The sequence below is a fragment of the Crinia signifera genome, chromosome 2, assembly GCF_055691185.1.
Source record: "Crinia signifera chromosome 2, ASM5569118v1, whole genome shotgun sequence".
Classification (NCBI taxonomy): Eukaryota; Metazoa; Chordata; class Amphibia; order Anura; family Myobatrachidae; genus Crinia; species Crinia signifera.
In genome coordinates this window covers 395,076,340-395,148,428 of record NC_139218.1, presented here as the reverse complement: position 1 = coordinate 395,148,428, position 72,089 = coordinate 395,076,340, and the positions used below count along the sequence as shown (strand labels likewise).

Genomic DNA, 72,089 nt, shown 5'->3' with positions numbered 1-72,089 from the left:
TCGCATACGATTTGGTCGCATGCGATGCGATGCTACCAATCCGACCCGATTTCTAAATCGGATGCCCAGATACTACATAAGTACCCATACTTGTGATAGCTGATTATGCCACAGGTACCCGGTATGTATACCCCTGCATAATATGAAATCTAGCACCATTGCCAGAGAGCTACTAATCTTCTATAGCCGCTTGAGAATACAAAAGAGAAAGAGACCAAGGTACCCCATTTGTTTCCAAGATTATAATAAATGTATGCCGATTGTTAAAGGTAGACAGGTTAAATTTTTTCTGTGCAGGGTAAATACTGGCTGCTTTATGTTTACACTGCAATATACAGAGGTAGCGCCGCTCATTCAGCGGGGGTCTGGTGGTCAGATCGGCAACCACCAGCCCCCACCAGCCGCCGGAAGGGGACACACGCGCACAAGACATTCGCGCATCCCCTTCCAACGGAGCTCCCCACCGCCTCCAAGCTGAACGCCCCTGCCTCCCCGCACCCCCCCTAACCTTGCCCATCTGCCTGAAGTGGAGATGGGTAGGGTTCATGTCCCCAGCTGCCCGGAAACTGGAAGGCGCCTGCGTGAGAGATGCTCGCACGTCCCAGTCAGATGGAGCACCAGCTCCTCAGAGGGAGCATTCTGGCAAGCCCCGGCACTGGCTGAGAGGCACTCCATCTGTAGATATCAGTTTGAGATACACACCCCACCCAAATCTAACTCTCTCTGCACATGTTACATCTGCCTTACCTGCAGGGGCTTTGGTTTTGTCCATTAAAGAAGGACTTTGCTTATGCAAAAAAAAACAACAACAAAAAAAAAAAAAAACAATCAGCCTCAGAGAGATTCTGGTTCTATTTAAAGAAGGGTGGTAAGAACAGCCTTGTCAGGAACCTAACATTGTTCAGTTTGTGTTACAATTGTACGGCTGTCTAAGGCAGATTGCACCACTCCTGAACGAACCTATGGAGAAGGCTCAGGAGTGTCATAAGCAGAGATATGATGTCACCACAGTCAACCGATCATTTAAACTTGGAGACAAGATGCTAGTGTGTTGTGCCCACTACAGAGAACAAGATTTATGCTTAATGGCGGGGCCCTTATGAGATCATAGAGGCAGTGGGACCAGTCAATTTCAAGGTTTGACAGGAGGGTAGGAGGAGGAGGGAGGTCCAAGTCTACCATTTATACCTGCTAAAAACTTGGAAGGAAAGTTCCAGACAACCCTCTTTGGTGGCTAAAAAGGTTCCAGAATGTCAGGTACCCATTAAAGTCACACTTAGTCCTGGACAGAAACAGGAAGTGGTGAACTTGGCGAAGCGCTACCAGGATGTGTTTTCTGCTATTCTTGGAAAAAGACACAGATCATCCAATATGATGTTGTGACTCCTCCCGGGGTGGTCATTAAACAAACACAATATCACATTTCCGAGGCAAAACAGGCAGTGGTAAAGCAAGAGGTGAAAGAGATGTTACGCCTCTAGGTTATAGAAGAGCCATTCAGAGAGTGGAATAAATCCATTGTCTTAGTAACTAAGCTTTCAGGTGCTTTAGGATTCTGTAATGACTTCCGTAAATTAAATGAAGTCTCTCACTTTGATTTGTACCCTATGGTCCGGGTTGATGAGTTGGTAGAAAATTTAGGCAAGAGTCAGTACCTTACCAATCTTTATTTAACAAAAAGATATTGTTAGATTCCTTTGACAGAAGCTGTTAAGGCAAAAACAACCTTTTCTACCCAGAGAGCTTATTCCAGTACAAAGTGCTGCCATTTGGTTTACATGGGGCCCCAGCAACCTTCCAGAGAGCTATGAATAAGTTGCTGTGGCCCCACAGGTAATATGCAGCTGCATATGTATATAGACAACATTGTTATCTTCAGTTCTGACTAAGAATCACACCTACCAAATGTAGAGGCCATTTTAAAGTCTCTACGAGCAAATGGGTTTACCGCCCACCCCGAGAAAAACGGCATTGGTATGGTGGAAGAAAAGTATTTGGTGTACATTGTGGGCAGAGTAGAGGTTAAACCTCAGCCTTGTAAGGTAGAAGCAGTGCTCCCAGGTCTAAACCTAAATGTAAGTCACAACTTAGGACATTTCTCAGTCAATTATTACCACAGGATCATGCGAGATTTCACCACTTCTCCAATAACCGAATGTCTTAAAGAACAGTCCCCAGACAAGAAAACATGGTCTAGACCATTGGATACTGCTTGGCAGGATTTAAGCTGAGCTTTGTGTACCAAGCCTGTCTTGCAAGCTCCTGACTTAAAAAAAATTGTTACAGACGTATGATTAGGAGCAGTCCTTTCCCAAGAGGTAGATGGAGCCCATCTTTAACCTTAGCTGTAAATTATTGCCCAGAGAGCGCAAGTACTCAACTGTAGAGCAGGAGTGCTAAGTCATTAAGTGGGCAGTTGAGTCCTTCAGATATTATTTGTTGGGACAAGAGTTTTTGTTGGTCACAGACCATGCACCCTTACAATGGATGCATACAAAAAAAGAGGTGAATGCTCATGTGACCCGAATGTTTTTGGCCTTACAGCCATTTAAGTTTGAGGTGCAGCATCGTCCGGGTACTTCAATGCCGATGCCCTTTCCAGGAGGTTTGTAGGTCTCAATCCCTCAAGCAACCCTAGCTAGGGGAGGAGGAAGAAGGCAACGTGGGCAAGCTCTGGAAAGTGGTGATGGGCTGTGTACCTGCGTGGATGACACAATTAAGAGATGGGTGAGGCATAGAGCTTGCCTAAAAATGTAAAAGCTTCACTAGGGTTGTTGAAGCTAAGGGGAGAGGAGTAAATTGTCCTTGGGCCCTCCAACCCACCCTTATGTTGTGTAAATAGGACATGCACACTGTCTTTAACAAACCATTCATTTCATTGACAGGTTCTGCCACACAACTGTGGCTACAATGATTGGTTAGTTCGGGCCCCAAAAAAACAAGCTGGCAATTAATCTCTCCCTGTACAAAATGGATCTACACAGACAATATGTTGTCCTCATCCTGATTCCTCTGATTCCTCACCCTCTTAAGTGTGTACATTTTCATCCTCACAGAGTAGCAATTCGTCCCCTCTGGAATCCACCATCACAGATCCCTCTGTAGTCTCTGGAGGCAATTGCTGGTCTTCTTTGAAGGATTGATAACTCATTTTGATGAACATCATCTTCTCCATATTTTGTGGAAGCAACCTCCTATGCCGCTCGCTGACAAGATTCCCAGCTGCACTAAAAAAGTATTTAGGAGTACACACTGGAGGGGGGACAACTCAGGAAAATTAGAGCCAGTTTGTACAGTGGTCTCCAAATTGACTCTTTTTCTTTGCCAGTACAGATACAGACGGGATGCGGTCATTTGGTCTACTGCATTATGGTAGAAAGTCATTAGGTCGAATCCATTAGGTCGACATGCTAAAAGGTCGACATGACTCTAGGTCGACATGGGAAAAGGTCGACATGATTCTAGTTCGAAAGGTCATTAGTTCGACAGGTCATTAGTTCGACAAGGTCATTAGTTCGACATTGTCTATGTCGACATTCACAAGGTCGACATGGAGTTTTTCACTGTTTTTTGAGCCAACATGTGCCGACAGGCGGTATTTCATGCCCTACCATCCACTAGGGCGTGGTGGGAGAATAAAATAGTGTGCCGAGCGTAGCGAGGCACCGTGCCCGACGCATCGCGAGCGCAGCGAGCGATGCGAGGGGATGCAGTGCACTTTAAACTGTGTCCATGTCGACTGTGTTGACATTCAGGTAAAAAAACAGTGAAAAACCCCATGTCGACCTTGTGAATGTCGACATAGACAATGTCGAACTAATGACCTTTCGAACTAATGACCTGTCGAACTAATGACCTTTCGACCTAGAATCATGTCGACCTTTTCCCATGTCGACCTAGAATCATGTCGACCTTTTAGCATGTCGACCTAATGGATTCGACCTAATGACTTTCTACCATAATGCAATAGACCAAATGATCCCAACCCCTCACTCCTGTTCCTGCCAGCGGGTTGGTAAGGAAATCTGATTTGTTTCCTCGCAGACCCAGTTGCAGGAGAAAATGAAGGAGGAGCTGTTGCCGTGTCCCGTTCCACATCAGATGACAATATCCAGACCAGCAGGTCTTTCCACCACTTGAAACAGAAACACAACAGGCTTTAAACCTAGGAGCAAGGTGGCCAAAATGTAGTGGTCTGATTTCAACAGATTGACTACCTTCATATCCTGGCAAAGTAAATGAAGGGTTTAATCTACATCCCTACATATTTAGCAGAATCGGTCTGCTTTAGCTCCTCCTTCATGTTCTCCAGCTGCTTCTGCAACAGCCGGATCAGAGGAATGACCTGACTCAAGCTGGCAGTGTCGCAACTGACTTCACATGTGGCAAAATGAAAGGGTTGGAGAACCTTGCACAACATGGAAATCAGCCTCCACTGTGCTTGAGTCAGGTGCATCCCCCCCTCATAGGTGGCTGTGTAGGCTTGAATGGCCATTTGCTGCTCCTCCATCCTCTACAGCACATAGAAGATGAAGTCCCACCATGTCACAAACTCTTGTTTAAGGTAATTGCAAGGCAGGTTCAGGATGGTTTGTTGGAGCAATAGTCTTTGGCAAGCAGTGGCAGAATGGTAAAAGTGGCATCTCCTGCACGCCCCTGTCACTTTTCAGGAAATGCTGCACCACCAAATTTATTGTGTGGGAAAAACAAGGGACATGCTGGAATTTGCCCAGATGAAATGCCTGCACAATATTGGTGGCATTGTCAGATATCACAAATCCCCTGGAGAGTCTAAGTGGTTTAAGCCATTGTGGGATGATTTCCCTCAGTTTCTCTAAGAGGTTCTCAGTGTTGTGCCTCTTAGTGAAACCAGTTATAAACAACGTAGCCTGCCTTGGAAGAAGCTGGCGTTTCGGAGATGCTGATACGTAAGGTAAATGGGCTGTCACAGTCATATAGTCCTTAGTTTGCCCTGTACCACTTGTCCACATGTCCGTGGTTTAGTGGACAGTGGATGCAACCACATTTTCCATGACACTGAGGACACTTTTGCTGATGTCTTTGTACATCCTGGGTATTGCCTGCCTAGTGAAGTATTTTACCGTATGCAATATAAAATACTGTTACTTACACACAAGGCCATAAGCCAAACTGCACCAATGTACATCTCTTTTCTTACTGTATCTTATAATATCTCCCAACCCGACCTCTTCGCTCCTCAAAAGATCTGTCTCTCATCCACACTAATTACACGCTCACATTCCCAATTGCAGGACTTTCATATGGCTGCACCCACTCTGTGAAATGCCCTCCCATGCACAATAAGACTCTACACCAGTCTCCAAACCTTCAATTGTTCTCTGAAAACAGAGGCAGATAACCCAGGTTATTTTTGCTAGTGGAAAAGGGGTATAACTCTCTTATTTTCTTCCGGACCCTTAGCTTACTTTGCTGGGTCACCGTATCATCCAGCCCACCAAGTACCTTTGCAATCTGGTGGACCATTATGCAATGGATAACTCCTATCCTTGTGTATCCATGCCCACTTCCTTATATATTATAAGCCAGCGATCAGGGCCGGCGCTACCCGCACAGCAGAGGATGCAAAGCAGGGAGGCACCAGTCTGCAGAGGCGCTCTCTCTGCTTTTGCTATCCTGCTGCTGCTGCCAGCTGATGTTGTGCCTACCCTGTCAATCTATAAGGCAGCCAGCGGCGCTGGTGGCTGGAATGGGTATAGTGAAGCTGTGTTCTCCCTCCGGCTCCCTCCAACTCCTCTATCCTCCCTGTATACACCCCTACCCCTTGCCGACACTCAATCCAGCCAGCTGAGCTGACAGTTGATTTTTAATATATGGCAGAGATGAAAGGACTGGAGAGCAGGGAGGCATATAGGTGGCGCTGCGGTGCACAGCTCCTCTGCTCTCAGGCAGCTCCTTGTACACCATTTGCTTATTTGGTTTAATATTTTTTGTAAATATGCTGTGTGTATGAATGTAGTGTATATATACTTTGTGTGTTTGCTGTGTATGTGTGCTATGTGTGTGTGCCTATAGTTTGTGTATGTTTGTAAATATGCTGTGTGTATGTTTGCCTACTGTATATGCCACGTGTCTGTTTGCATGGTATGTGTGTGTGTGTGTGTGAATGGCCTGTGTGTATGTATGGTACTTGTTTGCCCTGTGTGTATGTATGGTAGGTGGGCATGTATGCCCTGTGTGTATATATGGTACTTTTATGCCAGTGTGTATGTATGGTGCGTGTTTTTGTATACCGTGTGTATGTATTGTATGTGTGCGTGTATGCCCTGTGTGTACATATTGTGTGTGCATGCCCTGTGTACTTACGGTATGTGTGTGTGTGTGCCTTGTGTGTGCGTGCATGCCCTGTGTGTATGTATGGTATTTCTGCGTGTATGTCCTATGGGTTTTTATAAGTATGCTACGTCAGGGTTGCCTACCCTCCCGAAATGTCCGGTAAAATCAGGTCACCCTCCCGGGCCCCCCAGAAAGGTGGGCAACCCTCCCGGATTCTGGGGGACCCACCTCTCCCCCTGATTGCGGCTTCCTCCCCTGACCGCAATGTTTAAATAACCTTATTTGCCGATCTCCGGGGCGATGGGCGGGGCTAAAGTGTCATAATCGCCGTCGTTCAGCCCCGCCCCTCCATGGAGATCAGCATATCGGGTCATTTTTCTTCATGGGGTGGGGCTTAATGACGGCACACTTAAGCCAGGCCCCCCAAACTCCTGATGTAAGTCTCCTCTCCGGGCTTCTCCTGGAGAGGAGCGTTTAAAAGTCGGCAACCCTGTGCTATGTGTATGTATGTGGTTTTTTTAATGGGAACCCCCCCCCCCCCCCCCTGGAAAATCCTGCATTTGTCCCTGCTACTGTATCTCAGGAACCCCCGGTCCTCTCTCCACCCCATCTTCCCCACTCCCCTGGCAATGAGCATATACTGTAAACTGCCAAGGCAACTAGCATGTAACGATCATGAAGCCCTAGAAAGGAGCAAGCAATCCCTGGCATTGAGCAAGAAACCCCTGTCAACAAGCATGTAGGTAATCTGAATTTATGTGGCATAATATGTAATGGGCATAATGGTGTGTGGCATGTCTAATAGGCATTACAATGTGTGAGGCATAATGTGTAATGGGCATTATGGTGTGTGGTATAATGTGTAATAAGCATTATAGTGTGTGGCATAATATGTTAAGGGCATTACGGTGTGCGGCATAATGTGTAATGGCATTACGGTGTGCGGCATAAAGTGTAATAGGCATTACGGTGTGTGACAATGTGTAATGGGCATTATGGTGTGCTTAATGCTGGTGCAGTATTTCTATTGAAGTTCTATCGAGCGCAGGGCTCTACCTGGCACTGCATGTCTAAATGTCTCTGCCTAGCGTAGTGTGCATAAGGAGCTCTAGCTGGCACAGTGTGTATAAGTGGCACTAATGTGTGGTGTAATGTGAATAACAAACACTACGTGAAAGGTGATATACTGTAGTACTCTGATGTGGCCACGCTCCTTCGCCCTACATTTTTGCCACTCTCCTCCAGTGTGCACTGTCCCTGTGTGTGTGTGTGTGTGTGTATGTTTGGGTGGTGGGAGGGGGGCTGGGGGGCACAGGGACTTAATTCCTTTTCTGGCACAGGGCACTAAAATATATAGTTACTACACTGCTGCTACTGGGCACATGATGTGGCACTACCACTATGGGCATTATGTAGCTTTTTTTTCAGTGTCCGTTTTCAGCACTTGCTGTCTCTTTCTAAATTAGGGAACGGTGCAAATTTATAGTTTGCAGGAGGGCGCCCAACACCCTAGCACCCGAGCAGGGCCCTCCTACCATTTTGACTGTCTGTACCTACCCAGTTTGTTGTATCCCTATTTCCAATTGTAAAGCGCAATGGAACCTGCTGCTATAAAACACTTAATAAATAATTATCGGTACTTGTGTAGTTTCACGGCGCCAGCATGGCACCTTGCGTCTGAGTCCCCTTGCGGGGCTCGCTTCGCTCGCCCACGCTGAGGGCTCGGTGGCTCGCTACGCTCGCCATGCTATCTAAAATCAACTTCATGCCAACATGGATAGTGGGGGTATGAACTATCCATGTTGGCATGGAGTTAAGTTAGTTTATTTTAGATAGTTTGCCGAGTGTACAAACCGGAAGTAGCACAGCGCCATGCTGGCGCCGTGAAACTACACAAGTACCTAATTATCTAATAATCCACACGTGACTCTGAGGTTGCAGCCCTAAATTAGCCAATAGGAACTTTCTGAGGATCCTATTTACTCTGTAAAGAAGGATACTTTCTAAGGAAAATATATATTCTCTTTGTATTGTGTTCTTATTTCTTATACATCACTGAGTTTTATATCACTCTGTACATCAGCAGGACAGTAGGTCATCAGACCAGTAAAGCATTTAACAAACAATATATGAGGGAAGTAATTCCACCGGATACATCAGAGCAGTCATGTGTAATACAGTGTTCCCAGTTCTGGGCCGCGTCCTTCCTCCCGGGAGCCACTTAGAACCTGATCACAGCGCCAGTTACGTATAAGTTTAACATTTACATTACCGAACATTTTGCACTTCCAAGTACATTACAATCATTTTCAGATCAGTGATGTGGAATTCTATAGGGAGTCTTACAGAGCGGCTATAAATATTTGTGTCACAGATGAAGCGACAGAACGGATGACACAAGCGAAGACGATCTCTGTATGTGCCTGTACTGCGCTGCCTAATATATCCTGTGAGTATACATTTAATGACACCTGGCTGGGGAAGCCATATCAAATAATGAAGCATGCCCGTGTCTTATATTATTGTGTTCAAAATGTATTAAAAACGTACAGTAACACGGTTACTGTACATGTCATTTATATTGGTAGAATTTTTAATTTATTTTTAATTACTTCATATCCATTAATGTGCAACAAAGTCTGGTGTCAATGTTTGTGTTTAAAAAAAAAAAAATTGTAATTATGATCCTACCATAGAGACCCCTAAACTAGCTCTGCTGGCTCATTACGGGTCAGATGTATCACTTCAAAAAGTGATAAAGGGAAGACTGTCAAACAACCAGCCAATCGACTCCTAACTGCCATTTTTCAAACCCAGCCTGTAACATGGTAGGGGCTGATTGGCTGGTTGTTTATCACTCTCACTTATTTGAAGCTTGATACATCTGGCTCCCAATACTCTTGGTTTCTTTCATCTTAAAGTGTGCTGATGAAACTAACAAAATGCAAAAATAACTAAAAACATTAGAAATGATAAAAATGATAAACATAAATATAATATTAAATAAATAAATAAATGAAAGATAGAATACGTAAACAAGCACTAAACACTAAAAATGTCTAAAAACAATATAGAAATAAATAAGAATAAATGATACTATATACTTTAAAAAGGTATAAAAAAAACTTCACTAATCATTGGGGTGTTTTTTATTTGTTTACTTAATGACATCATTGCTATGACTTTCCTGTGATGTCACCTCTTCTCTTATTTGCATTGTAATCAAAGAAATCACTAGCAAACCATGGGCCTAATTCAGGACTGATTGGGCGGCTGCGAATTTGTAGCCTGGGCGATTATTGATAGACTGCGATAGTAAGCATGCGCAAGGGCATCCTGTGATAAAAATCTGCTACTTCTTTTTGGTTGGACAATCGCAAGGTGATTGACAGAAAGCCGCGTTTTGGGGTCATAGCCAGCCATTATCTGAGAGTGTCAGAGAAAACACAGGCGTGCCCAGGCATTTGAAGGTAAGTCATGTGACGTCAGCTCCGCCCCCGATCAGCCTGTTTCTATCGCAGCCGCTGAGTAAGTCCTGGGCTGCGTGCACACATTGCACACACTGAAGAATCATTGCAAATAGAATAGAATCACAGGCTGAGCGGGATAGAGGGGCAGATTTATTAAGCTCGGTGAAGTGATAAAGAGTCTGGTTTTTATCACCGGCCAATCAGCTCCTACCTGTGAAGTTACAGGCTTGGTTTGAAGAATGACAGTTATGAGCTGATTGGCCGCTGATAAACACCAGGCACTTTCTCACTTCACCATTTTTCTGTCAGCCTCTATCAAGTGAAATTAGTTGTGACTGTGATATTGACACTTTCATAGCACAAATAAGAAAAATACATTAATTTGAAATTAGAAGTGAGGTTCACCCATCACTGTTACAGGAAAACAAATTTCAAAGGTATTAAAGGAAACTATATTCAGTACAATTTGGTCTGAGTGACCCATAAACCTTACGAAACCAATAACATTTTCTTTATATTGAAGCATGATGGTTAGTACTTTGGTTAATACAATAGCCCCGGTTATAAAGAGTTCGCTGGTCAGAGTTAGATTTATCGAGCAGTGAGATATGTAGATAAGGTGACCAGTTTTGAATTACCCATAGCAACCAATCAGCGTTTGCTGTACCTATCATTGTATAGTATGTACTTGATAAATGCTATTTTTAAAGCTTACTGGTTGCCACAGGTAACTTCTCCCTGGTCTTCTTTTCTACTCCCCTCACTGCTGCAGAAATCCCCTCTTTAACCAAGGATACCAATCAGGGGAAGATGTGCAGGTGGTGCAGTCGCACAGAGCGGGATTGGCTGGGGGCAATACCAGCTGTACATGACCGCGCCTGCATGCTGCCACTAACCCGGCTCACGGCACCCACATTGTGTGGGGAGAGAACCCGTACAGTCGTGGGAACAGTGCTGAAGCTTGGAGCATCTTATAGATGTTCTGAGCAGCAGCCATTAAGCCAAACTTTGACATGACTGATACCCATATACAGTACATGCAGAAGCCAGAAGGAGACAAGCCGGGATCCCATCTGAGCCTCTTCACGTACCTGGTCTACTTTCTCTTAGTGCTAGGGCATTATGGGCGTGATTCTGTTTTGAGCGGATGGGGCCCCATTCTGATGGTGCGGTATCTGCGGTATCTTTGGCGATGTTTCATACTCATCGAGCCATTTGCTCCAGAGGGGGCGGGTGCGGGCAGACACGAGGCCAAATCAGGGGAACGTCCAGCAGTTTTATGGGTGTTCTCATACACATCTCCTTGCATGGTACTGAGGGGATTCGGCAGCAGGGGGGGTCGGGCGTTCAGCCAGGTGGCTGGTGGCATTAAGCGGCTTAGTGAGCGGTAGTGAATCAAGGCCTAATTGTGATATCATGAATCCAACAGTTAGGTAAATATGGAGCTTTGTGATTGGTGATATTTTCTTTTTGCCTGCAACTCTGCAAGCTGCTGCGGATGAGTGGGGCTTGGCCTTGAGAGTGCAGGGGTTAAAGCTTCAACACATTTGCAGAGGGTTTACCAATCAATATTAAATAGTCTATCAGTCCATAGAATCCATACAACTTCTGTCATGTCCTAAGTTCTGTACACAGATGTTCTATCATCTAGGTTCCGGTACATTAATGTCCTATGCTTCCAAAAAGGCCATACCGGCCATTCACTTTGCGTCTCAATGCCTTGCAAAACACTCTCTGGTGGAAAGTGACGCTGGCCATACATCTAAAGATTTATCGTCCAATCTGCTGGTTGGAACAAAAATCAGGTACCTTATGGGAGCAAATGACAGATCACCATTTTCTTCGAAAAGCTAAAAATCGGGAAAAAACCGTCATTCAGATATTACCGGATAATTGTTCCAACCATGTAGATTGGACAATAAATCTTTAGATGTATGGCCGTATGGCCAGCTCTAGAAATAAGAACATGACACAGATTTCCTGGTGGACACAGAATTGCCACGTTCATATGACTTTACTTACATGTCCTACAACCTTAATCATCTTACTGTACAGTCTAATGCTGCATTCAGTCATAGAAAGATCATGTCTGGAAGAACACTTAACGGTATGATACATAAAGGACAATAAATAGGGTGCAGGGACTAACCTAATTACATGCTTAGCAGACAGTACTGTACCGTTTTGAATTGTTTATGAACTTTACCATAGATGTGCTTAAATTGTTTTGCTTGTGAAATCATAATTAAACAAAAAAGTAAACGGTGCTAATGGACCATAACACAAATATATAAAAATAGAAAAATGTTTTATTAAACAAGATCATTTATATCACAATACCACCGGCCGGTGAGACAATTGTATAAGCTTTGTGCACAGAAATTTTTAATAACACATAATATCACTGTTAAAAATCTATTTCTAACCTACAACATAAAATACCAAATACATTAGCTGATTAGCCCACAATATACACCCACTTGGGCTTTGGCAATAGCAGAAGCTTGGGGTGAGATTTAATAGGATGAGAGATTCAGAAAGTGAGAGATTTGGGAAGAAATCTCCAGTTTTTTTTAAGGCGGCAATCCTTTACACAGCAAAATCAAACTGGTTTTGCAGTGTAAATGATTGCCGCTTTAAAAAAACTGGAGATTTCTTCCCAAATCTCTCACTTTCTGAATATCTCATCCTATTAAATCTCACCCTTGATGTTTGTTAGTATGGCTGTAGATAATCTACTCAAGGGCACTTTGTTGAACCGCCCCTATATTAGGGGATAAATCACCAAAAGTCACTTCAATGCACAGATTTATTAGTTAGTATTATAACTGTGAGTAATCTACTCAAATATCGCTGTTTTAAATTGCCCCTGTAGGTGGGGATGGATCACCCACAATCACACAAATGCTTTGGACAAAAAGGGATGTCTGTTGGCGCTATGGTTGAGAACAGTGGGTGTTTATCAATATCCCAGCAGCCTTTGTGGTAGAGGGATGTTGCTCCAGAACCACAGGTGTGAATTATCCCACAGTGTGGACACTAACCTCTTAAAGTGGACTACCGAGTCTCTATACTAAAACAAAAGGCTTGCATTTACCAAATTACCCCAATGTGGGATTAACATCAGGCGGAGATTTGACATCAAATATTTATGTGTACCTCCGTTGTCTATTACAGTGCATAATAATATGTTCAATTGAGCAGATTTATTTTATTTATTTAAATTTTTTCTTTATATTTTCTCTTTTACATTTTTTCTTTTCAGGTTTATTTATTATTTTTTCTAATACGGTTTATCTTTATGTTTATCATATTCTATATTCTATAATAAAGTTTTTATCTATTTGTATATGCAATTGATGCATTTTCTACATCCAGAGCGCCTAGTGGTCATTTCTTCCAGCAATCACACAAATGCGCAGGGTTAGTATTATTCGGCTTAGAAGCAGATTAGTCAATCATACCATGGCTTGATTCCTTAGAGCTGCAATTGGTCATTCATTTAGGCACTGTTATAACCAAAGACCTTTGCACAAATTTTGTTTATTTTCCTGATAATTTTGAGGGTTGAGTATCCCTTATAAATGGCAGCTGGGTCTATAACTAGTGCCCTGCGCTTGGTTATATCCAATTTGTTTGAAATCATAATTGCCTACACTGCTGGAAGCTGCTGGAGGTTCCAAATTTTTTGGGTAGACCAGCAGTACCGGACGAGTAGGTGGCTGTCCCACATCTGTCTGCTTCCTAGTGAAGTGGGCAGGATTATGTGATAATCACCAGCAATCACCGGAGTTGGGGGAGGAGGTGGGGCTAAATCACTGGAACCCATCACTTAGCCCGTCCCATCACATCGGACCTGCAAATCGCAGGTGTTACCCTATGTTGGGGGCCGGGCCCAATGATGAGATAATATGACCCCACCCCTGCAGTTCCTTGCAATAACTTACAAAGTAAGTTAGTATGACTTATATACGATATGTATGTGTAGTTGTTTCAGGAAATACTGTATACAGTACTGCAGTACAATGGCTTAATACAGAACGTTCCAGACACAAAGCCAAGATTAATCCCCAATAATCCCCAATAACTGCCCCAGCATGTAAAAAATCTTAGAGGTATGAGTCGGTGGAGATTATCAGTAGGCAAGTGAGGTGGTGTGTATTTGTGGTCACAGAAGATGGGCAGGAGCATAAAGAGATATCAGGTCAGAGATGTGGGAGAGGAGTGGCATGGGGTTCCCCCCCCCCCCCCCCCATGGCTATAACCAGCACCAGGCTCAAAGAGCCGAGGCTCATTTTAAAAAATCAGGGAACTGTGAGAAGCCTGAATCGGATTCTGAAAGGGAATGGAAGCCAGTGAAGGGCTTGTAGAAGAGGGGAGGTGGACGTAGTATGTTTGTTGAGGAAGATGAGCTGGGCTGCTGAATTGAGGATGAATTGGAGTGGAAACAGCGCACTTGGGGGCTAGAGGAGACAGTTGTGCCATCAAGAGATAATGACATTGTGGGGGTGAGGTTGTGAAGCAACAATGAAGCATTACAACACATAACTTAATTCAGTATATTATTTTTATTGTGCTATAAACATGCCAGTGTCTCATCGCTGCTATTATCTTGTTTCCTCTTTTCAAGAATGTCAAAGGAAGTTGTCAGAAGTCCATTTCCAATGGTGACCCCCATTGTTGTGCTCTGGAATACCACCCAACTGTCTTTCCCTAATGAAAGAGTTGATCAGATAACCCGGACAGTGTTTGTCATCTTGACAATTTTGTGCTTCTTCCTCTTCCTCTGCTTCATCATCATTCTGCTGAATGTCTTCTTCAGCTCCAACCACATGCGGGAAAATGGCCGGTATGTTCTCTTCGCTCACATGCTCATCAATGACACGTTTTATCTTGCCATGGGAATGTTTATCTTACTTTCGGCCATGTACCGTGTACACTTCCCACTGCCCATGTGTGGCCTCATGCTCACCCTGGCAGCATCCTCATTTCGGGTGACTCCATACAATCTTGCCGTCATGTCTTTGGAACGTTACATAGCGATATGCTTCCCACTGAGACACTTCGAGTTTTGCACAGCAGGGCGCGCAAAGTCAGCGGTGTTCATGGTTTGGGTCGTTGGATTTTCCCCGAGTATTGCGGATATTTACGTCATCGCCTACTATGCTGAAAAAACTTTATTTTCTTACCATGTGTTGTGTGAACTTACATTGCTTAAGATTAGTCCAGTGCAGAACATAATCAGGTCTTTTATCCATATTTTCAGTTTCGCCGCAGTGGCATTGATAATTCTATTTACGTACATCAAAGTGATGCTGGTGGCCAGGAAGTTTGGTCCAAGTGGGTCTTCTGCCTTCAAAGCTGGTAAAACGGTGATGCTTCATGCAGTCCAGCTCATGTTGTGCATGGTATCGTTCATCTCCTCTCTAACAGAGACCTACATCTCCAATTACATGAAGTCCATGCTGGTGTTCAACTTCCTGATCTTCACCTGTTTGCCCAGGTTCCTCAGCCCAGTGATCTATGGGATAAGGGATGATGCATTCGGCAAACATATCAGAAGATTCTACTCAACTTAATTCTAAAGAGGTTGTCTTAGGCTAGAACATACCTAAAGATCTAATAAACACATGCACATTCTAAAGCCTTTTCTATAATCAATTTCTGTATGGAAATATATTTTGTAGAACATCTGCAAGTCTGCAACACAACTTCCATTTTATATAGTAGTAAAAGGGGCGGATTGGCAAATAAAGCCCGAGGGAGCTTTGGCGGCTGTGGCCAGGAAAGGCTAGTGAGTGACATGCTGGTGACATGGTGTTGTTAGGGGGTAGACAAGAGGGGGGTAGCATGCTGGTGTGGGTGTATCCTAGGAGGCCACTTTTTGGATTATTCCAGGGCCACTTTAGATTCACAATCTGCCCATGACACCAGGGAAGGGGATTGTAGTGGAATTAGCATAAAGTTGCCGAACCAATTTGCAGGTAAAGACACAAGGGGTGGGATGTACTAACATCTGCAGCCCCTTACCGCCCCCCTCCTCTGGCTACCACAGAGACACTTATCGCATATGCTCTAACATATGCGATTAGTATCACATAGGGTAGCTCTTGTGATAACAGCTGCTTATTGCGAAGCAGCCGGTGAATGGGTCCCTGGTGGCTCTCCCCCCTCCTCCTACCCAGCTGCTGCTGCCTGATGCTCTAGAGGCAGGCTCCGCCTCCTCCTCCCTGCACCTGGAAGGGGATGTACGGGGCTAGAGAGGAGGAGGTCACTTGTTTGGGCAGCACAGCAGGAGGCTGCCCGGACACAGGTGAGGGTCATGATCAGAAGCCAGAGCCAGATTTACCACTAGGCCCGTGAGGCACGGGCCAAGGGGCGGCATATATTATGGGCGGCAGGAAGCCAGAAACCCGCCCGTCATTTTCAGGCATTTTGCCTGTGGTGTTTCATACAGATTATCTGCTATTGCTGAAGCTGCTACATACAGAGCAGCTGCAGCAGCATGACGGGAGTCTGAAGAGGCCCCCCTCCTCCTGCTCTGCGAGGGGCAGGCTAACCTCGCTGCTGCCTGCTTGTATGCGAGCAGTGGCGTAGCTACGTTTTGGGCGCCCCCCCACCGTTAGGGGGGGCGCCCCCCCCCCCTGTCGCCGCCCCGCCAAGCACCCCTACCCCGCCGCCCATGCAAACCCCCCCTCAATCCCCCACAGCCTTACCTATCGCGCTGGTCCCGGTGGCTCCGTTCTTCTGCTGAGGACCACCAGAAAATGGCCGCCCCCATACAGCAGACAGTTTCAGAGAACTGTGTGCTATATGGGGGCGGCCATTTTGTGGTGGTCCTCAATAGAAGAACGGAGCCGCCGGGACCAGCGCGATAGGTAAGTCTGCGGGGGATTGAAGGGGGGTTTAACTATAGCACCACAGGCCCCGGCGCCCCCACATGCACAGCGCCCCCCCCCCCCCCCCCCGGTGGCGGGGGCTGCGGTGCTATAGTTACGCCGCTGTATGCGAGGCTCGCCTATCTCTGAGTCCCAGGATGATGGCGTCATTTTCTTCCCATAGACCGGTGCTGTTGATGGCTCCAACGGCACTGACTTCACTGCCAGTGCTGGCCACAGTCACCATTACCAGTAACGTAACAGCCGCTCCGACATCATACTCTGCGAAATGCAGGCCACAATTGAGTCAGCGGCAGCCCAGGTGAGCGGGGGTGGGCTGGCTATGCTGCAGTGCTGAAATGCATTATACTGCACTGGGGCCGCGATGGTGAGGGAAGGGGAGGGAGATTAGGAGGCTGCTGGATTTACAGAGAGGCTTCCCCTGTGACTGCAAATGTGGGGAGAAAAAAGAGTACAGGTGGCACGCTGTAGTGCTGGGGGTAGAGGCAGAGGAAGCTAATCCCCACCCATCACTCACCCGCAGCCTGACTCTACCCCCCCCCCCCTTGTTGTACCCTAAACTCCAACCATCTCCCACCCGCAGCCTGACCCTAACCCTCCCCTGCTGTACCCTAAACCCCAACCATCTACCACCCGCAGCCTGACACCTATGCTGCAGCCTATGGAGCATTAGGACTTCTAACCTAATGAATATATTAAAATAGAGGTAGGGGGCGGCCAAAAATGTTGTGCCTAGGGGCGGCCTGACCCCTAAATTCACCCCTGTAAGAAGCCCCCACCACCCGCAGTGAAAACCCATCACGCGGATTTTCCCGTGTTTACCACATTGCGGTAAAAAGCCTGATAGGGAGGGTTTTACCACATTTTTTCCCTTAGTGCATCCCACCCAAGGACTGCTGCAACTGTGTAAAGGCCCCCTTACACTAGCCGATTTTGGTCCGATTTCGGCCAGATCATTCGGATCTGGCCGAAATCGGACCAAAATCGGCTAGTTTTGATGTCCCCTCAGATCCGATGCGCAGTCCCGTGCGCATCGGATCTGCGTTGGGTGGTCGGACCTGCTGCACGTCCGACCACCTGACTTGGGACCTAGTGGGGCGGCGCGGTGGTGGAGGGAGCAGGGGGGTCTGGGGACGCTGTGGGGGACACAGGCGGCATAGAGCCGGGCAGGGGGAGCCGGGAGCTGTCAGTACTGAATAAAAAAAAAAGCCCATACAGTGAATGGGCGGCCTGTGATTGGCTGAGCGCTTTCTCAGCCAGTCAGCAATTGGCTGAGAGAGCGCTCAGCCAATCACAGGCTGCCCATTCATTGTATAGGCTTTTTTTTCTAGCACTGACAGCTCCCGGCTCCCTCTGCCCGGCTCTATGCCGCCTGTGTCCCCCGCTGCTCCCACCAGCAGCCCTGCTCTGTAGCCCCCCCCCTGCTCCCCGGGTTTTTTACATGTGATAAATCGAGACGATTTATCACATGTAAAAAATGGCACATCAAGTGCCAATCTAATCAAGCTCCCCCGGGGAGCAGCCGGGGAAGCTCAGGGGGAAGTCGGGGGCGACTTGTCCTAAGGACAAGTCGCCCTAGTGTATGGGGGCCTTAAAACTCCAGAAATTTCCTTGGCTGGTTTTGCATCCCAATGCACCCTCGATTAGTCATCTATATGTTCCATCTTATTAGAGCTGATAACATCATAGGGGTATGTTATAAAAGAAAAGAACAGAGACCAATTGGACTGTCGGGGGTTCAAACACGGAATAGACTGGAGATATAATACATTGTTGTGATCTATATAGATCATCAAAAGGATCTTGGCTCCTTCCAAAAGATACTCCTCCAAGGCAGTTTAATGGCTTTAAGCTCCTGATTACCAATGGAATCATTTATCTTTGTAGGCAGACATTTGCAGTAAAAGAACCTCAGGGATGCAACCTGTTATCCTTGCAGGTCTGTGAGAGGACAGCAACCACGCCTATCTTGGAGGCATCTGGGGTGAATTTACTAAGGCAAATACGCCTAAAAAAATCATATTTGTATAGTAAACTGGGATTTTTTTTAGGTGTATTTGTATTTTTGGCATTTACTATGCCAAAAATATACAGATTCGTATTCGTATGTATGGCACATTCATATTTGTATTTACAAATACGAATGTCTACGCCATTGGACAATACGAATATGAATCACCATTCAAAAGAATGGTGATTCCTAATTTACTAAGTGGTCGTATTGAAAATACGGCCGCTAATAAGCGTAAAACGGCTGTAATAGCCGGCCAAATATGCCAGGAAAATACTGTACACTTCATTTTTGTGGGTCGACATGTAGGATGGTCGACAGGGTTCCAGGTCGCCATGGATGAAAGTCGACAGGTGTCTAGGTCAACAGGGGACTAGGTCAACATAGCGTTAGGTTGGCATGGGTTATGTGGACAGGTCGCGAGGTCGACATGGTTTTTTTCTTTTTTTATGGGTTAAGGGGTAAAGTGTATGGTAAATGTATCAGGAAATTTAAACTCGCGAAACCAGTGGGACAAGTCATCAATCTACTTAATGTTAAAGGGCATTGATCCATTATCTATTAGCAAACACGTTACACATAGTACAGAGAGATGTATGATTTTATGATGATTTTTTTAATGTGTTATTATTATTATTATTATTATTATTATTAGCCTCAGTCCCAGGGTAATTTTAAGAGAAATGGAGCCCCTTGTGCAGCCTCCTCCGGCCGGGCCCCCCCTATCTGAGCAGTAAAGTACTCAGGGTCTGAGCAGTAGAGCACTCAGGGTCTGAGCAGTAAAGCACTCAGGGTCTGAGCAGTAAAGCACTCAGGGTCTGAGCAGTAGAGCACTCAGGGTCTGAGCAGTAAAGCACTCAGGGTCTGAGCAGTAGAGCACTCAGGGTCTGAGCAGTAGAGCACTCAGGGTCTGAGCAGTAAAGCACTCAGGGTCTGAGCAGTAAAGCACTCAGGGTCTGAGCAGTAAAGCACTCAGGGTCTGAGCAGTAAAGCACTCAGGGTCTGAGCAGTAGAGCACTCAGGGTCTGAGCAGTAAAGCACTCAGGGTCTGAGCAGTAAAGCACTCAGGGTCTGAGCAGTAAAGCACTCAGGGTCTGAGCAGTAAAGCACTCAGGGTCTGAGCAGTAAAGCACTCAGGGTCTGAGCAGTAGAGCACTCAGGGTCTGAGCAGTAGAGCACTCAGGGTCTGAGCAGTAAAGCACTAAGGGTCTGAGCAGTAAAGCACTCAGGGTCTGAGCAGTAAAGCACTCAGGGTCTGAGCAGTAGAGCACTCAGGGTCTGAGCAGTAAAGCACTCAGGGTCTGAGCAGTAGAGCACTCAAGGTCTGAGCAGTAAAGCACTCAGGGTCTGAGCAGTAAAGCACTCAGGGTCTGAGCAGTAAAGCACTCAGGGTCTGAGCAGTAAAGCACTCAGGGTCTGAGCAGTAAAGCACTCAGGGTCTGAGCAGAAGAGCACTCAGGGTCTGAGCAGTAAAGCACTCAGGGTCTGAGCAGTAGAGCACTCAGGGTCTGAGCAGTAAAGCACTCAGGGTCTGAGCAGTAGAGCACTCAGGGTCTGAGCAGTAAAGCACTTAGGGTCTGAGCAGTAAAGCACTCAGGGTCTGAGCAGTAAAACACTCAGGGTCTGAGCAGTAAAGCACTCAGGGTCTGAGCATTAAAACACTCAGGGTCTGAGCAGTAAAGCACTCAGGGTCTGAGCAGTAGAGCACTCAGGGTCTGAGCAGTAGAGCACTCAGGGTCTGAGCAGTAGAGCACTCAGGGTCTGAGCAGTAAAGCACTCAGGGTCTGAGCAGTAAAGCACTCAGGGTCTGAGCAGTAAAGCACTCAGGGTCTGAGCAGTAGAGCACTCAGGGTCTAAGCAGTAGAGCACTCAGGGTCTGAGCAGTAAAGCACTCAGGGTCTGAGCAGTAAAGCACTCAGGGTCTGAGCAGTAAAGCACTCAGGGTCTGAGCAGTAAAGCACTCAGGGTCTGAGCAGTAGAGCACTCAGAACCAGCTGCACATGTGCAGATCTTAAAAAAAAATGGTGATTTCGGCTGAGACTCCTCGGTGTATATGCAGATCTCCGGATACATGGTGCGGCTGACATTTTTAAGAAGATTTCCCCATGCCCGAACTCCGGAAGGTTAGAATGACAAAAAAAGGTGCAGCGTGTGGGCCCCTCTGGGACTCAGGGGCTATACTGCACTCATTAGAATTATTCCCCTACCTCCCCACTCCCACAACCCAACCCTAAATCCCTCCTAGTGCCTAACCATAACTGCTCATTCCATTCAGCATCCCGGCAGTTGGGATTCCAGCGCAACCATCCTAATTGATGTCAGGATTTACAGCGCCATTCCCCTGGTGGTAACCGGTGTTGGTATTGTAAACGCCCGAATCCAGACAGCTAGGAATCCCATTTAAGACCCTACGTTTACTTATCAGAAACAATTGTAAGTAATTAATTGATATAGTAGCTAGTTTTACATTTTAGAAATATAACTTAACGCACCGGAATAATAATAAAATAAATCCACAAAGATCGATCAGGTTATTTATGGGATAAAGTGCTGAGTAAATAAAATATCAACTTGCAAAACCTTCATGTTTAAGGAAATAGATATTTTATTTATTATTGGACACACATTATGGGAGAGCGAGAGATGTGCGGTACTAACAAATCACCTACAGGACTTCACCCAGCAAATGTACTCATTAATAAAAACATCATATTGTATAAATTACTGAGCAATACAAAGTGATTTCATACTCAGAGATGCCCACACCAGTTTACAGACACCACCACCACCAGTTCAACTATTTTTTTTTCCTGTGGGGGCCAATGGGTTTTTTCCTGTGTGTGTCTGATGGTGTGCCTTTGGAATTTTAAAATCTTGTTTGATGTACCGCAAGTTGAAAAGGTTGAATGCTTTTGAGTAAATCACATAAATATATCAGAAACCAACAATCACCAAGAACAGAGGGTAACAAGGCAAAGAATCCACACATGAAAACAGGATTGTTGGTGGTGCACTCTAGGCATGAACAAGTGTGTGTGTGTGTGTGTGTGTGGAGGGTACGGTCATTGGGTCACCAGCATGTTGGTCGATAGTCATTAGGTCGACACCATTAGGTCCACATGCATTTAGGTCGACATGAGTCTAGGTTGGCATGCAGGGATGTCGACATGAGTCTAGGTCAACAGGGTCATTAGGTCGAGGTGGGAGAATAAAATAGTGAAGCATGGAGAGCGCCGTGAGCCATGTGAGGGGACGCGGTTCTAAGTTTCAGTGTCTGTGTCGACATTCGGGGCATTTAAAAAAAAAAAAACATGTCGAGTGCCAGCGTGCGACAGCAAAGGGAATCTTGCGATTCCCTGCGCTGAATGAGAGGTGCTCCATCTGTGAGTGGCTTTCCATTATCACTGGATCTGCATATGTCTGATGTACAGTACTGTATTACATACACTGTACCATATCTCCCAACTGTCTCATTGCTTTGAGATTGTACCCCGTCCCACCCGGGACCGGCAGTGTCCCGCCGTGGGTGGCGGGAAGTTGGCAGTCCCACCTGCCTGCTGCTGCTCTGCATGTGCTCAGCGTCTTTTCAGTGCAGCAAAGGTGCTGGGTCATGGACAACAGTTTACACAGTGCTGGCCATGCCCCCGTAGTGTCTTTTCGGGTATCCGGCTCGGCTGCGTGAGAATCCTGTCATTTTCGACAACATTGAAGTCAGTTTCCATCAAAACACATGCAACTTTTTTTTAAAGTTGGATCTGTTTTGTCAGAAAGGGCCACGGATTGACGAATTCTCAGCCATTTGACGACAGCCTGCGGCTCTTTTCACCAAACCTCAGACTTTCCAACACTCGACAGTCGGAAAATTGAATACCGACTGTCGAGGTGCAGTCGAGAGAAGTGAAAACAGCCTGGGATTCCGACTGTTGGAACATCCCGATCGCAGATTGAATACCCCCCTATGGCTTGTAACAATCTAATGATGCATCCTTCATGGGCTGCTGGGAATCGTTCTACAATACAACATTTGGAAATCCAGCGTAACTGTAGTTGGAATTAATATATATTAGGCAAATATTTTTTAAAGTCATTATAAATTTGGGAAAGTGCATATTTCCGCTATAAATAGGTGAGAAATATTCAATACTGATACTTCAATATCATCACAAACCAGAGATTTATAAACCTCCCACTGAGATTCCTATTCCTTTCGGCTACAGCACAGAAAGCCAGTGATTGGACCCTATTTAGTGAGGTGGGCTGGGGGAGGGGTTACATTACATCTATGCAATTTGAAGTTGTTATCTCCCGTTACCCCTCATCATAAATGAAATCTCCTGGCTTATTACTGCAGCCATGGTACCACCGAGGAATTTGCGGGTGCCGGATTACTCACCGTCAGTTGGGATTCTGATGGTTGTTTTGTTACAAGCCTGATGTCACGTCCTGAGTAGCACCAGCTGTACAATATCGTAGGCTGGGTGCCTTGACGTATGGACGTTGCATCCATGACAGAATAGAAGAAACAATGAGGATAAAATATAATGGATTTAATAAAGATATTGCAAACAGTGATAATGATGGTATAAACGGTATATGGCGGATATGCAAATAGAAAGTCAATTGTCCAGTAGATTATTGTAAAAGATGATGAAGCTTGGTACTTGAAGAATATTGCAATATAATTTGAAGAGTGGAAATGAATATAAACTGGAGTTGAATACTTAAGGATTGCAGAAGGAATTGATGATTGGATGATTTGAAGAACAAATGAAGATTGTATTGCAGATTGGAAGATTGGATGATTGATTGACGATTGGGAGATTGGATGATTGGTTGGAGATTGGAGGATTGGCTGATTGGTTGAAGATTGGGAGATTGGATGATTGGTTGGAGATTGGAAGATTGGATGTTTGTTGAAGATTGGAGGATTGGATGATTGGTTGAAGATTGGAAGATTGGATGATTGGTTGAAGAGTGTAAGATTGGATGATTAGTTGAAGATTGAGAGATTGGATGATTGGTTGGAGATTGGAAGATTGGATGGTTGGTTGAAGAATAAGAAATGAAGAAGAGTTGTCCTTTGCTGTATGAGGTTGTGGCTGCTGCCAGAGGTAACCGTGGAAGTAACCGTCAGGAGAATAGCAAGGTGAGACCCCTTAGAGGACCTGACCTTGCGTGGTCCACATTGGCGGTAAGCAGAGTCTGGTGGTACGTGAAGCAGTGAACGGCCAGCAGGATCTCTTCAGGGAGAAGCTCAGGATCGTAGCGAGTGCTACAGAGCCAGGTAGGAGAAATTATGCTTCGGGGTGGACATCATTGTACTGACTGCCGGACTAGCCTGGGCAGTCAGTACTTACCAGGTGAGCTGTGCCGGGATTGGTCAGGCAATCAGACAGGGAGGCAGAGCCGTGCAGGAGAGGCTGAGGAAACCAACAAGATGGAGCCCGCCAGAGGAGGCGACAGATTCTAGCCGGCCCTGATGGTACGCAGCTGCGCAAGCACCGGCCTTTACTCAGACGCTGACCAGGCACAAACACACATGGCGGCATGCTACTCATATCCTGCATGGAACTGGAGCACAATACACCGGTGTCACCACGCTGTGACAGCGCGGCCACATGTACCCCAGTGGAGCCAGAGACATAAGCAGGGGTAAGTGCCATGGTTCCAGTGCACCTAGAGGGTCCAGGGATGAGCACAGCACAGGGGTCTTGGGCAAATGCCATGGTGGATGTGACACCTGACAGTCGGGGTCCCGACTTACAGGGCTTATTTTCACTTGTGGGGGTCCACGACTCCCATAGAGGGAGAACAGAATAGATAGCAAGCGCAGCCCCTCAGCGAGGCCGCAAGGGGCTTGAATGTACTCGCCTCCGCTGTTGAGCTCATGACAGATGGGATTCCGATGTTGGAGAAACAACCATTGGAATCCTGGGTTATACCATACCTGGAATTAGGAAGGGCAGAGAAAAGACGTGTCAGGGTGTGTTCATGTGATTACACGTGGACACGAGAAACCATATTTAAAATACATTTAGCTATAGAGAATCATTGTGCTTTATAACCAATGCAGGGAAATAGCACTGATGGTCCGTACGAGGATGATCAGCACTCTGGCCGTAGAATTTATTATAATCAACTTCAGAAAAGACAAATACATTAATTGTTGTTATAATCTCCCTATTGCTTTTCAGCACCGCTGTCTTCATTTTTTTCATCAGGCATGAATTTTCACCCTCTTAGGGCTTCTTTCCGGGGACCAAACAGGTCCTAGTATGATTGGGCGAGATGTTGATAAAAAATAATCAGTTTATGTTCTCATCAGTTGCGGGCATGGACGGCTCCTTTTTCATGGCTGACACTTGTGCGACCTTCTTTGAGCTTCTCTATCCACTTCTTTGTGAAAAAAACACTTTTTCCATACTGTGCACAATGTATTCAATAAATATCAGAACCAGACACCGGCACAGACCAAAAAACAAACAAACAACTTACGCGTTTCACTGCCCCCTATAGCAGCTTTCTCAAAAGTTCATTAAGAAAGCTGCTATAGAGGGAAATAAAACGCGTTAGCCATGCTACACCTCTTCAAGAAGGACTGCCGCTTGAACCCGCCTAGCAACACCTTGTTTCTTGAACCTTAAAAGGAAGAACAGAATTTTTTTGTGGTATTGGTCCTCTGACAGAGAAACTGCTATGGAAATCCATATATATTCTATCCAAAGGACAATAAGCAAGTTCTGCAGTTTGTGTAATGTGTCCACAAACTGTTACCTTTTATTCCTAACTACGGGCTTACCTAACGTAACACAGCGTAGCGTACCTTATCAGTACCTTATATAGGACAATGTACTTTCACAAACCATATACATTTAAGCATATCAGATGCTCTGTTAGCAATAAATCAGACAAGCCTGTAAATATCCTTAGATCAGGGATCCAAACCCTCTATATTTAGTCCCTAGCGGACACAAAGGGGTAACAGAATATAAAAAGATCACATAGTATACATTTCTTACACTAACATACAATAATAACAAAAAGTTCAAGGGGTGCTGTACAGCTGCTGGGGGACCCTACCCGTGAGACTCACGTTGCATGACGTCCCAGGTGGCCGGAAGAGAGAGCAGCACTCCACTCACTGAAGCTGCAGCGCGGGGACTGTGCCCGGTCTTAGAACCCTGTCTGTGCAGACACAGCAGGGAGAGCAGTGCTACAGGCACAAGTACCTCTACTGACGGCGGTTTGCTGCATCGCTGGGACAGCGGCCATTTGTGGGACAGGGACAGTGTTTAACTGTCTCTGTTTAACTGGATGGCTGTGTCCACAAAGTGGAAGGGAGGTGTCGACCAAGAGAATTTGGCAGGTAGGGTGTACTACAAAGTGGCATATTGTGGGGGCAGCTTAACAAAAGACACACACATACATACATACATACATATATATATATATATATATATATATATATATATATATATATATATATATATATATATATATTGTAAAGGGCATAGAGGACACTCACCAGTCATTTCTGTATTGTCACTATAGATTTTCTAGTGTCGGATATATATATATAAAAATTATTATCCTGTACTCTAGGAAGGGCGCATTCTGGGAAACCCATTTCTTTCTATCTCTATCCTGGGTCCTGTCTAACAGAGGGCCCCCCAGAAATGCTGCCATACATCTGTAAAAGCGCGGTTGGGGTAACCTGTCCTTATATATATGTTGTAAGCTGATTCTGAGGGTGGGATCACTGTACAGGCTGGGGGCATATAAGGGTCACCGAGTGCTATGGAGGTTATGCACTTTATGAGGAGAGAGTGGGGGCCTTGAAAAAGGTCTAGAGTCAGACCGAAACGTCGGCCCTTGGCCCACTGTCTTGCACTACTTGCACTTTATTGTTGGGATGATGGAATAAATATTTCTGCTTAAGAAGAAGACTGGTGAGTGTCCTCTATGCCCTTTACAATGTTATTGTTTCTGGACTGGTCCGGATGACTGAGTTTGACACCCCAGCAGTTGCTTGAACCCCTTGGAGGAGAGTGTGATCCGAATTCTTGGATATATATATATATGTATATACAAGCTGGGTGCGGACCGGCACTCTCCCCTCTCCAAACACTGGACCTCGGTGCCCTCCAAACAATCAAGGCAGGTAGAACAATAATAGGCGGCACTCCAAGGATTTTCAAACAGGCTTTTAGTGATGGAAACAGACACCAACGTTTCGGGGCTCTGGCGCCCCTTTGTCAAGGTGGGTAAAATACAGTGAGTGTATTTTACCCACCTTGACAAAGGGGCGCTAGAGCCCCGAAACGTTGTCTAAAACGGTGAATCACCACTCAATTACCAGATGGCGAATACATTTCAAGGTTTTTTTTCGCCATGATTCACCGAGTAGCAATCGCTATCTTTTTATGGTGAAGTGGAATGTGAACTTTTAAAATAAATTGTTTTGTTTTTTACATTTGGTGTCAAAAAATCTGGAATTTTATTCTGAGGAGGGGCATGCTGTAAGCACATGAATTTATATTTAATTTAAAAAATATATATATATATTTTTTTTTTTTACACAGACCAGCCAGCAGGGGGCCGGGAGCCGAGCCGCTCATTAGATATTCATATATTCACTGCACCCGATCATTACATATGCATGATCGGGTGTAGTGAATATACCCGGTCCCCTGCTGGCACACCCGGGGGGGGGGGGCAGCCTGTGCTGCCTGGCACCCGGAGAGCCCACCTCCCCCCCCACAAACGTTCTTGGGCAGGCAGGGAGACTTCCATCTCCCTGCCTGCCACCGTCCTCAGGCTCCCTGCAGCGTCTGCCGCAGGAGCTCAAATTCGCCGGTCAGGGGCAGCGCCTGACTCGTTGAATACTGGAACCAGCGAGGATCCGGAACGCGGCGGGCAGTGGCGAATGTGCAGCGAATCCTAAACAGGATTCGCTGCACGTCGTCAGTATTCTCATTGAATACTGCCCATGGTGTAATATGAATCAGGGACACTACATGTGTTGTAATTTTAATTGGAGTTACAATTGTGTGACCACACCCCTTCGTTGTGGGACCATTATCCTTTTCCCTGGCACTGGTCTGGGCTCTGCCTAATTTGGGGGGGGGGGCAGTGTTTGGTGAAATGAGTTCCACCACCTCTCCTGGACCACTTTAAGCCCTGCCCCCCACCGCAGGACAGTGCCGGTCCTGGGCGGGACATGGGAACGTCCACCAAAAAAACAGGACGTTCCTGCGGAAAGTGGGACAGTTGGGAGGTTTGCTACACAAAGATACACAGCATTTCCTGCAGTTCATTCCATACTTTTACCAAACTTTAGTAAATGCCTTTTTGTCATTCAGCATGAGGCATAAGCGATGGGATGACAAATGACAGGATAATCTCCATGGGACATTTCGGGAACACTTATTTACAGACTTCCCCAGCTGCTACAGTAGATGTCAGATCAATGTATCTTCTGCCACAATAAAGGGTTTAATTATAGTGAGGACTTTAGGGAACTGCAGTGGTATAAATACACGTGTAGTAGTCCGCTATGGATATGCCTATATTGAACAATGTATTATAATCAGCCATGACATACGGTCTCTTGTCTTCGCTGTTCCAGCAGATTGTCAGGCTAATGACGGGCCTTCTCTGTAAGTATATACTTGATGATTGCATTGTGCCAACACTACTGCAGCCTTGTTTTATACTGTACCAGGGGCATATCTAAGAGATGGACACAATAGCACAGATCTACAGTATGTATTTGTACACAGCAGCTGTGCTAAAATAGGGTATGGGTAAAAAACGGACTCGGACAGGACTCCGGGGGGGTGTCCTGTCCGGGGGGGCATCCTGTGACACCTGTCACCAGGGAGAGGAGGCGGGGTAGAATAAAGTCTCCCTGTATGGTCCGCGCATGTAGCAAAAACCGTAACAGTACGGACCACATGGGGAGGCTGTAATCTCCCCTTCCCCATGTCCCTGGTGAAAGCTATCACAGGCATCCTCCTGGACAAGACACCCCAAGACATGAATAATTGTAAAGAAAAAAGGAAACCACTGCGCTCGATTTGTAGCTGCTTAAAAGGGGGGTTATACACAATTTTATGTGAGGATTAAGCGCTTGAATATCATACTTATGTGCATGCAAAAAACAATAAAAAAATAAAATAAATAAAAATAAAATAATAAATAAAAGCAGCGGGGTGTTTGGTAGATTTGTACTTTGATGGTTCAAATAGCGGAGGTCGCCGTGAGGGTGGATGGTCAGCGTGCAAACGGAGTGAGAAGACGAAGACGGAAAAAGGCACCGCCATCCACAAACAACTGGAGGAGAGGTAAGGTTAGGGACAGATAGGGTATCCATACTCTTCCGGAAACCGCTGACCATCCACCCTGACGGCGACCTCCCCTATTTGAATCATCAAAGTGCAAATCTACCAAACACCCCGCTGGAGAAACTCCACTTACTCCAAAAGGAGTTATAAACATTAAGTGAAAAGTTTTGCTTTTATTTATTATTTTATTTTTATTAACTATTTTTTATTGTTTTGGGCATGCACATAAGTATGATATTCAAGCGCTTATTCCTCACATAAATCCCCCGGACATGACTTTCTAAGCTCCGGAATGCAGAGTTTGATGTCCGGTCCGGTCCGGCTTTCTGAGGTCTTGTCCGGTTTTTACTTAGTTCCGCTAAAATATGTACATCCAGCAAAAGGCGTTTTGTGTAGACACAGCATTGGATCAGCTGTATGATCATCGGTCAAGTGCGGAACCCACACGTTACTTAAGGGGATACCAATCTTCAGCACTTTCCTGTTAAGAATGGTATTGCCTTTAATTTGCTGTATAGGAGCCCAAAGAAACCTTTATGTGAACGTCCTCATCGAGTAAGGATGCTATACATACCCTACAGGACACATCTGTAAATAAAGTAAATACAAATGATTTCCCCTCTTACACCTTTAAATGCTATTACATCTGAAATGTATTTGCCATTTTTGCATCCCATAATCGCATTCTACTTATTTTTTTCTAGACTGAAGGAGGGAAGACAAAATGGTCACCTTTTCCAACTCCATTATGGTTAATTCGACACTTTTCTACAGTAATATGACCCAGGGATCCATTTCCAGCGGCAAGATGTCAAATGCTCAAAAAATTCTTCTTGAGACGTTGACAGTGATTTGCTTCTGCGTCTTCCTCTACTTCATCTCGCTCATCTTACACGTCTTCTTCACCACCCCTCACGTCCGAGACAACGCCCGATACGTCCTCTTCGCTCACATGCTGATTAATGATACGTTATATCTTGCAACTGGAATTATTCTGTTGTTGGCTTCCATGTCCCTGGTATATCTCCCCGTGCCTGTTTGTTACACAATAAGCAGTCTAGCAACAACTACATTTAGGATTACACCCTACAATTTGGCGGCCATGGCCCTGGAACGCTATGCAGCCATTTGTTTCCCTCTGAAACACGCAACACTATGTACATCACAGAGATCTAAGCACGCCATTGCCGTCATATGGGTTATTGGCCTCTTACCAAATGTTGCCGACTTCATTATACTGAGCACGTCGTCAGAGAGGGTTATATTATCTTTCAAAGTTTTATGTTCCTGGCAAGTATTAGCAGTGACACATGTGCAAGAGGTGATAAGATCCAACACCCTCATCATCAGCCTGGTTCTGGTGGGACTCATAATCATGGTCACGTATATTAGAGTGATGCTCATTGCAAGGACTGTGAGTTCCGGAAGCAGATCGGCCTCCAAGGCCGGTAGAACCGTCATGCTCCACGCGTTTCAGTTTCTCTTATGTTTGTTCTCCTTAATGTCTACCTTTATTGAAGCATATTTCCGAGAATACACCTACTTGTCTACAGTGAACTTCCTCCTGTTTATGTGCCTGCCGAGGTTCCTCAGCCCAATCATTTATGGGTTAAGGGATAAAGTGTTTAGTAGATGTATTCCAAAATTTCAACTTACAAAACCTTTGGGGCAAGTCATTCATTAGTTTCATGTAAACAAAAAATTACGGGAAAAGTCAAACAGGTGCTCAAAAAAACTATATAAATAAAAACCACCCTTTATACTGTAAATAGACAGGTATAGATTCTCCATTATATTATATGGACATTCTCCCACAATCTTTCTCAACACTTCCAGCTCTCTCCCTTACTAGGTCTCTCCTCCAACATGGGACAGAACAGAGGAGATATTGGGGGTTATTTTGGTTCATACACTCTCCTGTGCATTCGAATGGGTGATCTATGTTTTGCGTCTGCACATGTGCAGATGCAAGGTTCGTGCGGCCATGGCGAACATGGTATTCGCCGGTGCATGCACCCAAATGTGCGGGCAGGGGGCGTGGGGTGGCGGTCCGGGTCATTTGCATATGGAAACGTCCAGCATTTCAAGGGCGCCCCCATGAGAACACTGGGCGTTCTCATGCACATGCCCCGATGACACAGGTGTGGGGAGCGAACAGGTGACATCAACGGATGTCAGCTGATCACCCACTTCCTCCCGAGTGTCCACGCATATGTAAGTGACTTGAGAGGCACTTTTATATGCACCTGCCAACCATCGAATGATGTGGGTGGATCCTACTAGGCTGCGAATGGATGTTACTGTGTAACATCCATCCGCAGGCCCTGCAAGGGAAACGCCCTTGGGAATGGGCGGCGGCCAGGCCACCATTTGCAAGGTGGGGTTTGGTGGACTCGCTGCGAATAACACCCATTGGGGGAAATATACTAAGATGTGTATTCTACTTCACTTGTGATGTTGCTATGGGCAACCAATCACATCCTGTCTACTACCTTCTAGAGGGTGCTAAATAAATAAGAAGTAGTTTCTGATCACATGTAGAATACACATCTTAGTAAATTTCCCATGTTGTGTAATATTGATTTTAATGCACAGAAAGCTTCCAAAAATACCCATATTTAATATTTCACAAATTAATTACATTCCTACTAAACATGTCAAAATACTACAAAAATTGCGTATCAGTGTATGCCTATTACTATGTCTAATATTACGATTACTGTTTTAAATTATTTAAAATGTGATAAAATATTTTCAAAAAAAAAATACAATTAAATGCATGCAACACACCCAAAACCATTATGTTGTACTTTGCAGAATTTCACCCCAGTAATGACTAGAGATGAGCGGGTCCGGATCCCCGAGATCCGACAGATCCGAATATCGGGGATCCGGGCCAGATCCGAGCCGGCTCGGGAGTTCCCGCCTGAAATCCGGCCAATAACGAGGCCGAACGTCATCATCGCGCTGTCGGATTCTTGCGGGAGCGGGATCTTATAAAAGACGCACACGCGCCCTGCCATCTTCACTCCAATCTTGGAGAGGGAAGAGGGTGGTTGGGAAGCTCCGTGTGCTCCGTGCTGTGCTCTGTGCCATGTGCTCCGTGCTGTGCTCCGTGACCTGCCCTGTGCCCTCACTGCCCTGTGCTGTGCTCCGTGCCATGTGCTCCGTGCTGTGCTGTGCTCCGTGACCTGCACTGTGCCCTCACTGCCCTGTGCTGTGCTCCGTGACCTGCCCTGTGCCCTCACTGCATTGTGCTGTGCTGTGCTCCGTGACCTGCCCTGTGCCCTCACTGCCCTGTGCTGTGCTGTGCTCCGTGACCTGCCCTGTGCCCTCACTGCCCTGTGTCGTAGACTTGAGAGTCAGTGACTGTTTATAGGCCTGAGCCCTGTAGTGTGATTTAACTAACTAGGTGCTGCAGTGCTCACACGCAGGGGCTGCAGTGTCCACTGTCCAGGGGCTGTACTGTGGCCCGTGCCCTGTTGTGATTTATTTAGCCCTAAGCCCTGTGTTGTGATTTATTTAGCCCTGAACCCTGTGTTTTTTGTGATTTAACTAACTAACTCAGTGCTGCAGTGCTCACACGCAGGGGCTGCAGTGCTGCTGAGTAGGACACTGTGTACAGGGGCTGCAGTAATACAAGGGCTGTGTCAAGTGTGACGGCCTATATCTTATCCATTGTCCAGTGTCACAAGTCACTCACGACATATATCCTGTGTCCTGTCCTGTGTGACGACTGACGACATATCCTGTGTCCAGTGTGACGACATATATCCTGTGTCCAGTGTGACGACATATATCCAGTGGCCAGTGTGAGGACAATATATCCAGTGGCCAGTGTGAGGACAATATATCCTGTGTCCAGTGTCACAAGTCACAACATATATCCTGTGTCCAGTGTGACATGTAATGTGTGCCGGCATATATCCTGTGTCCAGCGTGACATATATCCATTGTCCAGAGTGACGACATATATCCAGTGTCCAGTGTGACAACATATATCCAGTGTCCAGTGTGACGACATATATCCAGTGCCCAGTGTGACGACATATATCCTGTGTCCAGTGTGACGACATATATCCTGTGTCCAGTGTGACGACATATATCCATTGTCCAGTGTGACGACATATATCCTGTGTCCAGTGTGACGACATATATCCAGTGTCCAGTGTGACGACATATATCCTGTGTCCAGTGTGACGACATATATCCAGTGGCCAGTGTCACAACAATATATCCTGTGTCCAGTGTCACAAGTCACAACATATATCCTGTGTCCAGTGTGACATGTAATGTGTGCCGGCATATATCCTGTGTCCAGCGTGACATATATCCATTGTCCAGTGTGAAGACATATATCCAGTGTCCAGTGTGACGACATATATCCAGTGTCCAGTGTGACGACATATATCCAGTGTCCAGTGTGACGACATATATCCATTGTCCAGTGTGACGACATATATCCTGTGTCCAGTGTGACGACATATATCCAGTGTCCAGTGTGACGACATATATCCTGTGTCCAGTGTGACGACATATATCCAGTGGCCAGTGTGACAACAATATATCCTGTGTCCAGTGTCACAAGTCACAACATATATCCTGTGTCCAGTGTGACATGTAATGTGTGCCGGCATATATCCTGTGTCCAGCGTGACATATATCCATTGTCCAGTGTGAAGACATATATCCAGTGTCCAGTGTGACGACATATATCCAGTGTCCAGTGTGACGACATATATCCAGTGTCCAGTGTGACGACATATATCCAGTGTCCAGTGTAAAAGTAATAAATAAAATAAAAACACATTTTTGGAGGATGATGGAGGAGGAAATAGTGGGAGATCAGCAACCTGATAGAAGTGCTGAAGCTGCTACCACCAGTCATGACAAGCCGATACCTCTTTGTGTTTGCTGTTTGGAGCATTTCTCTTTTTTGGGGATAGTTTATTAAACTGCCACCCTGTCTGCCCCTGCAGTGCCACTCTGCCAGTTTGGAAGTGTAAGGTCCACATGTATGTGATGCCGACTGCTGTCGCTTAGCTCAGTCATCCAGCTACCTCGGTATACCCTTTTGGCCCAACTACAGTAAATGAAAACAATTTTGTAAGCTGTGAAGTGATCAAAATTGACTAGAAATGAGTGGAAACTAATGTTATTGAGGTTAATAACACTTTAGGGGCAAAAACAGGCCCAAATTCTGTTATTTTAGCCATTTTTAGCATTTTTTTCATAAAAATCCAGATCCAAAACCAAAACCCACAAGGGTGGTTTTGCCAAAACCAATCCAGATCCAAAACACGAAGGGAGATCCAGATCCAAAACCAAAACCCGAAAAAGTGGCCGCCGCGCATCTCTAGTAATGACATGTAATTATTGGCCTAATTACAGTAAGTGAACAAGTATTCCTTTGTACATACGCTTCTGCCCCATAGGCACACATTTCCGCACATGCCCAGTTCATCTAAATCATAAATTAAAAATGATATGTTATGTAAATTATTTTATGCAATTTTTATGGAACAATTCTACAGGTTACAGTTAATGCAATGTTTGATTAGATTGAATGCATTACATTACATCGCTCCTCGGCAATATTAAACAATAATGTAAGAAATTTACAAAATAATAATTTAGTAACAGGAATTTGAGCATTTTTTTTTGTCTGAAATGTATGTGCTCTATATATATATATATATACATTTAGAGAGAGAGGTAGAGAGATAGAAAGAGAGAACACATATTTCAGAACTCCACTACAAAAGAGATATTGACAGTTTTCAATTAACTGATTTAAAGTTGATGGGGAGGAGAAGTGCCCCCTTGGGAGCAGGAGCCCGGCGGCAGATGCCTCCATTGCCTCCCAGAGTTCTGCCTCTGGTCGTACTGTCTTCTTCTTCTTCTTCTTCTTCTTCTTCTTCTCAAAGAGGTTACATATTTATGCGTTTGTATTGTTTGTGTGGATTTATTATTTTTTCAATTAATATTATTACACTGTCTATTTTCAAATGAACTGTCTGGTTTATAAATTGTGCTTTTTATGTGGCTCCAAATGTATTTATTTATGGATCTAACACCCTTATACCCCTTTTCAACTAGCATAAATATCCTGGGTTTTCGCATGGGAGCGCGCGGGACCCTGGATTTCAGGCAGGTGGCAACGCTCCCTGTAGAAATAACCCAGGTCGTGAGACCCGGCATTTCTACCAAGGTAGCTACCAGGGTTGAACACGGGTTTACCCTGGGTCACTGTGTAGGGTACTTGTGTGGCATCCTACAATATGATTGTATATATGTGTAAAAAAATGAAGAAACCTTTTATAAATGTACTAAAGATGTGTCTTCCTCGCAGAGGGGAAAATATTGCATTATTTATGTGATTTTTGGGAAGGACTTTATTGGATTGTCAGCAAGTGGCGATTATTGTGTTAAAGTGTCCCCATAGACTTGTCACAGTATACAGATGTCTCGCTGATGGCTGACGGTTGTCAAGTGGGAGATTATAAGAATAATAAAGTTGGCTGGAGTGTGGCTGGCACCAGGACAGCCGTTATTACCTGGCAGTTCCCCTCAGAGACTGGTAGTCAGCAGAGCTACACAGCAGGCAGGGCGGATAGTGGTGCTGTGGAAGGCCGGGACACTGACAGCATCCAATATGGGGAGTGGTGAGTGTTGAACCCTGCCCCGGCAAGCCCAGCACTGCCTTATATGTTTAGTGACACCCAGGATTACCTACACCTTGCGAACAGCCAGTAGAAGGGGACTAAACCCGGCCGGCTTACCTGGCCTGGGGATGTCCTTACAGAATCGTCATTCTGCCATTAAATAAATAAAGAGCATACAGTAATAAGCTAAATCCGGTGAAAACTAGAGATGTGCACCGGACACTTTTCGGGTTTTGGGTTTTGGGTTTTGGATTCTGATTACCTTGAGGTTTTGGGTTCTAATGGGTTTTGGCAAAACACCTCCTAAGTGTTTTGTGTTTGGATTTATTTGGGTTTTGGGTTCTGATTTTTTTGTTAAAAAAGCCTAAAAACAGCTAAAATTGCAGAATTTGGTGTTTTTTTTGCTCCTACGCTATGTTGACCTCAATAACATTCATTTACACTCATTTCCAGTGTATTCTGAACACCTCACACCTCACAATATTGTTTTTATTGCCAAAGTTTGCACTGAGGTAGCTGGATAACTATGCTAAGCCACACAAGTGTGCGGCACAAACACGTGGCTCATGTAAGAGTGGCACTGCAGCGGCAGACATGATGGCAGTTTAAAAAAATAGGCCCATAAAAGATACCTATCTGGCTTGATCATGCACTGTTTACCATGTGCAGCCAAGGAGCGGTGGGCATTTTGTGCAGCACAGAGTTTGTCTGCAAGTGTGTAACTGTTTCGATCACTTTAACATCCAACAAGACCCCTATCTGGCTTGATTGTGTGATAATGTAATCTGATTGTTTAATTTTGTGATTATTATTCATTTATTATTACCAGTCGTCTCTTAAATCATTGCCTAATGGGTGTAGGGGAGTGGGCTAATCAATTTTAAGGTGGCAGATGGAAGATGTAATGTAATGTAAACCATCACTAGCATTGGTTGCAGCAGTGGGAGTAACTGACCCGGCTGTGCAGATAAGGAGGATGCTGACAGCGATGATGTCAAAGGGAGAGCCAGCGAACTGTTGCTCCATGCAGCGCTGGAAAACTTTGCTGCCCGTGGTGATGCCATAGGGCATGCGTAACCATCACTAGCATTGGTTGCAGCAGTGGCAGTAACTGATGGACCCGGCTGTGCAGATAAGGAGGATGCTGACAGCGATGATGTCAAAGGGAGAGCCAGCGAACTGTTGCTCCATGCAGCGCTGGAAAACTTTGCTGCCCGTGGTGATGCCATAGGGCATGCGTAGGAAGACGTAGCACCCAATAGGGGTCATGAAGGCAGTAAGCATGGAAGAGGCTCTGTCCAGAGGGATCTGCCAAAACCCACACTTGGCATTCAGGGTACTAAAGACCGTTGCACCTGGCATGTCAGTGATCACCTGCTCGATGGTGCAGAGTGTGTATCTGTTTTGGTCAGTTTAATATTTCATAAGACCCCTATCTGTCTTGATTGTGATTATGATTATTTATAATTAATTTCATCTGATTTTTAATTTGGTGATTAGTAATATTATTCATTTATTATTTATTATTACCATTCGTCTCGTCAATCATTGCCTAATGGGTGGAGTGGAGGGGGCTAATCAATGACTAGGTGGCAGCTGGAAGAGTTCTATCTGGCTGCGACTTCTGTAACTCTATTGATCGCTAGGGTGGATTCAGATGATCTGGCTCGCTAGGCGGGTGTTCCCTTTGCTCACTGCTTCACATGCGTCCCTCGTGAAGCTGTGCGCTCTGTCGAGGAGGATGTCCTTTGCCGGTAGAGAAGTACTGATCTTCTCTCAAGGTGTTACGACTCGTAGCTGCACTCCCCTGCTACAACCTCAAAACAAGCACCAAGACCCCTATCTGGCTTGATTGTGCACTGTTTACACAGTGCAGCCGAGGAGCAGTGGGCGATTGGTGCAGCAATCAATTACTCTCATTAGTGGAATGCAATCAGTTGTATGCATTTAAAAGACAAGTCCCTCATACGAATGACTCTCAGCAGTGGGCACCAGACCAGACAGGTAGATGAAGCAGTACTAGACACCACACGGTAGATACTGCAGTACTAGGCACAAGACCGGTAGATAAGGCAGTACTAGGAAGTACTAGGCACCAGACGGTAGATACGGTAGTACTAGGCAGTGGGCACTAGACCAGACAGGTAGATGAGGCAGTATTAGTTGTGTGTGTATCTGTTTTGGTCAGTTTAATATTTAACAAGACCCCTATCTGGCTTGATTGTGATTATGATTGATTGATTGATTATTAAGTAATTTAATGATGTGATTGATTCATGGTCGAAACCCCGTTTAACAACTTTCCTAATCCTGACCCTGATGTGCAGTTTGTGTCTGTGCTGAAAGATCCCAATCTCAAATGGCAGACTGAACAACCTGTGGATAGCCATATTTCAAAAAATGTGAATGGGCTTGTGTGGCAGCCCACTACAGGATACCCCCTGTGCCCCTGGAGTGCCCCCAAAGAAGTTTAATTGCAGCCAATGCTGCTCAGAGGAAGACTGCAGGGATGTGAGGGGTTAAACAGCCCCAGCTCAGTCCATGTGCAGGGAGCCTGACACCCCCCTGATTGGCTGCCCAGGGAGCGCAAAAGGAGAGGTCAGAGGTGAAATGAAACTGTGCAGCGTGACGGAGGAGGGTTTGCAGCAGCGTGAGAGAGGATGACACGTGCTTAGAGAGAGAAGACAGGCTGGGCACCCTAAAGATCCACAGAGAGGAGAGCAGCAGAGTGCGCAGCCTGGAAGCGTGCAGAAGTGAGACCCGCTAGAGAGGAGAGAGCCGGGCAGCGTTTCCGTGCAGGAGACCCGGCGGTGATGGACAGCGGCGCACACAGAGAGAGCCAGCAGCCAGCATCATGAGGAAGGCAAGAGGGAGGCCCTGCAGAGTGCCAGCCGTGACACCAGGGAGACGCTACCGGCCGGAGCCGGCAAAAGCAGCAGAGTACAAGGGTGCCCTACCCCCACTCAGCCTGTACCCTTCCTGCCCCAGCCCTGACTCCCCCAAGTCAGGGAGATCACATTCTCACCCATGAAGATGGTGATGGTGACACAATTTTAAAAGAGGACAGAGAACAATCTCATGCACATGAGACCACTGTGCTTGATACAAGACAGACCAGAGTCCACCTAAAGGTGTCGGCTATTACAGCATCCCTAAAAGTCTCAAGGCTCCAAAAAAAATTAGGCAGTGAGCCGCTGACCAGACAGGTACAGCAGTATTAGGCAGTGAGCCCCAGATCAGACAGGTAGATACGGCAGTATTAGGCAGTGAGCCCCAGACCAGACGGTACATAAGGCAGTATAGCCAGTGAGCCCCAGACCAGAAAGGTAGAGATATACGGCAGTATTTAATTATTTATTAGCCAGTGAGCCCAAGACCAGACGGTACATACGGCAGTATAGCCAGTGAGCCCCAGACCACAAAGGTAGAGATATACGGCAGTATTTAATTATTTATTAGCCAGTGAGCCCCAGACCAGACGGTACATACGGCAGTATAGCCAGTGAGCCCCAGACCACAAAGGTAGAGATATACGGCAGTATTTAATTATTTATTAGGCAGGCAGTATTTAATTATTTATTAGCCAGTGAGCCCCAGACCAGACGGTACATACGTCAGTATAGCCACTGAGCCCCAGACCAGAAAGGTAGAGATATACGGCAGTATTTAATTATTTATTAGCCAGTGAGCCCAAGACCAGACGGTACATACGGCAGTATAGCCAGTGAGCCCCAGACCACAAAGGTAGAGATATACGGCAGTATTTAATTATTTATTAGGCAGGCAGTATTTAATTATTTATTAGCCAGTGAGCCCCAGACCAGACGGTACATACGGCAGTATAGCCAGTGAGCCCCAGACCACAAAGGTAGAGATATACGGCAGTATTTAATTATTTATTAGGCAGACAGTATTTAATTATTTATTAGCCAGTGAGCCCAAGACCAGACGGTACATACGGTAGTATAGCCAGTGAGCCCCAGACCACAAAGGTAGAGATATACGGCAGTATTTAATTATTTATTAGCCAGTGAGCCCCAGACCAGACGGTACATACGGCAGTATAGCCAGTGAGCCCCAGACCACAAAGGTAGAGATATACGGCAGTATTTAATTATTTATTAGGCAGGCAGTATTTAATTATTTATTAGCCAGTGAGCCCCAGACCAGACGGTACATACGGCAGTATAGCCAGTGAGCCCCAGACCACAAAGGTAGAGATATACGGCAGTATTTAATTATTTATTAGCCAGTGAGCCCAAGACCAGACGGTACATACGGCAGTATAGCCAGTGAGCCCCAGACCACAAAGGTAGAGATATACGGCAGTATTTAATTATTTATTAGGCAGGCAGTATTTAATGATTTATTAGCCAGTGAGCCCCAGACCAGATGGTACATACGGCAGTATAGCCAGTGAGCCCCAGACCACAAAGGTAGAGATATACGGCAGTATATAATTATTTATTAGGCAGGCAGTATTTAATTATTTATTAGCCAGTGAGCCCCAGACCAGACGGTACATACAGCATATAGCCAGTGAGCCCCAGACCACAAAGGTAGAGATATACGGCAGTATTTAATTATTTATTAGGCAGGCAGTATTTAATTATTTATTAGCCAGTGAGCCCCAGACCACAGACCGCCAGACTGGCAGATTCAGTGCAGGCAGCAGTGCAGCACCAGTGGACTATATATATTTATATTTAATATAATTAATTAATAATTATATATATAATAAATGGCACAGCACAGCACCAGAGGTATGCCCCAGCACAGAGGAGACAGTAGTACTACAGGCAGGTACACACAGTTAGACTGTTCTCCTAAGCAGAGGAGAACATAGTACACAGCAGCACTGAGGGAGACAGCCCTAGCAAATAAAATAATTAATTACAGCACAGCTCACCAGAGGTAGACCGCACAGAGGAGACAGTAGTACTACAAGTACACAGTTAGACTGTTGTCCTAAGCTGAGAACAGAGTACACAGCAGCACTGAGGGAGACAGCCCCAGCAAATAAAATAATCAATTACAGGCAGCACAGCACACCAGAGGTAGACCGCACAGAGGAGACAGTAGTACTACAAGTACACAGTTAGACTACTACACAGCAGCACTGAGAGACAGCACCAGCGATTGCAAAAGCTCAAGGTCAAGCTCAAGTTTAAGCCCCAGCAGCAGCACCAACACACCCTCTCCCAACCCACTACTTGACTGGAGTGAAGATGGCGGGCGCGCGGCAGCTGCTTATAAAGCCTCACGAAATCCGACGCCGGGAGATGACGTTCTAATCATGCGGACGGACCGAGTCAGGCGGGAATCTCCGAGCGCTGCTCGGAATCGGGCTCGGAATGATGACATCCGTGGGGGCTCGGATCTCTGAAATCCGAGCCCGCACATCTCTAGTGAAAACACCAGGGGACGCTCCAAACTAGTGCTAGTTATACTTCAGGAGACTTTCAGAGATAGAGAAAGGCTTGACACATTTAGCAAGAGGAGAGCTGCTATCGGTCCTATCTGAGTGGCAGGCAGTTAAAGGACAGTTGCAGAAGCCATTTTGGTGACACGGAGAGGAATAAATCTGCATCATCACACCTTTAGTGTTACCAGAAGCGTTATTAATAGATTGCTCTGGATGACCACAGAGAGTGCAGCATATCAGAGTATCCGACTAGCCTAAGTTGCTGAGAGCCATGGATGCCTGTATAGACGTATAAAATATCTTATGAAGCCGCGTTGAGTATGGAACTGTGTTAAATACTTATTCATTTCGAGGTCAGTAATCTCTACATCAACAGTATCTGCAGCATGGATATAATGGGGCAGATGTATCAAGCTTTAACAAGAGATAAATCCAAGGGTGATAAGGAGAGATAAACGTCCAGCCAATCACCTGCGAACTGCCATGTTACAGCCTGTGTTGAAAAAAGTCAGTAAGGAGCTGATTGGCCGGACGTTTATCTCTCCTTATCACCCTTGCGTTTATCTCTTGTTAAAGCTTAATACATGTTATCTCTTCATTCCAAAGGAAAGTTTATTATTACAGACTGTGCTGTATTAATCTTTAAGGAAGGAAAGAACTGAAATAAACTGTGACTCACCTGTAGTTGTATCCCGGACTGGAGTGAATTCATGTTCCAGTAAAAATAAATCGGTTGTGTTCTTGTGAAAGTGATCATTTGTTTACTATGTTACCTTATGTTACCTTATGAAACAGTACCAAATTGTAATTTGAGTGTTGTAATAAATACAGTTCAATTAATCGGTGTTGCTGTATTTCACCTGAGAAGAGAAGATCTCCGGAATCCATAATTACCTATCCTAGGAGAATTCTACACCTATCTAGAACGCTCAATAAAATTGAAGATAATACTTACCAACCCGAGGTAAGGTCACACCAGTCACAAAGAAGCCAGTGTCTCACAGATTGCATCTGGCTTCATTACAATGATGGATTTTACCTGGGGAGGGCTGCAGTCCTGCAGCCCATAGGCAAAAGCCCCCACTGGAGGTGACCATAGCTAGGAACAGGGGAAGCACAACAGAACTCTGTGCGATAATTTTACTAAGGTGCCATGTTCCTGCATCGTGGAGTGAACAGCCTCTCCACAGAGCTCCGTGCCATATCCCGACCCCCAACACCTGCAACCTGTCGGCGACGCGAAGACACCGCTCCAGGTCCCCCTGGCAGACTCCTGACATCATGGACAAATTTATGTCCCCGCCGCTGTCCGCAAAATCCCCCTGCTACCTCCGCAACAACAAAGACAGGAGAAGCGGAGAGGCAAGCATGCTATGGCGCCGCATCAGGACAACGCCCAGGGAACCCCGGTGGCTAAAAAGCACATTACTGAGCCGGATTTCACCACAGACTCACCACAGGAGCAGCTAGGTACATCACCTATCACATACAGTGATTTAGTGGATGCTATACACTCGACCATGGCACCTCTGCTGCAAAAAGCAGTTGCAGATATAGCCTCACAGATACATGTGCTGACTGATAGAGTCTCAGTGGTTGAACATAACATTGGGGAACATACTGATCAGATCTCTGTCTTGCAAAAGTCAGTCCAAAAATTACAAATTGAGAATAGGCGTTTGTCTGACAGTCTGGACAATATTGAAAATAGAACCAGACGTAATAATTTAAGAATAGCAGGCTTGCCTGAACAACTAAAAGGCCCACAGCTGGAACATTGTGCGTAACACACTACCAGCGCTGCTACAGATAAACACTGCTTGTGCAGATATTGTGGTGGAAAGAGTCCACAGGCTGGGCAACCACCAACCTACACCTAACGAGAGACCAAGGATAGTGATATTTAAAGTCCTTAACTACCCACAGAGGCAATTGATATGGAATGCATCTCGCAAAATTAACCCCATCAAGTGGGAAGGGAATACCCTGCATATATACCAGGATTTTTCCATTGAGCTCTCCGGAGCTCGGCGATCTTATGCGACAGTTTGCACTACACTGGTACAATCCAAAAGGAAATTTTGGTACTCTTTACCTAGCACGGCGCCCACGATGTCCATCGCGGTCATCGGGGGTAAAAAATCGCGGGCATCGCGGCCATCGCATGCACTAAAAAAACGGGTGCGACGCGATGCCCGCGATGCCCGCGATTTCCCATAGGGATCAATGTTAAAAGTGTGATTGGACGCGATTTTACTGTTCAATGCCTCAATGCCCGTGATTTGTCCATAGGAAACAATGTTAAATGGGCCACAGAGCCCTAATAGTCCCCCTGAAGTCTGAAATGGCCCCCACAATTGTTAACGCCACCCCACGATCAACGTGAACCCGAAGCGTGGCGAGCGCAGCGAGCCCGCGAGGGGCGGCGGTACGCGTCCTCCGACTTTTTCATACCCCCACTATCCACGTCGGCGTGGAGTTGAGAATAGAATAGTGTGGCGAGCGCAGCGAGCCACCGAGCCCGAAGCGTGGCGAGCGCAGCGAGCCCCGCGAGGGGACGCGGATACCTGTGAAGCCCGCGAAGGGACGCGTTTACCTGTGAAGGTATCCGCGTCCCCTCGCGGGGCTCGCTGCGCTCGCCACGCTTCGGGCTCGGTGGCTCGCCACTCTATTCTATACTCAACTCAACGCCGACGTGGATAGTGGGGGTATGAAAAGGTCGGAGGACGCGTACCGCCGCCCCTCGCGGGCTCGCTGCGCTCGCCACGCTTCGGGTTCACGTTGATCGTGGGGTGGCGTTAACAATTGTGGGGGCCATTTCAGACTTCAGGGGGACTATTTGGGCTCTGTGGCCCATTTAACATTGTTTTCTATGGAAAAATCGAGGGCATTGAGGCATTGAACAGTAAAATTGCGTCCAATCACACTTTTAACATTGTTCCCTATGGGAAATCGCGGGCATCGCGTCGCACCCGTTTTTTAGTGCATTTGATGGCCGCGATGCCCGCGATGGGCGCCGTGCTAGGTAAAGAGTACCGAAATTTTTTTATATTGTTTCCAGCTAAGTTACGGATCTTTGCTCAGACTGGTTCTGGATATCGCGATTTTAACAATGCTGCAGAAGCTGAAGCTTTCTCGAAAGGAGAGAGTACCACACGTGACGCAGAAGATATATCAGACGCGCCAAATGGCTGAGTCTTAACATTACTATATCAATATGTTCCATGTGCTCTGTATTGGGATTCTTGTTTAAAATCTATTCTTAATTATTCATCTCTGCCGTGGAGATAGAATCGTTATTTCTGCAGATTTCATAATGTGTTAGACTTTTTTAAATAGTGATCTGTTTTCAAATAGCTGTTTACATTATTATTTACTATGTTATTGCCGACATACCATATGTTATGCCTTTAGAGTATTAAGCTCTTGTGAGGTTTATATGAGGGGAACGTGGGTATTAGGAGCTATGACGATACCTGAAGTTCTTTAAGTTAGTTCACCTGATGTGTGGCATACAGGAGATGCCCGCACCAGGAAAAAATTTCGGAAGTCCAGATTAGATTTAAATATGGCTGTTGTGGCTAAGGTCACACTTTGTAATTTGTTATATTGCTTTATTCTATTTGTTGTCTATATCTGTGTTGTGTGTCTTGTCCTAGTAACTGTGTCACAATAAAATAACAAAGTGGAGTCGCAATAATAGGGACATCTTTATAAAGAAATTTCTCTGAACACTAAAAGAGCGAATAATACTACAAAACAAAAGTACGAGTTTTGTTAATAAATGAGGACACAAGCTATCATAATAGCCATTTACAGCAAAAGCAACTGAGATGCTGAACAACCTTTGAAAATCAACACTGATTAACAGAATATACAGGGGACATCTCCCAGGAGGAAACCGATCCATCAGTGTTTGAAAGCGAGAATATCTACAAAAAGAAAAAGATACATTTGTAACAGTAAAGTTGCAATAAATAATAAATACACTGCTAAAGTCAGCCCCTAGGACAGTGGTTCCCAAACTGTGCGCCTAGGCACCCTGGGGTGCCTCGGAGCACTTGCAGGGGTGCCTCAGGTTGGTGGTCCAGAACCAATTCAAATTATTTATGGCCAATGAAATAGGCAAAATCAGTGCTTGTTGCTTCCAATTAAGAATATGTGGGTAAACAGAAGGTCCACATAACTGGACCTAAGGAAAACATTTAAATCACAACTTACTTAATATTTTTTCGTGAAATTAGTAACCAACTTTTGGCCTGGGGTGCCGTGAAAAATATTCTGATACTTAAGGGTGCCGTGATTCAAAAAGTTTGGGAACCACTGCCCTAGGAGACCAAGCATATACAAAGTAACATATGAGTACACACCACATAAAAACTGTCAATAAGGGCAATAACAGCCCAGAAATAATATTGCAGAGGAAAGCAGACACCACGACCTAACAGCTAGGTCTGTTTTTTAAACACACTTCTTTTCTAAACTTTTGTCACAGAATATCTATATTCTATACACAGCTTTTAAATTAAATATACCCCTTAAAGAAGGGGCATTCTTAAGGAACCCAATAAAAGTTAATTTTTATTACCCCCATTTCCCATATCAGTGGAATCAGTGGAATAAAGGGACCATTAGTATGCACCTACTGTATCTCTTTCCTTCTTCTTCTTTTTTCTACCGTGGGCTAATTGAGTCAGGCCCCAGGCCCGTGCACCATACCAGGCCCCAGGCCTGTGCTCCCAGTCAGGCACTAGGCCTGTGGCCATAGACAGGCACTAGGCCTGAGCTGCAGATAGGGTCTGTAGGATTGTTGAAAGTGACTTTGGCATTAGGCCATATCCACTCTAGAGGTGGATAGGCAGGCGCTAGGCCTGTGAGTAGTATTCAGGCCCCTAGGCCTGCAGGTGAGTAGGGAAGGGCACTAGGCCCCATATTTTTGTGGTTTCCTGTGGGTGGTTGGGGTTAAGAGGTGGACGTGCTCCGCGGCAGTCCCCTCGTGGGTACCCAAGTAGGGAAAGGGTGTGCAAATGCTGGCCAGCTCTAGGTAGGAAGGAAGTGTATCACCAAAGGTTAGGCAGAGGTTGAAGGGACTGTTTGTTGGTAAAGTCTTGAACTATGTGTATATTGCATCCGTGCAGAGCAAAGTTGTTTAGGTTGTTATAGTTGTGTTGCACCACACACTTAGTCAGTTCTAGGGCTTTGTGTTGTAGGTATAGTAGTTGTGTCACGTTTAGGTAGTGTTAGGCTCTGCATGTGTCCGGTGTTCTTGTCTCCTTACAGGGACCTGTGAGGAGAACCGAGGGGAGAAGTACAAGAGTGAGGACGGTGAGTGTCATCTTGTCCATCTGCATGTTTGTGCCTGCCTGTCTCCCTTTCTTCCTCAATCCAGGGCGTACGTGGACCTTGCATCTCCGTGCAAGGTCAAGACCTCACTTAAGTGCGTGAGTGCCAATAGGTGACACTCCGGGCTCTGAGGCTGTGCCGATGATGATGTTTCCCGGAGCCCGGAGGGTGCCTCTGTAGTGACGTGGATGAAGGGCGCATCGGTCTTCATCCAGGAGGAACAGCTCTCACCTACTCTTCTTCCTCCTAGGTGTTCATGTCCGGGTGCCGGAGAATTCCAGGACTGTGGTTTGTCACGGCCTGAAGGTGAGAGGGTGCGGCGCAAGGTAAATGGTCGACACCTGCACGGCATCAGGCAGCAGGCACCACACCGCCCCTACACCCCTCTCACATAAATTAACTGGCAGAACAAACCTGCGAGGAATTAATCAAACCTTTGGGAAATATAAAGTGGAGAGCGTACCAACCCATCAGCTCTGAACTGTCCTTTTTCAAACACAGCCCGTAAAATGACATTAGCTGATGTATCAAGCTTCAAAAAGTGATAACATGGAGATTGATAAACAACCAGCCAATCAGCTCCTACCTGTCATTTCTCAAACCCAGCCTGTAACATGGCAGGTGAGAGCTGATTGGCTGGCTGTTTTTCACTCACCATTAATCATTTTTTAAAGCTTGATACATTTGGTTCTAAGACTTGAAAAAAATGGCTCAGGGGCAACTTTTGCTCACACCCTATGGCCAACTTGCCTACTCTCCTGGATCAGCCTATAGGCTCCTGTAAAAATTGCGTAATGTTAACCCCCCCTGACCGGAAGGGTATGCAAGTCTCCTGGAGTCAACGTCCCCCTCCATCCTCGCACCCATATGCTCCCCGTAGCCTTGAAAGTGGGAGGTCTAGGGATGCCAGTGACGCAAATTACGCTGAATCCCGTCATCATACCCTGTAATCTGGGAATAGAATAGCAGGGGCGGGGCTACACTGACATTTTCCTACATCCAGGCCCCTGCACCACCCACTCGTGTTGAGGTCATGCAACCTATTATACAGACCTGGCTGCACCCTCCTACAAAGGCCAGAAAGTCGCATAGAACTACAGCATAGAACTACAAGAACCAGAATGGGTACAATAAAACAATTACTAAATAACATGACAAAGAGAGTATTCTATACCATTTATCGAAAGCTGGCATATGATATGCTTTCATTCAAGCCTTTAGGTGATACTATATCTAGATTGAGGGGGACATTTACCAAAATGGATTCGTAGAAAAAAGGTGTATTCGTAGGGAGAAATACACCTTTTTTTTACGAATTTGTATTTTCGGGATTTACCATCCCAAAAATACAACAATTCGTAGTCCTAAAGATGGAACATTCGTATTTGTATTTACAAATACGAATGTCTACACCATCGATAGGATACGACAGAAATCACCATTCAAAAGAATGGTGGTTTCTGATTTACTAAGCAGCCGTACTGATAATACGGCTGCTAAGTGGTGTAAAACACCCACGCAAATACGACAGGAAAATAGAACACCATTTTCCTGTTCTATTTGCGTTTTAGCCTGCACGGATCAGTCAGATCCGTGCAGGCTTCAGTGTAAAAAAATAGAAAAATTAAATAAATAAAAAAAATTTTTTTATGCAAGTCCCCCCGGCCAAAGCATTAACCCTACCGACCAGTCAGCCTGGCCAGGGGCCCTGGGGGAGTGGGGACCCCCCCAATAAAGGGGTCCCCCCCCTCCAGGACTTACCTGACCAGGCTGAAGCCTGGTGCTGTCCTCGATGCCCCTGGGCGGTGGGCATCGAGCTGATAGCGGTGTAAAAAATAGAACAAACGATTGTTTTTTACTGTGGCACTACAAGTGCCAGCAAGCCTCCCCAGCAAGCTGGGACTTGGAGAACCACAAGTCCCAGCCTGCTGGGCATTAAAGGGGCCGCTGGGTCTTGTAGTGCCACAGTAAAAAAAATAGTTAAATAAAACACACTGACACCCATTTTAAATAAAAGTTTAATACACACATTACACACATACTGATACTTACCTATCTTGATCCCATTGGTAGGTCGCTGGCTCCGGTGTCGGCGGCTCCGTGTCGGCGGCTCCTTGTCGGCGGCTCCGTGTCGGCGGCTCCGGGGACGGCGTCCTGTCCGAGGATAATCCATGTTGGACCTGTGGAAGGAAATCCTACTCACCCAGGTCCTGCATGGATGGTCTTCTTTCTTCATCTGTCGACATCCAAGTCTTCTGACAGCTGTTGGCGACTTCCAGCAGCTGTCGGCATCTTCCGCGACGCTCCCCGGCTTTCAGAGCCGGAGAGAACCTTCCTCTTCGGTGTCTGGGCTCAGAATGAATTCTGGCCAATCAGGAGCCGCCTAGCCGCCTAGCGGCCCCCAGGGCCCCTGGCCAGGCTGACTGGTCGGTAGGGTTAATGCTTTGGCCGGGGGGACTTGCATAAAAAGTCTCCCCCCGGCTGTGGCATTACCCTGCTGGCTGGTTTTGCCTGGGGCTGGTTCTTAAAATACGGGGGACCCCTAGTCATTTTGTCCCCCGTATTTTGGGAACCAGCCCCAGAGCAGGAGCCTGGGGCTGGTTGTTAAAAATCAGGGAACTCCTATTTGTCGGGTTCCCTGATTTTTAATTACCGGCTCCAGGCTCTGTCAGCCTGGTGCTGGTTTCGGCTGTGGGGGGGACCCCACGCCGTTTTTTTTTAATTATTATTTATTTATTTAATTTTTTTTTACACCTTGCAGCCTGCACGGATCTGACTGATCCGTGCAGACTGCCTACAAATAATTCGTATTAGCAGCCGTATATACGGCTGCTAATACGAATTCCTACGACATCGGAGGGTTACAAAGCAGTCGTATATGACTGCTTTGTAAATCCCCCTCCGGAACACGACTTTGCATACGACTGAAACAGTCGTATGCAGTCGTAGGGAAAATACTAATACGAAAAACTAGGTTTTTCATATTAGTAAATTTCCCCCTGAATATCCATCTTGCCTAACATTTTAGGACTTGTAAAGCTGTACAACCCCCTCTGATTGATGTGGGAATCGTGTCAATAATTCTATATCTTAAGGAATTTAAAGGATGTTTATTTTCTGCAAAATGTCTGCCAGCAGCCAGTGTTTTTCCAATAGCAGAACGGTGGGCGGTCATGCACTCCTTGAATTTGCATTCAGTTTTGCCCACATATGATAACCCACAGGGACATATTATTTGATACACAACAAGATTAGTGTTACAATGGTACTTGTTTCCTAGCACTGCTCCCACGAATTGCATCTTATGCCATCGTATCGATTGCATTGCATGCGGCCCGATCGAATGCGATGCGATCAGACCCGATTTTTAATTGTACAGGCACCCTGATGGTTAATTACTATGTTAAATGCACCCCTATTGTTAACGCCACCCCCACTATCAACGGCAACCCGAAGCGTGGCGAGCGCAGTGAGCCCGCGTGGGGCGGCGGTACGTTTCTTCCAACCTTTTAATACCCCCACTATCCATGTCGACGTGGAGTTGATTCAATATAGTGTGGGGAGCGCAGCGAGCCACCGCGCCTGAAGCGTGGCGAGTAATCCGTGGAGAGGGGCCGCGGATTACTTCACATGTATTCCATGTCCCCTCACGGGGCTCACTGCGCTCACCACGCTACGGGCTCACTATATAAAATCAACTCCACGCCGACGTGGATAGTGGGAGTATGAAAAGGTCGGAAGACGCGTACCATCGCCCCTCGCGGCCTCGCTGCGCTCGCCACGCTTCGGGTTGGCGTTGATAGTAGGAAGTTCTATAAGGGTTTAACTTACTAAAGGTTCTAAAAATGAAAAGAGGTGATGGTGCCTATAGCAACCAATCAGATTCTATCCGTCATTTCTCTGTTGCATCCTAGAAAATGATAGAATCTATTTGGTTGCTATGGGAAACATCACCTCTTCATTTTTAGAACCTTTAGTACAGGGATGGTCAAACAATCAAAGAGCCTAAAAATATCTTCTGGAAAGACAAAGAGTCGATACCCCCCATCTGGGCGAACCTTCCGTCTTGGCGCGGTGCACCGGGTTGGATAGATAAAGATGGCTATCTCTTATATATTTGGCTACATCTGTCACTCAAAGTGTGTGAGTGTGTGTATAATGCTGGGTGGAGCCTCTGACTCACATGACTGACTCACATGACAGAGAACCAGCCCAGTGAGCCCACACCCTCTGCCTCCCCATGTTGCCCAGCACTGCTACTCCACAGCCACCAGGTGAGCACCCCCCACGACCCCCCCTCCCGCGATTCCCGACAACCCCCCCTCGACCCCCCCTCCCGCGATTCGCGGCAAAAACACCCCCTCCCCCGCGACCCCCCTCCCGCGATTCGCGGCAAAAACAACCCCCCGCGACCCCCCTCCCGTGATTCGCGGCAAAAAGACCCCCCCGCGACCCCCCTCCCGCGATTTGCGCCAAACACCCCCCGTGACCCCCCTCCCGCGATTCGCGGCAAAAACACCCCCCCCCACCCCAGCGACCCCCCCCTCCCGCGATTCGCGGCAAAAAGAACCCCCCCGCGACTCCCCTTGCGCGATTCGCGGCACCTCCAGCGACCCCCCTCCCGCGATTCGCGACACCCCCCCCGCAATTCACAGCAGCCACAGGATTAAATGGCACATGCAAAACACTGACATGGCTATGGTCGACAATGAAAAAGGTTGACATGAGTTTTTGAAGATTTCTTTTTCATTTTTTTAATGTTTTCATATTCATTGTCATGTGTCGACATGGACACCAATGAAGTGCCACACTTATGTCAACATTTACATGTGTTGACCTTTCTGTGTTGATTTTTTCCTGTGGCGATTTGCGTCACACCCCCCGCAACTCCCCCTCCCGCGATTCGCGGCACCCTCCGCGACCCCCCCACTCCCACAATTCGCGGCAACCCCCCCACGGAACCACCGTGAACCCGCCCTCCCGCGATTCGCGTCACCCAGCCCCCGCGACCCCCCCTCCCGCAATTCGCGGCACCTCCCCTCAATTCGCGGCAGCCCCAGGATTAAATGGCACATGCAAAATACTGACATGGCTATGGTCGACAATGAAAAAGGTTAACATGAGTTTTTGAAGATTTATTTTTCATTTTTTGAATGTTTTTATATTCATTCTCATGTGTCACAATGGACACCAATGAAGTGCCACACTTACGTTAACATTTACATGTGTTGACCTTTCTGTGTTAATTTTTTCTTGTGGCGATTCGCGTCACACCCCCACCCCCCCGCAACCCCCACTCCCGCGATTCTCGGCACCCCACCCCGTGACCCCCCCTCCCGTGATTCACGGCACACCCCCCGCGACCCCCCCTCCCACGATTCGCTGCAACCCCCGCAACCCCCCCTCCCACGATTCTCTGCAACCCCTCCCCTCCCACGATTCGCCGCAACCCCCCCTCCCGCGATTTGCGGCAACCCACCCCCTGCCACCCCCCCTCCCGTGATTCTCTGCAACCCTTCCCCTCCCGTGATTCGCAGCAACCACCCCCCACGACCCCCCCTCCCGCAATTCGCGGCACCCCCGCGACCCCCTCTCCCGCGATTCACGGACACCCAAGTTGCAATACAGGGCATCTTTCATACAATTCTAACCATATTTCTCATATACAAACGTTCACAAATTAAGGGGGCGCAGCCCCTTACGACGGTGTGAAGAGCGCCCGTAGGGCGCGATGAATCACCTAGTATATATATATATATATATATAATTTACTTGGGCAAGGTGGCACTCAATCACAGTTGTCAATGGAGGAGCGGTGCAAGGTCCAGACTTAATTTCACAACAACACTTATTCCTATCAAGGAAAAGAAACCAGCACTCACGATTTGGTGAAAAAAACGATGTATTTCAACAGGTCATTCAGGTTATCAAGCTGTCTGCCATCCCAACAGCTGTTTCGGCCGGCAACATGCCAGCCTTCATCAGGGGTAATGAACGGGTGTCCCCGCAGGATATATATACACAAGGTAATTGACATAAAAGGCGCCAATCCCGCCTCTAGCAAGCTCCGTCATGGAGCTGTCACTCAGCACCTCAAGCGGGGTGCGCGCGGCTGTTTAGTTATCAGCCGGGGATGTGAGTGGGATTGGCTCGCAAAGGGAATCCTTTCGTGACGTCAGGGGATGCCCGCTGTCAGACGCGCTGACAACCGCGCTCTGTGATAGAAGACACTCGTGAGGGGTGCGTGTGAAGGTAAATGTTGTCCGGCTGCACAGTAATGTACGGGACGGCTGTAAAGATGTTGGTGACAGCTCCCTGTCGGGGACACATGCAGCAAGAACATAACAATGGGTTTAAAGGCAGTAACGGCAATAATGCAGTGGAGGTTTCCCCGCATTGATCTCATGGGCACCCGCTGACCTCATACCCATTTCTGATGTAGAGGTATTACATAAGTATATTGACTATATCATTGTATACAGTGTTTAGGTGCACTCAGGTACCGTACGTGAGATGCTGCACAGTAGCACGGCGGCATATCGTGTGCATCCTCCAGAGAACATAGATGATTAACCCATGTGTTAATCACAAATATTATGCGCCATTATAACAGATATCAGTAGGTATACTGCGATACCGTGTGTGGAGTAGAATACTTTGTGTTGTTAGACAAAGTATTTACTCTAACAATAGAGGTTACGGCACACGGCGGTGCTGGGGATTACGGGTACACTCAGGCACCGTGCGTGGTGTTATTACACTTCAGGGGTTTTGAGGTGTTAACACAGACTGATGTTTCCCTGTATTGTCAGATGTCAGCCAGTCTATATAAAGCAGCCCATCTTAAAGTCCTCGTTAAGTCCTTCAGGGGCCAAACAATTCAAGCGGTGGATCCACTGTAGTTCTCTTTGCAATAATAGTTTATCACGGTCTCCGCCTCTGTGCAGGGGTGGTATATGATCAATAGGTGAGCACTTCAGCTCACTTATTTTGTGTTGAAGTTCCTTGAAATGTCTGGCAACCGGTAGTAATTTCAAGTCCAGTTAGTTAGTATATATATATATACACTAGGTGATTCATGGTGGCAGGGGCAAGGGTTGCGGCGAATCGTGGGAGGGCGGATCGCGGGGGGTGTGCCGCAAATCACGGGAGGGGGGGTCACGGGGTGGGGTGCCGAGAATCGCGGGAGGGTGGGTCGCGGGGGTGTGTGCCGTGAAACGCGGGAGTAGGGGTTGCAGGGGGGTGAGTGGGGGTGTGACGCGAATCGCCACAAGAAAAACACAGAAAGGTCAACACATGTAAATAATGACATAAGTGTGGCACTTCATTGGTGTCCATGTCGATACATGACAATGAATATGAAAACATTAAAAAAATAAAAAAAATTTAAAATAAATCTTCAAAAACTCATGTCAACCTTTTTCATTGTCGACCATAGCCATGTCAGTGTTTTGCATGTGCCCTTTAATCCTGGGGCTGCTGCGAATTGCGGGGGGAGGGGGTGTGCCACAAATCGCGCAAGGGGGGGTCGCGGGGGGGTTCTTTTTGCCGCTAATCGTGGGAGGGGGGGTCGCGGGGGAGGGTGGTGTTTTTGCCGTGATTTGCGGGAGGGGGGGTCACGGGGTGTTTTTGCCTCGAATCGCGGGAGGAGGGGTCACGGGGGGTTCTTTTTGCAGCGAATCGCGGGAGGGTGGGTCGCAGGGGAGGGAGTGTTTTTGCCGCGAATCGCGGGAGGGGGGGTCGCGGGGGAGGGGGGGTGTTTTTGCCGCGATTCGCGGGAGGGGGGGGTTGCTGGGTTTTTTTTGCTGCGAATCACGGGAGGGGGGTCATGGGAGGGGGGGTTTGCCGCAAATCGTGGGAGGTGGTTGCGGGGGGGGGGGGTGGTGTGCGGCGGGGGGCGCTCACCTGGTGGCTGTGGAGTAGCAATGCTGGGCAACATGGGGAGGCAGAGGGTGTCTGGCACTGTGGGCTCACTGGGCTGGTTGTCTGTCATGTGAGTCAGTCATGTGAGTCAGAGACTCCACCCAGCGTTATACACACACTCACACACTTTGAGTGACAGATGTAGCCAAATATAAAATATATATATATATATATATATATATATATATATATATATCATGATGACCGGCATTCAAATGACACAAGATAACTTGAACGTGTGCCCACATTAACCGCTGCAGCACTAAGCCAGACAGACCAATATACTTTCCATAGAAGTGTCCCTCACGTTAGTTCATAATCACAAAAGGACTCGCTGATGGATCAATGTTTCGGTATTTATAAATACCGAATCGCGGGAGGAGGGGTCACGGGGGGTTCTTTTTGCAGCGAATCGCGGGAGGGTGGGTCGCAGGGGAGGGAGTGTTTTTGCAGCGAATCGCGGGAGGGGGGTCGCGGGGGAGGGGGGGTGTTTTTGCCGCGAATCGCGGGAGGGGGGGTTGCGGGGTTTTTTTTGCTGCGAATCACGGGAGGGGGGGTCACGGGAGGGGGGTTTGCCGCAAATCGTGGGAGATGGTTGCGGGGGGGGGGGGGTGGTGGGGTGGTGTGCGGCGGGGGGCGCTCACCTGGTGGCTGTGGAGTAGCAATGCTGGGCAACATGGGGAGGCAGAGGGTGTCTGGCACTGTGGGCTCACTGGGTTGGTTGTCTGTCATGTGAGTCAGTCATGTGAGTCAGAAACTCCACCCAGCGTTATACACACACTCACACACTTTGAGTGACAGATGTAGCCAAATATAAAATACTAGGTGATTCATCGCGCCCTACGGGCGCTCTTCACACCGTCGTAAGGGGCTGCGCCCCCTTAATTTGTGAACATTTGTATATGAGAAAGATGGTTAGAATTGTATGTACTGTAAGATGCCTGTATTGCAACTTGAGTTATAGGTGAACTGTGTTAAATAGAGAGCATATGATTTGGAAGGGGGTGTGTATTGTTTTGTTTAATTAAAAAGCGGTTACAGAGTAAGATGTACATTGATAGTGTGGATGGTACAGTGACATTTGTGGGTGTGGGGGGGGCTGTGTGTGCATGTTGTTTAGGTGTGTGTGCAATAGTATAGTAGGGTGTTTTTGAGTCAGCGGCTCCCCACTGGCGGAGTGATGTGTGGACATAAGGGGGACTAAAGAGGAGGGTGGGAGATACTGTGCAGCTTCTGCCAGTGGGTGAGGGTTCAGTGTGGCAGTACAGGAGTACAGGATGGTGGCCCTGAGTCAGTGTCTCCTCCTACTGGGTGGGAGTTAGGGTACATGAGAGCAGGAGGCTGGGCTATGAGGCATGATAGGGGCATGTGGCCAAAACAGCGTCAGCGACTCCCCAGTGGTGGAAGTTACGGTTCAGGAGAGCAGGAAGCTGGGTAGTGATAGGGGTGTGTGAGTATATGGGGGACTAAAGAGGGGCTTAGGGGTGCCGTGAATTGTGGGAGGGGCGTGGGGGGTGCCGTGAATCAAGGGAGGGAGGGGGCGCAGGTGTCCGTGGATCGCGGGAGAGGGCGGGGGTCCGTAAAGCGTGGGAGGGGGCGTGAATTGCGGGAGGGGGGGGGTTGCGAATTGCGGGAGGGGGGTGTGTGCGGGGGGTGAATCGTGGGAGGGGGCGTGAATCGTGGGGGGGTGCGCGGGGGGTCCGTGAATTGCGGGAGGGGGGGGGCACGGGGCGCGATAAATCACCTAGTTGGTTATATATTCTTGTAGAAGGATGGTAGGATGTTGCTGTCATTCAGAATGCATTTACATAAACAGTAATAGTAGCAGTAAAAGATCTGACTTAAAACACATACAGTAAAACAGAACAGGTGTTATATATTATACAAAGAATTGGTTGATGATGTGTAGATTGACGTGCACATAGTTGTCACTGTAAAAAAATTGCTACAAGAAAAAATCAACACAGAAAGGTCAACACATGTAAATGTTGACATAAGTGTGGCACTTCATTGGTGTCCATGTCGACACATGAGAATGAATATGAAAACATTCAAAAAAGAAAAATAAATCTTCAAAAACTCATGTCAACCTTTTTCATTGTCGACCATAGCCGTGTCAGTGTTTTGCATGTGCCATTTAATCCAGGGGTTCCCGTGAATCGCGAGCGGGGGTGGGGGGGGAGGAGGTGAGGTGTGTCTGCGAATCACGGGTGGAGGGGTCGTGGGTGGATGACGTGAATTGCGGGAGGAGGGGTTGCGGGGGGGGGTGTGGGTGCCGCGAATCGTGGGAGGGGGGACGCAGGGGGTTGCAGTGAATCGTGGGAGGGTGGGTCGCAGGGGCGGGGGTTTGCCGCAATGACAGGGGGGGGAGGAATTGCGGTACGGGGGGTCGCGGGGGGTGGGGGGTACCGCGAGGAAGGGGGGGCCTGGGGGGTTGGCACAAATCGTGGGAGGGGGGGGTCGCAGGGTGCCACGAATCGCAGGAGGGGGTGTGTCACGGGGTGGGGCCGCAAATCGCGGGAGTCGCCGCGAATTGGGGGGGGGGGGGTGTGCTGTGAATCGCGGGAGGGGGGTCGCCGGGGGGTGCCGCGAATCGCCACAAGAAAAAATCAACACAGAAAGGTCAACACATGTAAATGTTGACATAAGTGTGGCACTTCATTGGTGTCCATGTCGACACATGAGAATGAATATGAAAACATTGAAAAAGTGAAAAATAAATCTTCAAAAACTCATGTCAACCTTTTTTATTGTCGACCATAGCCATGTCAGTGTTTTGCATGTGCCATTTAATCGTGGGGTTGCCGTGAATGGGGGGGGGGGGGGGAGGGACACATTGATCTGTTTCTGGACTTTCTTCTTAATTTATGGATTACCATCACCTGTGCTTAAACACCTTTCTTATCAATTACCCTGTTTAAAACAGGTGATGACAATCATAAATTAAGATGGAAGTCCACAAACAGAGCATTCTGTCCCTCCTGGAGAGGGTCATGTTGGGAGGTATGGAGGTGTGGGGCGCTCACCTCGTGTGTCTGGTGAGTAGCTGTGTCTTTGCTGGTTCTCTGTCGTGTGAGTCAGTCATGTGATTTAGAGGCTCCACCCAGCGTTACAGCTTCAGGCACACTTTGAGTGACAGATGTAGCCAAATATATAAGATATATATATATATATATATATATATATATATATATATATATATATATATATATATATATATATATATATATATATCATGATGACCGGCATTCAAATGACACAAGATAACTTGAACGTGTGCCCACATTAACCGCTGCAGCACTAAGCCAGACAGACCAATATACTTTCCATAGAAGTGTCCCTCACGTTAGTTCATAATCACAACAGGACTCGCTGATGGATCAATGTTTCGGTATTTATAAATACCGTCTTCAAGATACAGTATAGCAAACAAACACTCACCTTATATAAGAAAATACCAAGTGAAGAAGAGACGTGCTGTTTGCTGGACGACGCTCCAGGACACCCCTTTGTCACCTTTTTGGATCCTATCACTATGAACGGCAACCCGAAGTGTGGCGAGCGCAGCGAGCCCGCATTGGGCGGCGGTACGTGTCTTCTGACCTTTTCATACCCCCACTATCTACGTCGGCGTGGAGTTGATTCAATATAGTGTGGCGAGCGGCCACGGATTACTTCACATGTATTCCGTGTCCCCTCGCCACACTAAGGGCTCAGTGGCTCGCTGCGCTCGCCACACTATATAAAATCAACTCCACTCCGACGTGGATAGTGGGGGTATAAACGAACAGAACAAAATTGGCCAACAATGTCGGCCCATCCACCATGTCCAAGTGAACTTCATCAGATGGGTCCCTATCAGACGTAATACTAAAACATTACAGATGTAGCCATGCTCCTCCATCTCATAATGCATACATATTGTGGCATGAATGGCAAGATTAGCACGCCCGTGGCTATTATGCATGCCTATATATGTGTGTGCACTCCATAGACATCAATGGTGGGATTTCTGGATGTGATTAGTCTGCACTCCATAGACATCAATGGTGGGATTTCTGGATGTGATTAGTCTGCACTCCATAGACATCAATGGTGGGATTTCTGGATGTGATTAGTCAATTTAGGGATAGGAGATACAATGTATAATTGGATTAAAAACTGTTTGTGGAATCAGGGAAAGAGGGTGGTGGTAAATGGCATACATTCCAGCCTGCCAGCCAATTAAAATGTGGGGGCGGGGCTTCATGAGTGTCAGGGGCAGAGCTATGCTCCGTGTCCCAGCCCCTTGGTGGAAAAGGAAGTAAAAAAACTATTAGTTTATGATTGACATTGGATGGAAACCATATGGTTCTCCCCCTTCAATGGCAAAACTATTCTACATCGGCCATCTGGTCATAAGCCATCGATGATTGAGAATATTCGATGGTAGATAGCCATCGCTGGATTCAATGTAATTTTTTCAGATTAATTAACATCCCAAGACTGGGAGTTACTTTGTATAAATTGCTAGCCGCACATTAAAGTTAAATTTAGGGTCCAGCTACATTGGGTGTGGAAACAGGGTCGACAGTCATTATATTCACCCCAAAAGGTCAACAGTCATATGCAGGGCAGCCGAGATGGGGGGAGCGGGTACAAATTACCCGGGCACAGGCTTGCTGGAGGGGCCCTGCCCTTCCCCCTCCGTCCCTCCCAGGTAGCAACAGCCGCACACACTTCTACAGCATGTGCTGTGCTGACAGCAGGCTCAGCATGAGTGGCTGACAGGAAGATATGTGAGGCTCAGGACTCGCAAGAGGGGCCACTGTGCTGGGGCCCTAGTTAAGTGGAGACGCAAAGGTCACAGATCTGCACTCCCAGCTATCCTGCTCTCGAACACCCGATCCCTTGTAAACAAGATAGATGAGCTGTCCCTGCTCATAAATGATGCAAGATCAGGCACTGCTGGCTCATCTATCCTATGCTTTACTGAGACATGGCTAGATGAACTCATTGCCGACTCCTCGGTGATGCTGCCGGGCTACAGTCTCGTCAGGGCTGACCGCGACAAGGAGCTCACCGGAAAAACCAAGGGAGGAGGTATCTGCTTCTTCATAAATGAAGGGTGGTGCACCGACGTAAAAACTCTGAGTAAATCAAGCAGCCCTCAACTGGAGACACTCATCATTAAATGCAACCCATTCTACTCCCCCCGGGAATTTGCCTCAATAGTCCTGGTGGGGGTGTATATACCTCCCCAAGGAAATGCAAAAGAAGCCCAACTCCAACTGGCCACCAGGATAACAGACACAGAACTCAAACATCCAGAAGCACTGCTTATAGTGATGGGCAACTTCAACAGTGCCAACCTGTCCCAAGAGCTACCGAAGTACAGACAGCAAGTCAGATGACACACCAGGGAAGGACGTACCTTAGACCACTGCTACACCACTATCAAGTCTACTTACCGGGCTATCCCCCGGGCAGCTCTGGGCCTCTTTGACCATTGCATAGTCCACCTTCTACCAACTTACACCCAGAAGCTAAGGTCAGCTAAACCAGTGGTCAGATCAGTCAAAAGCTGGACAAACGAGGCAAAAATGAAGCTTCAGGCCTGTCTCGAATGCACAGACTTTGGAGTCTTTGAATCCTCCGCTACAAACCTAGACGATCTGACTGACACAGTGACAGCCTACATCAGCTTCTGCGAGGACCTGTGCGTGCCAATCAAAACAGCATGCACCTTCAACAACAACAAGCCATGGTTCAGCGGTCAACTCAGGAAGCTCCGTCGGGCAAAGGAAGAAGCCTATCACAGTGGTGATATTGTCCTGTACAAACAGGCCAGGAACTCCCTAACACGGGAAATCAAGCTGGCAAAAAAAAAGATTCTCAGACAAGCTGGCGAACAACCTGTCAACCAACGACCCCGCGTCAGCTTGGAGAGGCATGCAAGCTATAACCAACTACAAGATCTCTTGAACCCCCTCCACCATGCACCAGAAACTAGTGAACGAGCTGAACGATTTCTACTGCAGGTTCGAGAAGGAAGCTACCTGCATCAGTCCTACCCCTGACCGGGGCAAAACGGCTTGCCCACCCTCCTTCCAAAACTGCCACCCCCAGACTCTCCAGGTGGACCAAACAGAGGTAGAAGGAATGTTCAAGAGGGTCAACCCTAGGAAAGCTGGAGGCCCAGACGGAGTGTCTCCATCTGCCCTCAAGACCTGTGCAACACAGCTCGCCCCTATCTTTACCAGGATTTTCAACACTTCACTAGAAATGTGCAAGGTCCCCACCTGCTTCAAAGGCTCAATTATCATCCCGCTTCCCAAGAGCTCAACTGCGAAAGACCTCAATGACAACAGGCCGATTGCACTAACATCGGTGGTCATGAAAATGCTTGAACCTATGGTGCTGAACCACCTGAGAGTTGTTACAAATGCTCACCTTGACCCCCTGCAGTTTGCCTACCGAGCAAACAGAAGTGTCGAGGATGCAGTCAACCTAGGGCTGCACCACATACTACAGCACCTGGACAGTCCAGGCACCTATGCAAGGATACTATTTGTTGATTTCAGCTCGGCATTCAACACTATCATCCCTCACATCCTAGAGCCAAAACTCCGTTCACTAGGAGTCCCAGAACCTACATGCTCCTGGATCACTGACTTCCTGACTGAAAGGAAACAGGTGGTGAAAGCAGGCGCATTCATTTCAAACACATGCACAATTAGCACCGGTGCCCCTCAAGGATGTGTCCTCTCCCCCCTGCTCTTCTCCCTCTACACAAACGACTGCACCTCAGCAGAACAGTCAGTAAAAATTATAAAATTTGCAGACGACACAACGGTTATCGGCCTAATCATGGATGGAAACGAGTCGGCATACAGATGGGTGGTGGATCGGCTAACTAAATGGTGTAGCGGAAACAACCTTGACCTAAACCCCCTCAAAACGGTGGAGATGGTGGTGGACTTCAGAAGGAAACCAAATGTCATGCACCCACTCATAATATCTGACAGAGTAGTGTTGAGGGTCGACTCCTTCAAATTCCTAGGAACAAAGATTTCCTGCGACCTCAAATGGGGTCCCAACATCATTACAACTGTCAAGAAGGCTCAGCAGCGGTTGTTCTTCCTGAGGCAACTCAAGAAATTCAACATCCCGCAGGAGCTGCTGCTCATCTTCTACACTGCCATAGTAGAGTCTGTCCTTTGCTCCTCGATCACAATCTGGTTCGGAGGAGCAAACGAGAATGACAGACGAAGGTTGCAAAGAGTGGTGTGGATGTCAGAAAAGATCATTGGGGCGGAGCTCCCCACTGTCCAAGAACTATACCTAGCCTGGGTCAATAAGCGTGCAGGAAAGATCTTGGCGGACAAGCTACACCCTGGCCACAACCTGTTTGAACCCCTTCCGTCAGGCAGACGTTTTAGGTCCATCCCAGAAAAGGCGACAAGAACTACAAAAGGCTTCTTCCCAATAGCTGTCCACCAACTAATCCATATTGAACATACCAAATACTAAATACTAACTCAAACTTTTCTAGATACATGTGAAATGTATGTGATGTATGTTTATGCCTCTCTTCCCACCCCCTTTGTGTTCCCTAATTGATGCTGCACTGTTACCACAAAAAATTCCAAGCATACGCAAGTATACCTGGCCAATAAAGATGATTCTGATTCTGATTACTGACAGCATGAGAGGTCATGCTGAGCCTGCTGTCAGCACTGACAGTAATACGCTGTCATACACATCAAGTAATACGCAGGGCTCACTGCGGTCGCCACACTTTGGGCTCGGTGGCTCGCTGCGCTTGCAACACTTTATTAAATCAACTCCATGCTGACGTGGATGTGTGCGGCTGCTGAGATTACAGTTTTTAGATTTTTCTTTCACCCTTCTCTAAACATTTTTGGGGCATGGCCTAAGTGCGGGAGGTGCCCCCCACACACACACTTCCCCAAAATTTTACCGGGGCCTGGCATTCCTCTCGGCTGCCCTGGTCATATGGTCATATGGTCATATTGTCAACATGTTAAAGGTCAACCTTGACAAAAGTTAGACATAAGCAACAGGAAAAAGGTAGATGTATCAAAATGTTGACATGTGTTTTTGAGTGTTGACACCTGCTGACATAGACTCCAATTAGTATAGCATGTACACTCACATGGCATGCTCACTATGATTTGGGCATGGTTCCTCACTCTGCTAGTGCTGTGCTCAGCACACTTTACTGTTCCAAATTGTGGTCCACATGGACCATAAAGCATGGAAAAGTCCAACAAAAGAAAAAAAAAATATGAAAAACTCACAATGACCATTTCATGTGTTGAGTATTGGTATGCGGACCCTATGCTTGTGTCGCCCTTTTGCCAAAGTTGACCTAGTGCTAGTTGTCCTTTTGTCAATATTGATCTAGTACATGTCAACCAAGTGACTGTCAACCTAGACACTGTTGAACTATCATCTAAATGGTTTGGGATCATTTGGTCTACAGCAAGTAGGTTGACAGTCATTAGGTCGACACCGTTAAGTCGACATGGGGATAGGTTGACATGGGCACAGTCTCCAGTGCACCGCATGGCTTGCTTTGCTTACGATGCTTCGGGCACAGTGCCTTGCTACGCTCGGCACACTATTTTATTCTCCCACCATGTCCTAGTTGATGGTAGGGCATGAAATACCGCCTGTCAGCACATGCCGGCTCAAAAAACAGTGAAAAACCCCATGTTGACCATTTGACTGTCGACCTAGACACTGTCGACCTAATGCTTGTGCCAACCTAATGACCAGTCGACCTAAACCCATGTCGACCTAGACCCATGTTGACCTTGACCCATGTTGACCTAGAGCCATGTTGACCTATCCCCATTTTAACCTAACGGTGTCGACCCTATGACTGTCGACCAACTTGCTGTAGACCCAATTACTGTATCCCCTACTTTACAGCACTTTAGTGAGAGTAATAACAAATGAAGTTGTCCTGAGCTATACTGAAACACTGATGAATAAGTTACTGTAGCTGTGTTTATATGGCTGTATGGGAAAGTAGGGTATTATATTGACACTTTTTCAAAGGCTAAATTTAAACAGCAGTCTTTGACTAAGAACTACTCTTCCAGTTTAACACTGAAAGCAGCTCCTCATAGAAGAGGCAGCTTCTTCTGCCCTATTACAGCTCTGGAATATGTGCTAATGACTCCTCAGCTTGTGCTGCAGGGCTGGATTCAGCACTAAGGACAGCTCATATGCTATTGACTCCTCAGCTGGTGCTGCAGAGCTGGATTCAGCACTAAGGACAGCTCCTATGTTAGTACTCTTCAGATTGTAATGCAGGGCTGGATTCAGCACTAAGGACAGCTCCTTTGCTAATGACTCCTCAGCTTGTGCTGCACGGCTGGATTCAGCACTAAGCACAGCCCCTTTGCTAATGGTTTATCAGCTTGTGCTGCAGTGCTGGATTCAGCACTAAGGACAGCTCCTATGCTTGTGATGCCTCAGCTTGTAATGCAGTGCTGGATTCGGCATTAAGGACAGCTTCTATGCTTATGACTCTTCACCTTGGCCCTTATTCTGATCGGTGCGTACTTTCCCGAATTCTTACGGTGCGGTCCGCACGCCACGCTGTGCGGTGGCGTACGGCCAACGTCCGTAGAAACGCCCACGTGTCCTCCGCATTCGGACGGACTCACTCTTTAAGAACAGGGCGTGTGTACGGACGACATACAAACCGTGCGTGTGCGGTGGACACGTACAGATTCTGCACGGTCTTCCCGCACAAGCACGGTCTTACCGCGTCAGAACGTACGGGAAGCTGTCCGTACACACCGATGCGGAGTATTTACGCTCAATCCCACACTTTTTTACTGAGTACACACAGCGATCACATGACCCACTTAGGCAATTAGGCAACCTCATTAAAAAGGGATTGTTATCTATTTCAATCAATTAAATGCTCATCTATACTGACCCACATTCCTACTACATTCATTACACACATTAACCCCTACAGCATGTGACCCTAACATACATCTATATACACTATTTACATTTGGCTTATTTAAAAGATTTTAAACAAGTTACACATATACTTTTGCATGTTAGAAAAAAACACTGACAACTTTGAACTGTAAATAACTATTTATTATTATAATTAACAAATGTCGGAAAAAATAATTAACCAAAAAATTAATTTGGCCCATCTAGAAGCCGGTCCAATTCGGCCAACATCTGCCGCATGTGGCCTCTCATTCGTAGGAGGGCCCCACGGAGACCCTCCTCTGCTTGGGCAGGCTCATCTGTGGACCAAATACAAAGTGAAAAATTAATAATGATATTCATGCATAAATTTAACATAGTCATACCTAAATTTTAAACATGCACCGTCACAGGTGTGTGTGTATATGTATATATATATATATATATATATATATATATATATATATATATATAGACATTGGATGGGCTCTGCACACACTAAATTAACTGATAATAAATAGTGGAGATTTGGTTCATGAATTGATCAATGCATTTAAGCCTGCAGCCCCCGTCAAGGGACCCCACTGTTCTGCAGGTCCTACCACTATTGCTGAAAATGGCTGCAATACACATAGCTATCACATCAATGTTTGATACCAGGCATGCTATCAGGTCTGGAGCTCACAGCACACTTTGCTTTTATAGGTGAGCAGCTACCAACACACCTGTCACTAATCATCTAGGGAAATGGCTAACACAAGCTATGGAATCTTAGTTAAAAACAGGGTGCATGAGAGAATGTGACCACAATAAGACTAATTAAAAAAATTTAATCTAATAAACAATATATACACTTAACATCGGCACTCACCTTTCCTAGTTTTGGGGTGCCCTATGGCTTGTGACCACATTGTTTAAACAGACATTGGATGGGCTCTGCACACACTAAATTAACTGATAATAAATAGTGGAGATTTGGTTCATGAATTGATCAATGTATTTAAGCCTGCAGCCCCCGTCAAGGGACCCCACTGTTCTGCAGGTCCTACCACTATTGCTGAAAATGGCTGCAATACACATAGCTATCACATCAATGTTTGATACCAGGCATGCTATCAGGTCTGGAGCTCACAGCACACTTTGCTTTTATAGGTGAGCAGCTACCAACACACCTGTCACTAATCATCTAGGGAAATGGCTAACACAAGCTATGGAATCTTAGTTAAAAACAGGGTGCATGAGAGAATGTGACCACAATAAGACTAATTAAAAAAATTTAATCTAATAAACAATATATACACTTAACATCGGCACTCACCTTTCCTAGTTTTGGGGTGCCCTATGGCTTGTGACCACATTGTTTAAACAGACATTGGATGGGCTCTGCACACACTAAATTAACTGATAATAAATAGTGGAGATTTGGTTCATGAATTGATCAATGCATTTAAGCCTGCAGCCCCCGTCAAGGGACCCCACTGTTCTGCAGGTCCTACCACTATTGCTGAAAATGGCTGCAATACACATAGCTATCACATCAATGTTTGATACCAGGCATGCTATCAGGTCTGGAGCTCACAGCACACTTTGCTTTTATAGGTGAGCAGCTACCAACACACCTGTCACTAATCATCTAGGGAAATGGCTAACACAAGCTATGGAATCTTAGTTAAAAACAGGGTGCATGAGAGAATGTGACCACAATAAGACTAATTAAAAAAATTTAATCTAATAAACAATATATACACTTAACATCGGCACTCACCTTTCCTAGTTTTGGGGTGCCCTATGGCTTGTGACCACATTGTTTAAACAGACATTGGATGGGCTCTGCACACACTAAATTAACTGATAATAAATAGTGGAGATTTGGTTCATGAATTGATCAATGCATTTAAGCCTGCAGCCCCCGTCAAGGGACCCCACTGTTCTGCAGGTCCTACCACTATTGCTGAAAATGGCTGCAATACACATAGCTATCACATCAATGTTTGATACCAGGCATGCTATCAGGTCTGGAGCTCACAGCACACTTTGCTTTTATAGGTGAGCAGCTACCAACACACCTGTCACTAATCATCTAGGGAAATGGCTAACACAAGCTATGGAATCTTAGTTAAAAACAGGGTGCATGAGAGAATGTGACCACAATAAGACTAATTAAAAAAATTTAATCTAATAAACAATATATACACTTAACATCGGCACTCACCTTTCCTAGTTTTGGGGTGCCCTATGGCTTGTGACCACATTGTTTAAACAGACATTGGATGGGCTCTGCACACACTAAATTAACTGATAATAAATAGTGGAGATTTGGTTCATGAATTGATCAATGCATTTAAGCCTGCAGCCCCCGTCAAGGGACCCCACTGTTCTGCAGGTCCTACCACTATTGCTGAAAATGGCTGCAATACACATAGCTATCACATCAATGTTTGATACCAGGCATGCTATCAGGTCTGGAGCTCACAGCACACTTTGCTTTTATAGGTGAGCAGCTACCAACACACCTGTCACTAATCATCTAGGGAAATGGCTAAATGCCTCTCATGCACCCTGTTTTTAACTAAGATTCCATAGCTTGTGTTAGCCATTTCCCTAGATGATTAGTGACAGGTGTGTTGGTAGCTGCTCACCTATAAAAGCAAAGTGTGCTGTGAGCTCCAGACCTGATAGCATGCCTGGTATCAAACATTGATGTGATAGCTATGTGTATTGCAGCCATTTTCAGCAATAGTGGTAGGACCTGCAGAACAGTGGGGTCCCTTGACGGGGGCTGCAGGCTTAAATGCATTGATCAATTCATGAACCAAATCTCCACTATTTATTATCAGTTAATTTAGTGTGTGCAGAGCCCATCCAATGTCTGTTTAAACAATGTGGTCACAAGCCATAGGGCACCACAAAACTAGGAAAGGTGAGTGCCGATGTTAAGTGTATATATTGTTTATTAGATTAAATTTTTTTAATTAGTCTTATTGTGGTCACATTCTCTCATGCACCCTGTTTTTAACTAAGATTCCATAGCTTGTGTTAGCCATTTCCCTAGATGATTAGTGACAGGTGTGTTGGTAGCTGCTCACCTATAAAAGCAAAGTGTGCTGTGAGCTCCAGACCTGATAGCATGCCTGGTATCAAACATTGATGTGATAGCTATGTGTATTGCAGCCATTTTCAGCAATAGTGGTAGGACCTGCAGAACAGTGGGGTCCCTTGACGGGGGCTGCAGGCTTAAATGCATTGATCAATTCATGAACCAAATCTCCACTATTTATTATCAGTTAATTTAGTGTGTGCAGAGCCCATCCAATGTCTGTTTAAACAATGTGGTCACAAGCCATAGGGCACCCCAAAACTAGGAAAGGTGAGTGCCGATGTTAAGTGTATATATTGTTTATTAGATTAAATTTTTTTAATTAGTCTTATTGTGGTCACATTCTCTCATGCACCCTGTTTTTAACTAAGATTCCATAGCTTGTGTTAGCCATTTCCCTAGATGATTAGTGACAGGTGTGTTGGTAGCTGCTCACCTATAAAAGCAAAGTGTGCTGTGAGCTCCAGACCTGATAGCATGCCTGGTATCAAACATTGATGTGATAGCTATGTGTATTGCAGCCATTTTCAGCAATAGTGGTAGGACCTGCAGAACAGTGGGGTCCCTTGACGGGGGCTGCAGGCTTAAATGCATTGATCAATTCATGAACCAAATCTCCACTATTTATTATCAGTTAATTTAGTGTGTGCAGAGCCCATCCAATGTCTGTTTAAACAATGTGGTCACAAGCCATAGGGCACCCCAAAACTAGGAAAGGTGAGTGCCGATGTTAAGTGTATATATTGTTTATTAGATTAAATTTTTTTAATTAGTCTTATTGTGGTCACATTCTCTCATGCACCCTGTTTTTAACTAAGATTCCATAGCTTGTGTTAGCCATTTCCCTAGATGATTAGTGACAGGTGTGTTGGTAGCTGCTCACCTATAAAAGCAAAGTGTGCTGTGAGCTCCAGACCTGATAGCATGCCTGGTATCAAACATTGATGTGATAGCTATGTGTATTGCAGCCATTTTCAGCAATAGTGGTAGGACCTGCAGAACAGTGGGGTCCCTTGACGGGGGCTGCAGGCTTAAATGCATTGATCAATTCATGAACCAAATCTCCACTATTTATTATCAGTTAATTTAGTGTGTGCAGAGCCCATCCAATGTCTGTTTAAACAATGTGGTCACAAGCCATAGGGCACCCCAAAACTAGGAAAGGTGAGTGCCGATGTTAAGTGTATATATTGTTTATTAGATTAAATTTTTTTAATTAGTCTTATTGTGGTCACATTCTCTCATGCACCCTGTTTTTAACTAAGATTCCATAGCTTGTGTTAGCCATTTCCCTAGATGATTAGTGACAAGTGTGTTGGTAGCTGCTCACCTATAAAAGCAAAGTGTGCTGTGAGCTCCAGACCTGATAGCATGCCTGGTATCAAACATTGATGTGATAGCTATGTGTATTGCAGCCATTTTCAGCAATAGTGGTAGGACCTGCAGAACAGTGGGGTCCCTTGACGGGGGCTGCAGGCTTAAATGCATTGATCAATTCATGAACCAAATCTCCACTATTTATTATCAGTTAATTTAGTGTGTGCAGAGCCCATCCAATGTCTGTTTAAACAATGTGGTCACAAGCCATAGGGCACCCCAAAACTAGGAAAGGTGAGTGCCGATGTTAAGTGTATATATATATATATATATATATATATAGAGAGAGAGAGAGAGAGAGAGAGAGAGAGACACATATATAACTATATATATGACACATACACCTATACATACATGCATACATACTACATGGAAAGCCTGATTTTTGCCCTATACCCTTTACTCTGTAGAACACCTCACAGTCATACTGCTCCTTCTCAATCCAAACCCACCCATGACTAAGCTCTGAGAAGCATGTCACGCGCTGCACCAATCACAATTCTGCAAACAAAGTTCAGTGTCTGTTATATGATGGAGCCTGGCAGGGGAGTTACACAACTCTCAGGAATGCTCAGTACATTTGTGCAATCAAGCATGGCTTGCCTGCTGATGGTCTGCTCCATAAATCATTGTCATAATGCCAGTTAGGGGAAGCTGCAGCACTAACCCACTCCCATGCTCAAAAGCATTACTAAGACCAAATCAACACACAATTATGGTGCAAAACATACATGCAGACCGCAGGGGGTGGTTAGCTAGAGGAGGGCCCAGGGGCACTGACCACTTGTTACTCCAGTCTAAGCCACGCCTGTCCATACTTCATTTATGCCATACTGAATCTAGTTTACAAAGATCAATCACCAGAAAACTCTACTCACCTATATGAGGCTACAGATTGTATGCTTGCAGCAGGGACATGTAACCCTTACATGAGCAAGTCATCACTTTCTTCCAGGATACAGATTATATGCAGGGCAGCCGAGATGGGGGGAGCGGGTACAAATTACCCGGGCACAGGCTTGCTGGAGGGGCCCTGCCCTTCCCCCTCCATCCCTCCCAGGTAGCAACAGCCGCACACACTTCTACAGCATGTGCTGTGCTGACAGCAGGCTCAGCATGAGTGGCTGACAGGAAGATATGTGAGGCTCAGGACTCGCAAGAGGGGCCGCTGTGCTGGGGCCCTAGTTAAGTGGAGACGCAGAGGTCACAGATCTGCACTCCCAGCTATCCTGCTCTCGAACACCCGATCCCTTGTAAACAAGATAGATTAGCTGTCCCTGCTCATAAATGATGCAAGATCAGGCACTGCTGGCTCATCTATCCTATGCTTTACTGAGACATGGCTAGATGAACTCATTGCCGACTCCTCGGTGATGCTGCCGGGCTACAGTCTCCTCAGGGCTGACCGCGACAAGGAGCTCACCGGAAAAACCAAGGGAGGAGGTATCTGCTTCTTCATAAATGAAGGGTGGTGCACCGACGTAAAAACTCTGAGTAAATCAAGCAGCCCTCAACTGGAGACACTCATCATTAAATGCAACCCATTCTACTCCCCCCGGGAATTTGCCTCAATAGTCCTGGTGGGGGTGTATATACCTCCCCAAGGAAATGCAAAAGAAGCCCAACTCCAACTGGCCACCAGGATAACAGACACAGAACTCAAACATCCAGAAGCACTGCTTATAGTGATGGGCGACTTCAACAGTGCCAACCTGTCCCAAGAGCTACCGAAGTACAGACAGCAAGTCAGATGCCACACCTGGGAAGGACGTACCTTAGACCACTGCTACACCACTATCAAGTCTACTTACCGGGCTATCCCCCGGGCAGCTCTGGGCCTCTTTGACCATTGCATAGTCCACCTTCTACCAACTTACACCCAGAAGCTAAGGTCAGCTAAACCAGTGGTCAGATCAGTCAAAAGCTGGACAAACGAGGCAAAAATGAAGCTTCAGGCCTGTCTCAAATGCACAGACTTTGGAGTCTTTGAATCCTCCGCTACAAACCTAGACGATCTGACCGACACAGTGACAGCCTACATCAGCTTCTGCGAGGACCTGTGCGTGCCAATCAAAACAGCATGCACCTTCAACAACAACAAGCCATGGTTCAGCGGTCAACTCAGGAAGCTCCGTCAGGCAAAGGAAGAAGCCTATCACAGTGGTGATATTGTCCTGTACAAACAGGCCAGGAACTCCCTAACACGGGAAATCAAGCTGGCAAAAAAAAAGATTCTCAGACAAGCTGGCGAACAACCTGTCAACCAATGACCTCGCGTCAGCTTGGAGAGGCATGCAAGCTATAACCAACTACAAGATCTCTTGAACCCCCTCCACCATGCACCAGAAACTAGTGAACGAGCTGAACGATTTCTACTGCAGGTTCGAGAAGGAAGCTACCTGCATCAGTCCTACCCCTGACCGGGGCAAAACGGCTTGCCCACCCTCCTTCCAAAACTGCCACCCCCAGACTCTCCAGGTTGACCAAACAGAGGTAGAAGGAATGTTCAAGAGGGTCAACCCTAGGAAAGCTGGAGGCCCAGACGGAGTGTCTCCATCTGCCCTCAAGACCTGTGCAACACAGCTCGCCCCTATCTTTACCAGGATTTTCAACACTTCACTAGAAATGTGCAAGGTCCACACCTGCTTCAAAGGCTCAATTATCGTCCCGCTTCCCAAGAGCTCTACTGCGAAAGACCTCAATGACAACAGGCCGATTGCACTAACATCGATGGTCATGAAAGTGCTTGAACGTATGGTGCTGAACCACCTGAGAGTTGTTACAAATGCTCACCTTGACCCCCTGCAGTTTGCCTACCGAGCAAACAGAAGTGTCGAGGATGCAGTCAACCTAGGGCTGCACCACATACTACAGCACCTGGACAGTCCAGGCACCTATGCAAGGATATTATTTGTTGATTTCAGCTCGGCATTCAACACTATCATCCCTCACATCCTAGAGCCAAAACTCCGTTCACTAGGAGTCCCAGAACCTACATGCTCCTGGATCACTGACTTCCTGACTGAAAGGAAACAGGTGGTGAAAGCAGGCGCATTCATTTCAAACACATGCACAATTAGCACCGGTGCCCCTCAAGGATGTGTCCTCTCCCCCCTGCTCTTCTCCCTCTACACAAACGACTGCACCTCAGCAGAACAGTCAGTAAAAATTATAAAATTTGCAGACGACACAACGGTTATCGGCCTAATCATGGATGGAAACGAGTCGGCATACAGACGGGAGGTGGAT

The 72,089-nt window shown here is 46.5% G+C and overlaps 2 protein-coding genes across 2 annotated transcripts; both read left to right on the top strand.

Annotated features, from left to right (window-relative positions):
• The first annotated feature begins 14,416 nt into the window (after positions 1-14,416).
• Positions 14,417-15,364, top strand: LOC146058590 (odorant receptor 131-2-like). The gene has a single exon (XM_083170867.1). It carries the CDS (start codon positions 14,417-14,419, stop codon positions 15,362-15,364), a length of 948 nt encoding a protein of 315 aa, XP_083026993.1.
• A 14,485-nt stretch (positions 15,365-29,849) lies between these two features.
• On the top strand, positions 29,850-46,590 carry LOC146058589 (odorant receptor 131-2-like). The gene is made up of 2 exons (XM_083170866.1): positions 29,850-30,675; positions 46,412-46,590. The coding sequence occupies exons 1-2, from the start codon at positions 29,850-29,852 to the stop codon at positions 46,588-46,590; spliced, it is 1,005 nt and encodes a 334-aa protein (XP_083026992.1).
• Positions 46,591-72,089: the final 25,499 nt, after the last annotated feature.

Excerpts from the sequence above, each read along its gene's own strand:
- LOC146058589 (XM_083170866.1), top strand. The coding sequence starts at position 29,850 with ATGTCAAATGCTCAAAAAATTCTTCTTGAGACGTTGACAGTGATTTGC. Across the intron at positions 30,676-46,411 it reads GGATAAAGTGTTTAGTAGAT|GGACCTGTGAGGAGAACCGA; the intron begins GTATTCCAAAAT and ends GTCTCCTTACAG.
- LOC146058590 (XM_083170867.1), top strand. The coding sequence starts at position 14,417 with ATGTCAAAGGAAGTTGTCAGAAGTCCATTTCCAATGGTGACCCCCATT.